At 36.3% G+C, this 72,089-nt stretch overlaps 4 protein-coding genes and 3 pseudogenes across 4 annotated transcripts; 6 read left to right on the forward strand and 1 right to left on the reverse strand.

Annotated features, from left to right (window-relative positions):
- Positions 1–1,382: 1,382 nt before the first annotated feature.
- LOC110147330 (olfactory receptor 52A1-like) lies at positions 1,383–2,333 on the forward strand (annotated as a pseudogene).
- Positions 2,334–13,876: 11,543 nt separating this feature from the next.
- LOC110147331 (olfactory receptor 52A5-like) lies at positions 13,877–14,878 on the forward strand. The gene has a single exon (XM_020908767.2). The coding sequence runs from the start codon at positions 13,922–13,924 to the stop codon at positions 14,876–14,878; it is 957 nt and encodes a 318-aa protein (XP_020764426.2). The 5' UTR covers positions 13,877–13,921.
- A 7,467-nt stretch (positions 14,879–22,345) lies between these two features.
- Positions 22,346–23,296, forward strand: LOC110147340 (olfactory receptor 52A1-like). Its single transcript, XM_020908775.2, has one exon. The coding sequence runs from the start codon at positions 22,346–22,348 to the stop codon at positions 23,294–23,296; it is 951 nt and encodes a 316-aa protein (XP_020764434.2).
- Positions 23,297–33,800: 10,504 nt separating this feature from the next.
- Positions 33,801–34,723, forward strand: LOC110147332 (olfactory receptor 52A1-like; annotated as a pseudogene).
- An 8,470-nt stretch (positions 34,724–43,193) lies between these two features.
- LOC110147323 (olfactory receptor 51V1-like) lies at positions 43,194–44,134 on the reverse strand. The gene is given in 2 exon segments (XM_020908760.2): positions 43,194–43,597; positions 43,600–44,134. Coding segments are annotated over 2 exon segments (939 nt in total).
- Positions 44,135–44,662: 528 nt separating this feature from the next.
- Positions 44,663–47,302, forward strand: LOC110147333 (olfactory receptor 51V1-like; annotated as a pseudogene).
- Positions 47,303–64,791: 17,489 nt separating this feature from the next.
- Positions 64,792–65,744, forward strand: LOC110147334 (olfactory receptor 52P1-like). The gene is given in 2 exon segments (XM_020908770.2): positions 64,792–65,521; positions 65,524–65,744. Coding segments are annotated over 2 exon segments (951 nt in total).
- The last annotated feature ends 6,345 nt before the right edge of the window (positions 65,745–72,089 follow it).

Here is a 72,089-nt window from a genome sequence, read left to right on the forward strand (position 1 = left end):
GAGAGTCTATGAAAGAATGAAAAAAAACTAACCCTATTTTCATAAACTTACAAACATTTCTCTAATGTTCAGTTTGATAAATTCTTGATTTAAAATATGAAGTGCTTAACAGGAAATAAATTTGATCAGATTAGCAACTTTGATATAATGGGTAAGATCTGACGTTTTCAAAAAAAATCATTTGTCAGTGAATTGAATAATGATTACATTTTCTCACTTGTTTTAAATTTCTCTTCTTAAACATTTCTGAAATCCTGAGGTGAGCTTTCTGTCTCCTGTGTGTAGTTCTATATTTGACATATATTTTTTTCTTTCATCTTTTAAGGAGCATATTTTCCATCCATTCATTTTCTATTGAATTTTATGCCTGGAAAAGTAGCTCAGAAAAAATGGCTCAAGTGTTTTAGACTATTTTGCATTATGAGCTTAAATTAGTCAAATCTCATGCTAATGACAGCTCTGAAAGCTCTAAACCCAAAAGAGAAGACTCCGTTAAACTTACACTTACCCAAGTTCTTATATCCATAGATCATTAAGAATGAGTCCTCTTACCTCTCTATTCAGTTGCTACTGTGTCTCTTGTTTCCTAAAGGTCCCTCCACTCTATTTATTTTGTGTGTGTATTCAGTAATGTGTTTTATTCATTTTAAAGACAAAAACTTAGTTATTTCAGCTGTTGGAAATATAGGCAAATCTAATACAGTTTTACTAGAAATGTAAAAAGGTGGCAAGAAACTTTGGCTTTGAGTGATCTTTTCTAAAACTCTTCCTTCACATTCCTCTGAAAGATATCTAGTCTTCAATAGAGATATATAATATAGATCACTACATAAACAAATATATTTTTATTTCAGGTGACAAGCGTATCGAGGTCTATTCTCTTTTTTGGATAGCATTCTGCACTAGTGACGGTCAAGTCTGAGTTTTGGCCAGTCCAAACTGACTGTTTTAGACTGAGAAACAACAGAATAACAGAGCACTAAAGCAGAATTGGAATGTGGAATATGGAGCGAACTGTCAACCTCTGCCTAAAATGTAACTGCCAACAAAATAGACAAGCGTAATATTTTTGTCCACAGGTCTGAAGTGAAATAACAGACGAGTCAGTAGTTGATCCCCTTACTCAGGAATTTGACTGGTTCTGTCTAATGCAGTGACAAATCACATTTTTAGGGCTTGCAGATGTCTGTCTTTAAAAAATGATGTGTCATTATGGATCTTCCTTTTACCTTCTATATTTGAATGAGGTGGATGACATGATCTTAGTGTTCGAGCAAAAATCAATTATTCAATATTATGTCATTGGATGCAAATAGGAATTTAAAGAGGAAGTAGCACTGACTGAGGAATTTTTTGTTTGCATCAGGAGACCCTAGGACACTATGTCCGTTTCCAACATCACAGTCTTCATGCCTTCTGTGTTCACACTAATAGGGATCCCAGGCCTAGAGTCTGTGCAATGTTGGATTGGGATTCCATTCTGTATTATGTATCTCATTGCTATGATTGGAAATTCTTTGCTTCTGATCATCATCAAGTTGGAGCCCAGCCTCCATGAGCCCATGTACATTTTCCTAGGCATGCTAGGGGTAACTGATATTGCACTTCTTACCAGTGTTGTGCCCAAGATGCTTGGAGTCTTCTGGTTTCATATACCAGAGATAGATTTTGATTCCTGCTTGCTTCAAATGTGGCTCATTCACACGTTTCAGGGCATAGAATCAGGCATCTTGCTGGCTATGGCCCTGGACCGCTATGTAGCCATCTGCTATCCACTCAGACATGCTGCCATCTTCACTCCCCACCTCATTTCTCAAATAGCAAGTGCAGTAACACTCAGGGCTGCCATTCTTGTAGCCCCTTGCCTAGTACTGATAAAATTCCGATTGCAATTTTACCACAAAACAGTCATCTCCCACTCCTACTGTGAGCATATGGCCATTGTGAAACTGGCTGCAGGAAATATCCGGGTCAACAAAATCTATGGTTTATTTGTGGCTTTCAGCATTGCAGTGTTTGATCTCTCCTTCATTACATTGTCCTATGTACAGATATTTATCACAGTTTTCCGTTTGCCCCAGAAGGAGGCTAGGTTGAAAGCATTCAACACTTGTATCGCTCACATCTGTGTCTTCCTCCAATTCTACCTCCTTGCCTTCTTCTCCTTCTTCGCACATAGGTTTGGTTCTCACATCCCCACTTTTATCCATATTCTCATTTCTAGCATTTACTTGCTGGTCCCTCCATTTCTCAATCCACTTGTCTATGGTGCAAAGACCAAGCAGATCCGTATACAAATGGTGAAAATGTTCAGTTTGTAAAATTCACCGTAAATAATACTTTGCTGTTTTACTTTTGGTGAATGGTAACAGTATTTCACAACATAATAAAACAATATGCTATTTAAGATTCTTGAGTTTTCTGTTTGTTGCATTTGCTGTTGTTTTTAATCTGCCAGCATGTTAGCTGGTTTTAGGATCCTGTTAGCACATGTCAATTCTCTGTTAACAGGATTGTGGACTCTACCTGGGTAATAAGAGTAAGAATCATAAAAGAGGGAACTTGTGAGCATATATCTTTCACTTTACTTGCAGAAATGCTGATATAATGAACAATTCAGAAAGGAGCTTCTAGGTGCAAGTAATGTATTCTTCAACTGGGTGGTTATATATTTGTGCCTACTTTGTGAAAATTACTCAAGCTGTACAACATATTTCTGTGCATATATCAGACTTCAACACAAACTTTTAAAATATTAAGTCAATGAATTCTCATAAGTGAAACAAAACAAAGGAGAAAATGTATCAAGTCAAAGAATTGCTATGGGTTAAAGATGTCTAAAAGGACATGAATATTAAATGCACTGTGTATCTGAATTGAGTTTGGGGCAAGAAAATAAAGGTATAGAAGTCTTTGAACTATTTTCAAACTTGGAATATGTACTAATATTTAGGTTGTAGTATGTCTTAATGCTAAATGTCCTGATATTGGCTATAACTATACTATAGTATATAATAGATTATCCTTTTCCTAGGGAAATATATAACAAAATAGTTAGGTGTAAAGGAATATTATGTCTCCAGTTTACTCAAAAACACTTCAGAAAAATAATCTATCCAATTATCTACCTATCAATCCATCTATCTAGGAATTTGTTGAGTGATAAAGCAAAACAGGGCAAAGGGAAAAATCATTTGTGACACTGGGTAAATTATATAAGGGAGTTTATTGTACTATTTTGAAAAATATTGCACATCAGGATAAATTGTATTTCTCTCAAGTACTTTTGAAAAATATTCTCAATTGAGAAATGGTTACCATTATTTACTCACTCAGCCAAGCCAGAAATATCATTTGCTGTTGCTGTTGTCCTCAGTTCTATAACATGTACAGGTCTCAGTGATTATTTCGAAAATAAATTCTCAATTGAATGAGCTTGTCTATATTGTGTATGTGAGTGTGTTCACTTGTGTCCAACTCTTTGCAACCCCCTAGATTGTGGTCTACTAGTTCCCTCTCTCCGTGAAAGTCTCCAGGTGAGCATTTAGGAATGGCTAGCCATTTCCTCCTCCAGGGGATCTTATTCCTTTTTTCAACCTTACATAAGAACCTATAAAGAATAAAGTAACATATTTTTCACCTTTTATTTGGTGCCAGTTTTCATAAATCCTGTGGAATTTTCAACAGAAAGTACTTGATGAATCTGTATCTCATTCCTGATCTTATGTATATCAACATGTGTAGTTTTGTACCTGCTGAATGCTCTCTTGCTTTTAGAACTTAGGCATTTCATTTAAGGAATTTAGACCTTTTTTTTTTTTCTGTCTCTATCCCTTCTAATAGCTCTCATAGCATGTATCACAACATTTTCTCTGTATGTAACTTCTTTTCTCATATAGATCTCATGTGTAATGTATATGTATACCCCTGACCTACACATATATGACACATTTTAAGGATAAATAAATACATATTGCTGAGGATTTAGAAAATGAATGCACAAAAATTCTACCACAAATTTCATAATGGGAATGTATTTTCACAGTAAGATAATCTGCATGGTTTCCTAAAGAGGACAAAGCCTTCTCAGGTGGCACAGTGGTAAAGAATGCCCCTGTCAGTGCAGGAGATACAAGAGGTGCAGGTCCAATCCCTGGGTCAGGGAGATTCCCTAGAGTAGGGAACATTGACCCATGCCAGTATTCTTTCCTGGAAAATTCCATGGGCAGAGGAGCCAGGCAATCTACACTCCAATGGGTTGCAAAGAGTTGGACGTGACTGAAAGAATGAACAGGCATGCACTGAAAAACATGTGGAAGAAGAGGTGTTCCAAACCCAAATAATTTAATCATATAATAGTTTCATAGTTATAGAATAATTATTCCTACTCTTAAATTATCTTTAATTGCTACACTTTAGAACAGTTTAAAGTTTACCAAAAAAATGGATAAAAAGTCAGAGTTCCCATATAACCTTTGTCCCCTGAATAAATAGTTAACAATTACATTTGAGCATAGCTGCCTTTTGATCATCAGTTCATGTCACCACATTTATTTGCTATATCCTAAATTTAAAAGCATGCATCTAGTAATTTTTCTAGCATGTTCTTTCTATAACATACTGACTCAATTTTTTTTAATTCATTGAGATACAATTTACATACCATGAAACTCACCCTTTAAAGAGTACAAGTCTCTGGTTTTTGATATGTTAAAAAATTGCACAACCAACACTACTATCAAATTCCAAAACATTTTCACCATCCAAATAAAGATATTCAACTCCCCTTCGCAGCTACTTCTCATTCTCCAGCCCCATTACAGGGCAGCCACTCATTGATTTTCTATGTCTGTGATTTTACTACCCTGGACATCTCGTATAAGTGGAATGAAACAATATTTGGCCTTCTATGTCTGGCCTTCTTCTTAGAAAGAAAGAATAATGAATAAGAAAAGATAAGAAATAAAGATAAGAAAGATATCTACATATCAATTAATGTACAGTTCTATCAAGATAATTAAAGATAAGAAAGTAAGAATATACTAAGACAACATTTAGAATACTGTTCTCAAGGCTCCTTTGTGTTGTACATAAATAAGCATGTCATTTACCTTTATGCTTGAATGATATTCTATTGTATGATGTGCCTGAATATGCGCCTGTACCAAGTAAGCAGATGTATGGCCAAATAAGCTGCTCCATGGTCCTTCTCTCTCTGAATGGTAAGGATCTCCATCTTCGTTCAGACCATTCCACAAAAACTATAGGCATGTTCAGACCCTTCTCATTTTTAGTTTTCATATTTCATTTAATCATATTTCTTATTTGATGAGCTTTATTAGCCATCTGTAGTAAAGCTATTTGACTTCAATTTCTAACTAGTTATGTTTTTAAATTGTTTTTACCGTTTGTTTCTTTTTATTTATTTTTTTAATTTTTATTTATTTATTTTTTTTTCTTCCATTTATTTTTATTTGTTGGAGGCTAATTACTTTACAACATTGCAGTGGTTTTTGTCATACATTGAAATGAATTAGCCATGGATTTACATGTATTCCCCATCCCGGTCCCCCCTCCCACCTCCCTTTCCACCCCATCCCTCTGGGTCTTCCCAGTACACCAGGCCCGAGCACTTGTCTCATGCATCCAACCTGGGCTGGTGATCTGTTTCACCCTAGATATACATGTTTCGATGCTGTTCTCTTGAAACATCCCGCCCTCGCCTTCTCCCGTAGAGTCCACAAGTCTGTTCTATACATCTAAGTCTCTTTTTTCTTTTTTTGCATATAGGGTTATCGTTACCATCTTTCTAAATTCCATATATATGTGTTAGTATACTGTAATGGTCTTTATCTTTCTGGCTTACTTTAAACATTGGGAAATAAGTGCCTTTTCTGAAAATTTGCTCTGTCTCCTATTTTATTTCACAAAGGTATGCATTTCTATTAAAAATGCTTTGGAAAATTTCTTATTGATATTCAGGGTGCAAAGGGACTATAATACATGTGTCACAAAACAAAAAAAAAACAATCACATCGTTTAGAAAACATATTTTCCCCCACTGTTCTAAAAGATTTTAGCTAAGTAATATATAAGAATATATATGCCTCTAACATTCTACTGCATTATGATGGTTTCAGGTTCAAACATTTTCTGCATATTTTCAAAAAGTATATAGGGAGTCATACAATAGGTCTATATTGGCCATTGCAATATATGTAAAGAGTAGTGCATAGACTTCAGAATCTGTGGTCCTCACCTCCACCTGCTTCATGTACTGTCTGAAAAGTAGTAATCCTGATTTTCCTGAAAATATTTCATTTAATCATGGGTTTGCCTGTTACTTCAGTGGGCTATTGGCACTCTGATAAGTATGGGTTTTGTGTTTTATTTTTCTGATGCAGATGCTCAGCTACAGATGATTTCAATCTGCTCATGTGAATCACTGAGTGCCCCATGGCGAAGGCATGCACACACTCTGATCCAGGCTGAGCTGGTTTACTTGTTATCTGCTCACAATTCTATACCATTGCTTTTTCTGAAAGTGGAAGTTGCTCAGTTGCGTCCCACTCGGCGACCACAAGAACTGTAAGCCTGCCAGTCTGCTCTGTCCATGGAATTCTCCAGGCCAGAATATTGGAGTGGGTTGCCATTCGCTTCTCCAGGGGATCTTCCTGACCCAGGGATTGAACCCAGGTCTCCTGCTTTGCAGGCAGATTCTTTACAGTCTGAGCCACCAGGGAAGCCTTTTCTAGGATGATGAGAATTTTATGGCAGTTTAATAAGAGGGTGAAGTCAGAAAGCCTTTTCATTCAAAAGGGAGAGGACTAATGAATAGTGCCTAACCCAATGATGCAGGAAAAAACCAGTGTGACTTCAAGTATGATCATCTGGTAATCCAGGGTTTTTAGCCACTCTCTTTTGTTCCTTTCAGTGAATCAAAGTTTATTTCTTTCTCTTCTTGATACTGAAGCTTAAAAACACAATTGTGAAGTACAAACCTTTCTTTCAACCAAGTCAATAACTCTCATGTGGAAATTGATATAAATTTTAGACACTAAAATTTTTTAAAATGCACACCATCCTTTCATAACAATTCTGAACATAACTGGGCTAATTTGGTGAGATCTGGTTTGGATATGGGATAGATTTGGGCCCCAAAGTTTACATAGAAGAAGCTCAGAAAATGATTGGTAACTGAGGCTCTGAGGTGAATGTTCCCAGGTCAGCCCCAACCATGGGACTAAACAAGAAGTGCTTCTCTGACTAAAATTAGACTACAAAAATATTTTTTTTACTTCTCTGTCAGCATGTCTTGGCTGATTATTTTGAACATTTCAAGATGCTTGTTTTACCTTTATTGTCTCATTATTTTTGTAAATAAGTATCACTGATTTGTTTTGTGCTGTCTTGAAGCACTGTCCTCTTAGGAAGTTTTAGAAGGAGGTTCATTTTGGTTCCCAGTCCTAAAGTGAAACCAAAGTTTGAGAATTTTTTTAGATGCAGAACCAGCTATTAGAGATAAAATTTACATGCTCTGAATGATAGTGTGCCTTCTTTTTCATTCCTGTCTCCAGTGAACTGGAAAGCTCACCAGGGATTGGTAAAAACCAATTCCCAGGTGCATCCTATAGTATAAAGCATTCACTCTTCACTATCTGAAATGTCAGAAGATTTTCTGCTTTATAGTTTCTATTTGTATTACCACAGACGATCCCTGGTAAGTCTTTGGGTTTGGGATTCTGCACTGAGTGTGGGAAATTGGAGGACTGGCTTCAAAAAGGATGTATATGTCATACAATCCAATATAATTCCAGGATGTAAAAAGAAAAAAAAAAAATACGATCTTACAGTAGCTGAGTGTTTAGTCATCAGAGAGATGTGTCTCATGCTTTTCAGGACATTTCTGAATCACTTAAGCCACACTTGGTAACAAATTTTAAGATGAGGTTGAGAAAAGAAGGATATTTAGAGATTGGTATCTGTGATGATAGATTAATGGAAAACTTCTTTGTTAAAAGGTCAGGAAATTATACATGTTTACTTCCCTGATAGCTCAGTTGTTAAAGAATCTCCCTGCAGTGCAGAAGATTCCGGTTCAATTCTTGGATTGGGAAGATCCAATGGAGAAAGGATAGGTTACCCACTCCAGTATTCATGGGTGTCCCTTGTGGCTTAACTGGTAAAGAATCCACCTGCAATACGGGAGACCTGGGTTCGATCCCTTGGTTGGGAAGATCCCCTAGAGAAGGGAAAGGCTACCCACTCCAGTATTCTGGCCTGGAGAATTCCATGAACTGTATAGTCCATGGGGTCACAAAGAATCGGACATGACTGAGCGACTTTCACTTTCACATTCACACCAGAAAAAATGGAGGGAAAACCTGCCCTTTAAGTAATTCAGTAGAAACACTTATTCAGATAAAGTGTTCATTAAATATCACAAGTTATTTGTGAGAAGATAAGTGTCCATTGATTAATAACTGGCATTTATTGACAGTTCAATACATTTTATGTTTCCTTCCAACTATTTCGATGGATTTTGTCAATAATAATCAAAGTCACATGTTAATTAGTTTCTATCTATGAACATTGTTTTAGAAGTAAAGAATTGATACAATTCAAAGTTTTATAACTGGGTGCAGAGAAGGCAAACCTAAGTAGTAGCATCCAGATTTTAAACTCTCTTGGCTGACTGCAGACCCTGGGCAATTAACTGCCATGACCCATGGCTAATATATATCATTGGATTGCGGATTTAGGACTTTAAGAAGAAATTAAGAAGGAAGCCGTTTAAGCCTCATTATAAAGAATATCTATTTGACTTTTGGAGCTGTCCTGAAATGTGGCATGCTATCTCAGAAACAAACAGTCCTCTACATTCATGAGGACTTGAGGCAGAGATTGGTAGGTGAATGTCAGAGAGTTCATAGAGGAAAGATTCCTGAGATTGTAGGAAGTGTGGAGATAGAACCCTGAATTCCTTAAATCTTTTAGATCTTTAAATTCAGCTAATTAAAATTGGAATTGTAACACTAATAATTCATGGTTTATGCTGTAAAGATGATCCATGTATATTTACCCTGGCTTAGGAATTTCAAGAGCTTAAGATACCTTTCCTCAGTCTTCTAAATCTACTTACATTTGTATACACAGAGTTCCTTTCAGCTTTTCTATTGTCATTCATAGCTGAAATTCTCAAGGAAAAAGCTCCTTCAGCCTCATCTCTCCTTAATTTCTGCTACATAAAGTCAATGAGTCTCACAGATTTTTTATTCCTTGTTATTCTTTTGCTATACCATAATACTTCATAATGCAATGTGTGGACTATCACAAGATTCATTCTGACTGGGTCTCTTTACACTTAGCTGCCACGTCTTACAAGCCATTCATTAAACTGCCGACAGAGTGAATTCTTTACCTTCAAAAGAAAGTGTCCTTCCACCAAAAATATAAAACCATTTGGTTTCAAACATTTGATATTATTTCCTTTTACTAGCCATCATTTCTGCTTATGACACGTTTTGTATGTGAAAAATATTTATATGGAGAAAATGTCACCATAGCTCACAAGCTTTTGTGATTTTTGTACAAACCATTTTCTCTTACTCTGCCTGTCTCAGTCTCTTTTATCTGGTAATTTCTACTGAAAAATTATTCCCCTTCATAGGCAATTTATTCTGCCCATTTTGATTAAAAGTACATAATCATTCATTCTTATTAATTGAAATGTGCTTTTTCTGTATAACTGTATAACAATGTTTAGCAGCCAGGGTGATGTGCTTTTCCCTACACTTCTATGGGCTATTTGGTGATATCCGAATACCTTTTAGTGCCAAGATGAGAGAGAGCTACTGACATCTAATGTGTAAGAAACAGGGATGTTGTAAACCTCTACAATGCAGAGAATTACCCCAAAACAAAAATTTATCTGACCTATACCGTGGTGGGCTCCCCGGTGGCTCAGTGGTAAAGACTCTGCCTGTAATGTGGGAGACCTGGGCTCAACCCCTGGGTCGGGAAGATCCAACCCACTGGAGAAGGCAATGGCAACCCACTCCAGTATTCCTCCCTGGGAAATCCTGTAGACTGAGGAGCCTAGTGCGCTATAGTCTATGAGGTCGCAAGGAGTCAGACACTACTTAGCAACTAAACAACATCCCATTCTTAGGATACACTGTCCAAAGAAAACTGTCATTAGAACTCATAGAGTTAGAGTCAATGAAAAAGTTAATCTAAGAAACAAATCTAAAATTTTATTTGTGCCAAATTGAAGATTAGAATCCAGGAACAACATCTCAGAAAAATCTGTGGACTGTTCCCCCTATTAGATATGAAAGTACAGTTATATAAATTTTAGGGAATAGAAAGTTGTACTTTGAATGATGTATTATTGACAGTTTATATAATCCGGATCTCCAAGAACAACGTGGTGGGTCATTGCAAGCCCTTATAAGGTGAAGAAGCAATGTTACCTTTTAAGGGGTTGTGGTGTCAGGAGAATATTGTTCTTTCTAATGAAGCACGTATTTCTGCCCATGGGCTAGTTTGGTCCGCTGCTTAAGACAGATAGATAAAGACCATTACAGTATACTAACACATATATATGGAATTTAGAAAGATGGTAACGATAATCTTATATGCAAAACAGAAAAAGAGACTCAGATGTATAGAACAGACTTGTGGACTCTGGGAGAAGGCGAGGGTGGGATGTTTCAAGAGAACAGCATTGAAACATGTATATTATCTAGGGTGAAATAGATCACCAGCCCAGGTTGGGTGCATGAGACAAGTGCTCGGGCCTGGTGCACTGGGAAGTCCCAGAGGAATCGGGTGGAGAGGGAGGTGGGAGGGGGGACCGGGATGGGGAATACATGTAAATCCATGGCTAATTCATTTCAATGTATGACAAAAACTACTGTAATGATGTAAAGTAATTAGCCTCCAACTAATAAAAATAAATGGAAAAAAAAAAAAGACAGATAAACATTGCAATCTAGGGGGAGAGAACAGGTCAAAGGGCAGAGAAAATGATTTCATGTTTAAATTATTTGTCTTCTCCATAAAATAAGAATTATCTTTCTCAATAGGAATATAAAGTGATCATCTGGAAAGATAACTGCATTTTTCATAAGCGATATTGTCTCTTACACTGAAGGCACACTGTTCTATTTCGGTATCTGCTCATTTGTTTACTGCTCTCTTCTCTTTTGCTCACCTTTCTGCAATCATTCACAGTATTAACTTATCTAGATCTATGGCTTCCATGTTTTATGGATTCTCTAGGTCAAATATTCCTTATACAGCCATGTTAAATCTCTCAAATATTCTGGATAAAGAGAGTAGCGTATATTTTTGAGTCAAATCACAGAGATTGTCAACAAGTATGTGCATAGCATGATGTTCCAAGTGGGGTCCTATGCCAGACAAGCAGTATCAACAAACATGTACTATAATATAAGTAGTAAAACTATTTAGTAAATTAAGAAGCTAACCTAAGGGTTGTCTTCTTTTAGATCCTGAGAGGAACAATCTCATTGAAATCTTTAGTGTATTTTCATACAATCCATCCTGATTTAGCTGTACTCTGAATGTATCTCCTCATATTTACAGAATTACAGCTGTAAAATCTCAGAAGACACAAATTACTTTTTTTGTTTTACCTAGATCAATATCCCATGTAATTTAGAACAAAGTACATTTACTTATGGGCTTCCCTGGTGGTTCACTGGCAAAGAATCTGTCTCTCGGTGCAGGAGATGAGGGTTCGATTCCTGGGTTGGAAAATTTCCTGAAGGAGGAAATGGCCACCCATTCCAGTGCAACTTCTCTGGGAAATCCCATGGACAGAAGGGGGCTACAGTTCATGGGGTCGCAAAAGAGTCAGACATGACTTAGCGACTGAACAACAACAAATATTTATTTATAAATTAACAAGTCTTAGCTTTTCATTAACTAAATAACGTAATGCTAATACAATAGTCAGAGGAAAATTTAAAAAATTAAAAATTTAAAAACTTAGATAAAATATAATACATATTTAACAATGGTTGACACTACTTTTTGAGTTTCAAGCACTCAGCACAATGTAAGTACTTCATAGTTATATGATAAATACATTGATATTTGTTCTACAGTTGGTGCAAATAGTTCTTTGATTATAGTGGATGTTTAATGAATATATATTTAATAAAATCATTAGGAAATAAACTTCTCAAATGTCAATTTCTGATTTGAAATATATCTGTTTGGTATATTGTGTATTTGCTCCAAGAAGAGTTTCTAAAGATGAGTGTCTAAAAGGAAAGCCTTGTTCATAGGGGGATACATTTTGAGAAAAATAAGCAACAAATGCTCTTGCAATTGACCTCAGGTAGGATGGATATATCTTTTTGTCTGTGAGAGAATCTTAGCTTATCAGGAGAGACAACCTGAGGATGATGGAGAGAATATGAACAGAGATTTTCCTTATTCCGAATCTGTTGTTTTAGGACTTTCTCATAGTCTTTGTTTTATATTTGCTTTAATGGCTCCAAAAAGGAGCTTTATAATTAGTCAAAAAAATTTACTAATTAGTAAATTAATATTTTGCTTTCCCTGGGGTTAAGCACACCACACATCAGTATACATATATTCACAGAAGAAATAGTAGGGAATTGGCAGCCTGAGAAAACCTCAAAGAGTTTGGAAAATAATAAGACAAAGTCACTGATAGGAGGTCCTGAAAGCAAACAGTGGTATGAATGAACTAACTACTGAAGGGCAGAGACAAAGAAAGAGATGAATCGGGTCCTATGAAATACAATTGTGTAAAAGAAAGATGTCAACTGTAGAAATTGTATTTTGAGTGGCCATCAGATACATAAGGCTATAAGTAAAGGAAACATTACATTTAATACAAGTTCTTATGTTATTGCAAATAATTAAGAAAAAAAAAAAAAAAAGCTTTTCACCCTAATAGTTATTGGTAAAGAGGGGGAGGAACAGAAGACTTAGGTTGACACTTGAAATTGAATACAAGTGATGTGCACATAACAGGGCATAGTGAGAACAAATCTTAAAGGAACTGCTAAGGATAAGGGGATTACACCCATGAATTTAAAAGTAATGGATTTATTTTCTGAGAGATTAAGTAGAGGAAGGTAAAGATGTGTGGCTTATTTTTGGGAAAACACTGAAGGTTTGAATAATTAGTTGAAAGCACTCTGAGACAGTGTATTTCAGAGGGATCTGACCTAAAAGAAACCAATTTAAGAGAAAAAAAAATAACAAGCTGCAAAACCGAAAAATATGCTAATCAAACTTGCTTTCCGATTATGATCAAACAGAATGACTTACCACTACTATAGATCCTTTATGCCAGACTAGGTACAGTCTAGTCTTCAAATTCATTCCTTTGAATTAAATGATTTTTTCCCTCAATTTCAATTGGTAGGTGACCAAGAAAGAAAAAAAGCACTGATGATGATTAGCAAGCACAAAAGCACAAGCTAAGGGTAATTTCTTTCAGTAGTCATGGACCAGAAAGAAGTCGTACAGTCCACTTAATTTTTCTCACTAAAAAAAAAAATTAAGACATGCAGAAACATAAAATCTGATGATTAGTTACTTAGGATCGGGATGGGGAATACATGTAACTCCATGGCTGATTCATGTCAATATATGACAAAACCCACTGCAATGTTGTGAAGTAATTAGCCTCCAACTAATAAAAATAAATGAAAAAAAAAAAAGACATTGAGAAAAGAGATGGAAAATTAGAGAGGAGTCATTGGGCAGAGAAAGTAAGATGGTATCCCCCTAATCTCACTAAAGTATATTTTGCCAAAATAATTCACTCTAATTTTTAATTTTTCAATCTTAACAGGAATTAAAAGATGACATAGAAGGAGTCCTTCTTGATTCCACTACTCAGATCGCCATGCTCAGACTCAATGGCTCAGTCTTCATGCCCTCTGTACTAACGCTCATCGGGATTCCTGGCCTGCAGTCCGTGCAGTGTTGGATTGGGATTCCATTCTGTTTCATGTACCTTATGGCAATGATTGGGAATACTCTAATTTTAGTGATAATCAAATATGAAAACAGCCTTCATAGTCCAATGTACATTTTTCTGGCCATGTTGGGGGCCACAGACATTGCACTTAGCACGTGTATTCTCCCCAAAATGTTAGGCATCTTTTGGTTTCATTTGACAGAGATTTCCTTTGATGTCTGTCTTCTACAAATGTGGCTTATTCACTCATTCCAGGCAACGGAATCAGGTGTTTTACTGGCCATGGCCCTAGATCGCTATGTGGCCATCTGTAACCCCTTGAGACATGGCAGTATCTTCTCCCAAAATCTCTTGATTTATATTGGAATTGGTGTGATACTCAGGGCTGTCGTTCTTGTAGCACCATGCATAGTGCTTATCAAATATCGTCTTAAATTCTACCGAACCACAATCATCTCCCACTCTTACTGTGAGCACATGGCCATTGTGAAGCTGGCTACTGAAGATATACGGATCAACAAGATATTAGGTCTGTTTGTTGCCTTCACTATCTTAGGATTTGACATCAGCTTTATCACTTTGTCCTATGTTCAGATCTTTGTCACTGTCTTTCAGCTACCCCATAAGGAAGTGAGACTGAAAGCCTTTAATACATGCATCGCTCATATCTGTGTCTTCCTGCAGTTCTACCTCCTTGGCTTCTTCTCTTTCTTCACTCACAGGTTTGGCTCTCACATACCCCCATATGTTCATATCCTTTTATCCAGCCTTTACCTGTTAGTTCCACCTTTTCTCAACCCAATCGTCTATGGAGTGAAGACCAAACAAATTCGTGACCATGTCCTGAAAATGATCTTCTCCAAAAGACATCCTGATCATTAGTGGCTCCTTCTGTAGACATTTTAGGTTAGTTCAAAGTAGCAACTTTAATATGGTGAGAAGTTGCATCATGAACAAATATCTACAACTGAAAACAATCTTTAAAGCTCAAATGCTGATAATTTAACAAATCCTCAAATACTTAAAAACTTGGGTTTGCTATTCACGTAAAGAATAAGCTCTCCTATGCAGACATTTCAAGTTGTTTCTGTTACTCTTGTTTGGTCCTGTTTATTTAAGCCTAGAATTTCCCTTCTAGCAACACATATTGACAGCAAATTGCAGAAAACAGCACTTCATTTCCAGTAATTTTCAAGCACCATGAAATATATCAATATTTTCAGGTTGCTAAACCAATTCAAAGCTGAAATTCTAGTTATGTTTCACTTTCTAATATTTGTTTATGAATCAATATTTTGACTTTTTATAATTACTTATCTATTTTTGTCTACTTTCTCTGAATAACTGATGGATATATAAACTATGTAAGATTAGTAATATCAGTATCAGAAATATAAAATCTGTATGATGCTAACCAAAGTCTATAAACACTGAGGAGTTTTCACAAGAAAGCATGCATTAAAAAATACTAATAGAAATTTTCAGCATGTTCAAAAATATACATTTTTTAGCCAAAAAATCCAATCAGTATCTAAATAGAAAACATCCTTCCAGAGAGAAATATTTTAATGATTTTACCCAATTTGAGATTTGCTTGAAATTAGCGCTTTAGTTCTAGCATTGAACACATATACAAATACATTTTCACTGCATTTAGAAATTTTGTGCTGCAAGTATCTTGAGTAGAGGAACTGTGTCTAATTGGTGGTTTTATCAACAGTAAGGTAATGCTTGGCTTCTTCAAACTTCAGAAAAATGGCGTTGAATAATGAACAACTAAGACATTTTCTTACTGTTGATCAATGGTATTTAAAGCCTACAAATAAAGAGATTTTAGGGTAATAAAAAACTTTTAAGAAAAACACAGTAAACAAAGAGAGATATCTGAATATGTAGTTGTAAACTAACGCATAGTCAAAGAAAGAAATAACCCAACATTTCACTACACAAAAAAGAAAAAGAAAGAGAAAGGAATCATGACATTTAAGAGGCAGAAGCAGATAATTATTTTGGAAGAAATAATTTTGTTGAATAAAGCAGAATGAACTTGTGTCATGATGTACTTTTGCAACTGACCTCAGGTAGATTAGATACTGAGCAGCATGTGGAATCGTTAGAATATTTGCTCTTGACCAAGGATTGAACCCTTGCCCCCTGCATTAAAAGGGCGGAGTCTTAACCGCTGGACTGCCAGGGAAGTCCTGGGCTAAGTTTTTAATAAAATTTTTACAAACCTGAGGTATATGAAGAAAGGAAAAATACACTGAGGGAATTAATAAAGCAATATGTTAGTGAATCTCAGATGTGCAAAAATTTCTTTAATGAGGTAACAAAAACTTAATTACTTTTAAATCTGTTACAGCATTAAATGTTTCAAAAAGCTGTGGCAACCATAGCACATAATGAATAACTGAGGAAGACATCCACCTCTCAAAGGAAGTAAACTAGCAAATATATGAATTCTCTCCAAGAGGTTATAGCATGCAATGTGCACAGAATGAAGATAAAAATTTGTGATATCCCTGAATAATAAACCAAGGCAAATGGAATGTGATGACAATAACCAATTAATTATGCAGGAATTGGGAGAACCATATTCCAAAATATAAAGTGCAAAAATATGCCAAGGTGCATAAATTATACTAGAAATAGCACATATATTTGAAAAGCTCAATAAGAAAAATCAACCTGGTTGTATCAACAACAACAGCAAAAAAACAAACACATTCCATATGCATCAGAATGCCTGGCTTCATTTATCTTCTGGAGTATGAGAAAGGACAAACAACATAAACCATAAAAGTACATCGTCATACAGAAAAAGTAATTTTCAAATGAGGTATGTAGGGTATGATATGTTGACAGTCAAGTTTTTTAAGTCTATAATTAGCGAAGGAGATCAATAACAAGGTGTAATAATCAAGCAACTATTTTTTGTCTCTAAAAAAGAAGATTAGAAATAGGTCAATTAGTAAGAGTTGACAGTTCCAGAGAAAAAACAAGCAAAGTAATTAACTTTCATAAGAATAAATAGTTAGAATTTAAACATTGATTCAGGTGATTAGAAGAAAGTAATATAACCACTAGTGCAGGTATATTTTCTTTGATTTTTGAAATATAATTCTCATACAGAAAAGTGAAAATAACCAATTTTTGTAAAGTTCATGGAAGTACCTTCTAGATGAAGAAATAATTTCTCATTCCTTACAAGTTTGTGTTGTGTTCCTTCACCATTACAGTCTCCCACTCTCCCTAAAGATAATCTCTATATTAATAGCAAAAGTAATTATACATTTTTCTATATATGTCTACAACTGAAGCATGCATTATTAAACCTTATAATTTAGTTTTGCTGATTTTTCAATTTAATATAATTGGAAGTACATAATATTAATTTTTTTCTGTTTTGCTTTTTGTGAATTTTTGACTAGAATATTTCTTGTACATCTATCACGCTCATGTTCCTTGCTGCATAATGTACTCTGGTATGAATATACTACAGCTTCTTTAACCATTCTCCGTTTATGGGCATTGAGAAGATCTGATTATGAAGAACACAATTTTAAACGTTCTTGTATATGTATCTTGGTGCACTTAGAGTGATGATTTCTGCACCTAAAAGTCATATTGCTAATTCATAGGGTACTGCCAATGTTAGTAAGTGGTGTAATGCATTTCTAAAATGTTGGTTCAATTATATTCACTGGAAGAATATAAGAATCTTTACTACTGGACATCTTTACTAATATTTGTTACAGCTTTTCATCATTTTAGCCATATGGTACATTTATAATAGTAGTTCTTTGTGATTTTCGTTACCATTTTCAAATAAATAATCAGTTCAGTTCAGTCCAGAGAGTTCTTCAAGAAAATTAGAGATACTAAGGGGATATTTCATGCAAACATGGGCACAGTAAAGGACAGAAATGGTATGAACATAACAGAAGCATAGGATATTAAGGAGAAGTGAGAAGAATACACAAAAGAACTATACAAAAATGCTCTTCATGACCCAGAGAATCACAATGGTGTGATCACTCACCTAGAGCCAGATATCCTGGAATGTGAAGTCAAGTGGGTCTTAGGAAGTATCACTACGAACAAAGCTAGTGGAGGTGATGGAATTTCAGTTTGAGCATGAGTTGCTCACATTCCTTGCTTCATCCTTGCAATAAAACAGTTCCTGCTATAAAACCCAACTTTTCAGTCACCTTGTTCTCCTGTGCTTTGCTCATAGGGGTTTGACAAGAAAGTTGTTTTCACATAGGATATTAAGTAATATTGAATTCAGTGTTAAATTACTTCCGAATATTAGACCTTCTGCAGTTAACACCAAAAATTTTTTTTCTTTTTTTCCATCATAGGGGAATGGAATGCAAAAGTAAGAAGTCAAGAGATACCTGGAGGAACAGTCAAGTTTGGCCTTGGAATACAAAGTGAAGCAGGGCTGATCCTAACAAAGTTTTGCCAAGAGAATACACTGGTTATAGCAAACACTGTTATAGCAAACACCTTCTTCCAACAACACAAGAGACGACTCTACACAGAGACATCACCAGATGGCCCATACCGAAATCAGATTAATCATATTCTCTGTAGCTAAAGATGGAGAAGCACTATACAGTCAGCAAAAACCAGACTGGGAACTGACATTCAAAAATCAGTTATCATGGCATCCAGTCCCCTCACTTTATGGCAAATAAATGAGGAAACAATGGAAACAACGACAGACTTTATTTTCTTGGGCTCCAAATCACTGCAGATGGTGACAGCAGCCATGAAATAAAAGACACTTGCTCCATGGAAGAACAGCTATGGCAAACCTAGACAGCTATTAAAAAGCAGAGACATTACTCTGCTGACAAAGGTCTGTACAGTCAAAGCTGTTTTTTGCAGTACTCATGTATGGATATGAGAGTTGGACCATAAGAAGGCTGAATGCCACATAAGAATCCATGCTTTTGAACTCTGGTGTTGGATAAGACTCTTGAGTGTCTCTCGGACTACAAGGAGACCAAACCAGTCCATCCTAAAGGAAATCAGTCCTGAATATTCATCGGAAGGACTGATGCTGAAGCTGAAGCTCCAATACTTTGGCTACTGGATGCAAAGAGCCGACTCATTAAACAAACAAACAAACAAAAAACAAAAACACCTGATCCTGGGAAAGATTGAGGGAAGGAGGAGAAAGGGACAACAGAGGACCAGATGTTTAGATGGCATCACCAAATCAATAGACATGAGCTTGAGCATGCCCTGGGGGATGGCGAAGGATGGGGAAACCTGATGTTGCTGCAGTTCATGGTGTTGCAAAGAGACACAACTGAGAGACTGAGCAACAAAATATATTTAAGCATGTAGAAGTTCCTGTGATCAAGGTGTTGTGGGAAAAGTCTAGATCTCCATTTCTGATAAGACCTATCTCTTTAACCTCCTATCTCTTGAGACAGGAAGTACCCAATCTGTGCACTGCTGACTTCTTTTTCCCTTCATCTTTGCAAGCCTTACTTCCTACAGAGCTTGCATGCCTGCTGAGAGGCTTCAGTCATGTCTGACTCTTTGTGACCCTGTGCACTCTAGCTTGCAGGTCTCCTCTGTCCAGAGGATTCTCCAGGCAAGAATATTGGAATAGGTTGCCATGCCCTTCTCCAGGGGATCTTCCTGACCCAGGGATCAAACCCATATTTCTTACGTCTGTCTTCTCTATTGTCAGGTGGGTTCTTTACCACCAGTGCCACCTAGGAAGCTCCTTACAGAACTTGCTAAGCAACAAAGCCCCATCTGCCCTACTATTTGCAAACACACTACTGCCTAGATCACTGATATGCATCTGGAAATCTTTAGAATGATGCTGAATGGTCAAGAGTAAATAAGTAGAGTAAATAAGAAGAGGCAGTTGTTTGCTTTATTTCCAATTGCCTTTCCTTAAAAAGCATGAGATAAAGTAGGCCAATTTGCTCAGTCATTGAATGGAGTCCTACTCTATGAGTCTTTCCAACTTGATGTTTCTTTTCTGTGTCACCTATGTGAGAATAAGAGGAGTACCAATTTTTAGTGCTCGGGGAAGCACAATTGCACTCTTTGATAAAGACAACATTGTCATCTCTTGCTGGACTAGATACATCCAGTCTCCTGGAAATTGAGTGAGAAGAGTATGCCAAGAAATGTTCATTTCCTTCTGGCCCTGAACCTCCTTCTTTGTCTCATGGAGTTATAAAAAATGAATAAATAACTCGTTGAAATTGCAAAAGTTTAATGAATTTGGTCAGCAGGGAAAATAATGTTCCACGCAAGTTTTTCATAACTAAGACCAGCAAAGAGCAACATTCTCTTGCAAAGAACAACTTATTTTTACTGCTAGGACCAGCAAAGAACAACTTGTCACTTCTCTCTCCTTCTTATGGAAACTAAGTGGATAGTTAGGAATGTGTCCTAGGTTAAGTGGAGATGATATTATATCTTGAAGTACAGACACAAGTGCAAAACAATTAATGGAAATTGCATTAAAAAAAAGCCCAAATCATAAAAATAAGTGTTAATATATTTTGGTATAGTCTGACTTTGAAGTTCTAGGAATTACCATGCAAAAAGCAGTAATAATAAACTTGAGAGTCTGCTTTGGAAGATCAAGAGGTTAAGGGCAGTGAGCATCAGGCTATTGGAGATGCTGAGTAGACCTGCAGATGTTTTAGTTGAATGAGAGAAGATCTTAAATGATTTGAAATCTATGTATCTTCAGCTTTTGTATCTGAAGATACCCAGTTCAGAAAAGAAGACAGGGTTAGAGGGAAGACGTTCGCTCAATATAAGCTCAACTTCTTGTAAGAGTTGTACAGTAATTATGCACATAGTTGTGGAAAGTATCAACACATACATAGTCAGCTGTCAGGAAGCTATACTGAATTCTGCAGGAAAGAGAGAGTTGATGGGATAATCTACAATACATTTCAAATTTAAATACTATGAGTAGAAATAAGGGTCGTTTAGGCTAGTGAAGCACTCAGAAAACTATCTGGAGGCAATGACTTGATTTATGGAGAAATGTTTTGTAAAGTTTAGAACAACCACACTTTAAAAAGGTATCAATCAGCTTGATTTAGACTTCAACAACTAATTACTGTGCAACTTTTCTACTTTAGCAACAAAAATATGTATATTCATTGACCCATGTTCCTGTTATCCTTACAGCTGAACTTTATAGTTCATTACCAGTGTTTAGTTACTGGAAAGTGTCAAGTATTCCTAGCGACAACCTTTGTATTGCAATGAGATTTAATTTCAGTAATTTCTTTTCTGTTCCTGCTGACTCCCAAGACAATAACCCCTGAATGTGCTCATGTGTTTTTTAGTTATTCTCCAGAGAACATCTTGTACAATTCTCCAAGAGGACCACTCTATACTTTTTGTGTTTCAGCCTTCATAGAAGAAACATTATTCACTCAACCTTACCCCAAAACTCATCAGCATCTTCTCATTGCTCTCCTGGTGAAACATCCAAGGACTCTCTTCTCCTCCATCATGAGCTTTCTAACCCTATTAATTTTACTAACTAATACTTTCAAATGGCAGAATGTGTGGTAGAGAGACAGATCAAGGACTATAGGTACTAAAAACCTGAGAAGTGGAGATATAAGACTTGTGTCCTATGTCAGAATTTCCAAGATCATAAAAAAAAAAAATGTGCAGTTGCCATTGTTGATCTGATGTCTGGGCACTGAAGCAAGTTCACATTTGAAAATTCTTTGCTGAGAAGGAACATCATGGTAAGGAGACATTTGTTATTCGTAGTACTGGATTGTTCTGTGGAAACAACAAGACTTGCTACAGTGAAAGGACAGCAAAGAGTCGGGAGAAAGCTGAAAGGAAAGAAAAGTGAGGTCAAAGGACTTTGATACCTTTCTGTATAATGTATTGCTCCATTTTTTCCTTTTTTCTTTTTCATTTATTTCCTGATTTTAATGAAACATTAAAAAACAAAGGAGAAGATGGAGTGCGATAGGAAGAGGAGCATGACAGAAAAGCCCAATCACATGGGCCCCATCATAGGCATGGAGTCCAAATACTCAGTTTTTATGCTGTGGATGTTACAGAATATGGGGGGATAATTGTGCTAAAGTTAATACCTGTGAAATACCAGTATTTCACTAAAATGAATACCTTTCCATAGGTCTCAATATTGTCATTTTCTCATTATTGGAAAAAAATTATAAATAAGCTGATGAAGCTGTTCTCTTATTTCTGTCGTTCAGTAGTTGAGTGACTGGCTGAAAATAGCATAGGTATATTAGAGTAGAGAGATTCAGAGTTTGATCAATGTTGCCCCCTCGCTAAGATGACCCCTAAACTGCCATGTCTATTGTGAATGACACTGTGTTTATGCCCTCTGTGCTGACCTTTATTGGGATCCCTGGCCTAGAAACTGTACAGTGTTGGATTGGGATTCCATTCTGTGCAATGTACATCATTGCTTTGATGGGAAATTCTCTACTTTTGATCATCATCAAATCTGAACCCAGTCTCCATGAGCCTATGTATATCTTCCTGGCCATGTTGGGAGCCACGGACATTGCACTTAGCACCAGCATTGTCCCCAAGATGCTTGGAATTTTTTGGTTTCACTTGTCAGAGATCTATTTTGATGCTTGCCTCTTTCAGATGTGGCTCATCCACACATTTCAGGGTATTGAATCGGGAGTCCTGCTGGCCATGGCTCTGGACCGCTATGTAGCAATCTGTTATCCTTTGAGGCATGCTACCATATTCACTCAACAACTAGTCACTAACATTGGAGTTGGAGTGACATTGCGGCCAGCCATTCTTGTTATCCCATGCCTACTGCTCATAAAGTGTCGTTTGAAACTTTACAGAACCAAGTTAATATCCCACACTTACTGTGAACATATGGCCCTGGTGAAGCTTGCCACTGAAGATGTTTACATCAATAAATTCTATGGTCTCCTTGGGGCTTTTATTGTCGGTGGCCTTGACTTCATTTTGATCACCCTCTCTTATACACAGATATTTATCACTGTCTTCCATCTTCCCCAGAAAGAGGCACGGCTTAAGGCATTCAATACATGTATTCCCCACATATGTGTCTTCTTCCAGTTCTATCTCCTTGCTTTCTTCTCCTTTTTCACTCACAGGTCTGGATCTTATATCCCATCATATATACATATCACATTGTCCAACCTTTACCTATTGGTACCACCTTTCCTCAATCCATTTGTCTATGGGGTAAAGACCAAGCACATACGAGATAAGGTAGCAAAAATGTTCTGTTCCAAAGATCAGGCTTGACACTGATAGAACAAGTTTCTCCTATGGATTTATTGTCTTACGTCTCAGGCATATGTGATCTGCAAAACCAGTTAGTGGCTTGAAGTATCATCTTACTTGATGATGAATACTTTGATAAACAAATGATTGTTTTAGAAAGTTCACAGGGCATTGACTTAAGTCCAAATGAAGTTAGAAGAAATTGAGGGAAATAAAGCCTAAGGCTCTCAAAGACTGAATGCTTTTATATTGAAAAGTCATAAAAGATGATTTTCCTCATCACCAGGGCCAAGTTTAGCTGAAACAGACAACTGTAGAGATCCTTTTTAAATCCAAGAATGCTGTAATACTTACACGGATTCTTTCATTCTTAGAATTTCAGGATCCACCACCTTAATATAGTAAGTTTCCTCTACATTCTCCAACTATTGTAAAATCTTCTCTAGAATTTAGTTATCACATCTAAATCTGTCCCTTGTGTATCTTCTGATCAAATATATACAGACATTCACATAAATACTTTCTTCCTGAAGCCTATTTCTATTTATATATGTTATCATATTGGCAATTCTCATCACACAGAAACTTCTGTTCCAACAAATCTAGGGTTAGGGCATACAATGCTATGCTTATCGTTTATGTTCTTAAGTATTCATTTAATGTCTTTATTTGTATAAAGAGTAACTTGAGTAATAAAGCTTTGATATTTGGGCCATTTTATAAATGTTATGAATGTGGAGGCAAGATCTAGAATTACTTGAGATAATACTATTCTAAAGTTTGCTAAGTTATTTTACTGACTGAACAACCAATAACACTTGACCTAATAAGGAGACAGGTCTAAGAAACCTGGACAGAAATTATGGAAGCTAAGATTCTTATTGTATTTGTTTCCCAAAGTATCTTTGCTTTTTTTCATAGAAAGTTAAGGGTTTTTTTGTTCCTTATTAAGATGCTCATATGCCAATGATAATATGTAATGGAGAAACTACATTTGCATGCCATTCATTAATGACAACAAGTAATCAATTGTTTGCTAAGAATATTGACTAGAAAAGACAGATTTCAACTGGGTAGGAAAAAAAATCATTGAGGAATTTTATCACATGCAGGAGTTTTGGAGTGAAATGAGCTTGGATCAAAACTTGTTCTTGCTATTTCTTATCTATGTTTGCAAAACAAATTATTGGCACAAATTAAGCTGCCTAATCTTTAATTATAAAAGAATGATACATGTCTCTTTGAAACCTAAGAATGATGGTTGTCATAGTATAATATAATGGATACCTTTATATAATGACCTTTACAAGGGGCTTGGTAACTGTTAAGGACTCGGTTTTCATGACCTTCAACTTTATCATCATCATTATTTTTCCTCATGCAAATCATCATCACTGCTCTTGTTATTGATAGAAATATTGTGCAGTACATTTCAGACAGTTTATTAGTATCCTATAAAATGCATTTTAGAACTATAAATTTGAAAATTTTTCGTGACGCAATCTAGATACTGTTGTTGACCTATGCATGTTGAGTGCAATGTTTCTGTATCTGTATCTAGTTTCAGTTCTATATTTTTACGTGCTTATAGTTAAATCTGTTAATTTTATGTGACTTTATTACTTAAAATTGTGCATTTGCTTGTTTGTATTTTTAGCTTTTGATTGAAGTGTGCTAAAAAATTTAATTATTAAATATGGCTTATTCTATTTGTCCTGTTAGAACTGTTGAATTTTTAATTTGTGTATTTTTAAACTAGAGTAGATATTCACTTCCAATTATTAAAAATACATATAGTTTTAAAGCAACTGTATCTTCTTGATTAATTCACTTTTTCATTATGAAGTATTTCTCTTTCTCTAGTAATATATCTTGACTTATAGCTTTAATTTTATTTTCTATGAATTTTTCTTCTAATTTTATAATCTTGTCTTCTCTCTGTAATTCTGCTTTCCTGAAATCTTAGGTTCAGCTTTTGAGTTCATAGTTTTGGAATATCCATTTAATTTGTTCTTCTTATCTTTCTCTCTTTTTGATACATTTTGGTTAAATTCTCAATCTTCTCATTTTACTTATTTATTTATTATCTGTTTCTCTATTTCCTTGAACACACTGAACACAGTACTTGAAAATTATTGACTGTTAATTATGATAAAATGCAACTTTGGCTGTTTCTATTAATTGTTCTTCTCTTTGTTTCTGAACTCATATTCCTTTTTCTTGCCAAATCTTGCTATGTCTCACTTGGAGTTTGACTTTCTATACATAAAATTGTGAATTCCTGATGAAGGTATATTTTCCTCCAGTGATATGAGGGCTCAGCTTATTAGACATGGAGTCCAAGGTATTCTACAACCCCAGTGTCTAGTAGAGAGTTGATTATGTTTCACACTGGCTTATGTCCTATCTATAAAGACATGAACATCTTAAGTGAGGGTCTTACTCCAAGAGGGTTCAAATGAGAACCTAAGGATGTTGTTTTAAGCTAAAGCTGAACAAACAATGTTTTAGCCCAGAAATAAGACAGATCTGAGAATCTCCACTCCCCTTCCTTCTACTTCCTATGTACCACTGGGCATGCTGTTTTTTCTTTAAAATGGGACTCAAAATATCTGTTCCAGGGAGCTATTGCAAGAAATAAGAAAACACTCCCCAGGTATGTAGTTCACATTCTAGCCACAGACATATCATTGTAAATATCCAGGGCCAACTGTGGATACTCCTGGAATTAAGATTAGCAGAAAAGCAACTACATATTCAGAAGCAGAGGGACAGAAATGTTGCACAGCTGAGAGTCCTCAGGTTGGAACACAGCCAAAGTCTCTGGGCAGGACTATTGGAAGCTCACTAATTAGGACATCAGATTCCCTTTTACTTATTTCATCTGTTACTTTTACTGAAATGTAATTCATATACCATAAAATTTGTCACTTTAATAGGTATAATTCGGTATTTCTAGTAAATTTTAATGATTGTGCAGTCATCACTACTGTTGAATTCCAGAATATTCTCCTCCTCCCTTTAAGGTACCCATACTCATTAACAGTCAATCTAAATCATTTCCCTCCTCCACCCCAGTCTTAGGAACTGGCAATATGCTTTGTATCTTCACGTTATGTATTTCTGTGTATTTATGTAAATGAACCATCCTATATGTGGTCTCATCTGTCTGCTTCATTTGTTTAATATAACAGTTTAAAACAATTTTTAAGTTTCATCCAGTTACCACAAATCAGTATTGCATTCCTTTCTATGACTGAGTTGTACTCCACTGTATGGATATACCATTTTATGTTTATCTATTCAAAAATTGATGTATGTTTCAAGTGTTTCTGCTTTGTGGAATCATGAGCCATCATTTAAAAAGCATCATCAAAGAGTACACTTGAGGTTAACTGTCATCAGTTTAAAGCAAGTTCAGTCAGGATTCTTCATGCATTTTTATTTAGCCATTATCATTAGCAAGATTGAAGGAATGAACAAGTGGATATTTAAATTTAGTCACATACCTGATGAGAATTAATGACATCAGGGAAGAGAAAAGGAGTTGAGAAAATGGCAGGTAACTTTGGTAGGATGGGATATGGACTGTGACAGAGAAAATGGATGGTAATAAGAGGGTAAGATCAAGAGATTAGATGCATCTCATTGTGTTAAAGTATTATTGAAATCAGAGTGAGAGAGGGTGAACTGGTTACAAATAGAAGAAAATACATTAGAAATAATAATCACCAGATGAAAAGTGAAAGCATTAGTCACTCTGACTCTGCAATTCCATGGACTGTAGCCTGCCAGGCTACCCTGTCCATGGAATTCTCCAGGCAAGAATACTGGAATGTGTTGCCATTTCCTCCTCCAGGGTATCTTCCAGATGCAGGGCTCGAACCCAGGTCTCCCACATTGCAAGCATACTCTTTACTGTCTGAGCCAGGTAGACAGTATCTACAACCTCTGAAAATAGGGGAGGAAATGCTGTGCGGGTGGTATAGAAATGTGACTCAATTATATTAATACTTCTCTCTGTAGACAGGTTTTTAGTTTTTATTCTTAATTTCCTTTATTACAGTTCATTATATAATACTTTTGAAAAAAGCTATGTGAACATATTCCTGATGCATTACTTGGCAAACAAGTTAAAACCGAATAGACCCTCTGGTACAAATGTCACCCAATTCCTTATGTTTTTTTGCTGATAAAAAACATTGTTCCCTGAGTTCCAAGCAGATTCAAGTGGATACTAATTAGGGAAGCAAGAGAATCCAGAAATCAAGGAAAAGCAGTCTAGGAAAACAACAGAAAGGGAAAAACTAGAGATCACTCCAAGAAAACTGGAGATACCAAGGGAATATTTCAAACAAAAATGGGTACAATAAGGGATGGGAATGTCAAGGACCAAACAGAAGCAGAAGAGATTAGGAGAAGTGCAAGAATATGCAGAAGAACTATACAAAAAAGATCTTAATGACCCAGAAAACCACCATGGTGTGGTCACTCACCTAGAGCCAGACACACTGGAGTGTTAAGTCAAGTGATCCTTCGGAAACATTACTGTGAACAAAGCTAGTGGAAGTGATGGAATTCCAGCTGAGCTATTTCAAAGCCTAAAAGATGATGCAGTTAAAGTGCTGCACTCAATATGGCAGTAAAGTTGTAAAGCTGAGCAGTGGCCACAGGATTGGAAAAGGTCAGTTTTCATTCCAATCCCAAAAAAGGGCAATGCCAAAGAATGTTCAAACTATTAGTACAGTTGCACTCATTTCACATGCTAGCAAGGTAATGCTCAAAATCCTTCAAGCTAGGCTTCAACAGTACATGAACTGAGAACTTCCAGATGTACAAGTTGGATTTAGAAAAGGCAGAGGAACCAAAGATCAAATTGCCAACATCCATTGGATCATAGAAAAAGCAAAGGAATTCCAGAAAAAACATCTACTTCTTCTTCATTGACTACACTAAAGCCTTTGATTGTGTGGATCACAACCAACTGTGAAAAATTCTATAAGAGATGGAAATACCAAACCACCTTACCTGCCTCCTGAGAAACCTATATACATTTCAAGAAGCAACAGTTAGAATCGGACATGCAGCAACAGACTGGTTCCAAATTAAGAAAGGAGTACATCAAGGAGTACATCAGCTGTGTATTGTCACCCTGTTTATTTAACTTCTAAGCACAGTACATTATGTGAAATGCCAGGCTGGATGACTCACAAGCTGGAATCAAGATTGCAGGGAGAAATATCAACAACCTCAGATATGCAAATGATACCACTCTAATGGCAGAAAGCAAAGAGGAACTAAAGAGCCTCTTGATGATGGTGAAAGAGGAGAGTTAAAAAGCTGACTTAAAACTCAATGTTTAAAAAAAAAAAAAAAAAAAAAAAAACTAAGCTTAAGGCATCCAGTCCCAACACTTCATTTCAAATAGATGTGGAAAAAGTAGCAGAATTCATTTTCTTGGGCTCCAAAACTACTGCGGATGGTGACTGCAGCCACAAAATTAAAAGGTGTTTCCTCCTTGGAATAAAAGCTATAACAAACATAGGCAATATATTAAAAAGTAGAGACAACACTTTGCTAACCAAGGTCCATATAGTCAAAGCTAAGGCTTTTCCAGTAGTCATGTACAGATTTGATGTTAGAATTGGAACATAAAGAAGGCTGAGCACCAAGGAATTGATGGTTTCAAACTGTGGTGCTGGCAAAGACTTCTGAGAGTCCCTTGGACAGCAAAGAGATCAAACCAGTCAATCCTAAAGGAAATCAACCCTGAATAGTCACTGGAAGGACTGATGCTGAGGCTTCAATACTTCGGCCACCTGATGCAAAGAGTCAACCCACTGGAAAAGAGTCTGGTGCTGGGAAAGTTTGAGGTGCTGGGAAAGGTTGAGGAGGAGAAGGGGGCAAGAGAGGATGAGGTGGTTGGATGGCATCACTGGCTTAAAGGACATGAGTTTGAGCAGACTCCAGGATATAGTGAAGGACAGGGAAGCCTGGCATGCTGCCGTCTGTGAGGCTGCAAAGAGTCAGACACAACTTAGTATCTGAACAACTAGTCAAGGAAAAATAGTGCAGTTATAAGGAAAGCTGTAGTTCCTCTTCAGTGTATGTACATAACAACCTGATACATATCTTTAGATCTTTTCCAAGAACTAAGACCCCGTCCATCTGGAGGATGGTAATTTCTTACTGGGCACAGGCACATGGACACCAGACGGATCAGAACCAGATGGATGATAGCTGAAGTTCCCTGACCTCTATCTAGTTACTTTACTGCCAACCAATCAGAAAAAAGCCTCACATCCTGTAGCCCTCCAGCCAAATTTGCCTTTGAAAATCCATGGAGAATTTAGGTCTTTTGGGCATGAGGTGCTCATACTCCTTGCTTTGTTCCTGCAATGAAACTTTTTCTACTTCAAACTCCAGCTTCTCTGTTGTTTTCCTCACTGTGCTTTGGGCACAGGCATTTGCATTTGTCAAGAAAGTTTTGGGACTTCCCTGGCAGCCCAGCAATTAAGAATTTGCCTTGCAATGCAGGGGATGCAAGTTCCATCCCTGGTTGGGAAACTGAGATCAGGTTGCATGGTGCAGCCCAAAATAAAGTTATTAATAGTTTCACATGGGATATAAGTGCTTTATATTCAGAGTTAAAATCTCTCCTAATGTACTTTAACTTCTTTAAAAAATATGTATTAAAGTCTCCTTTGTTTTGAAAATTGTGATATAGCTTGGGATAAGGCAATGGTTGTAAACATACACCCAAGAGTATATTCTATGCATAAATATCATCTGTGTAGAATTTTTTGAAATAAATGAAAAGAACAGAGTTTCCAATATTCATTTGCTATATTTAAAGGGTTCTCTCTTTCACAAAATTTATCTCATTCAGAGATAATATTTTGAACATTTTTCATAAATTGTTAAATAATCATGAATTAATGATGCATCTAATGTAATTATTAGTAAAATAACCAAATAAAACTGTTAAAGAACAGAGTACCAATAGGTTAATAATATTTTACTTTCAGTTTTTAAATTATTAATATTTTCCCTTTTTTGCATTAATTAATTTTGCATGATGAGAAAGTTAAAGTCTATATATATATATATATATATATATATATATATCTTACATTAAACTATATATTAAAGATGTGTAAGACTATAGAAGTTCCTGTGATCAAGAGACTGTGGAAAAAACCTATGATCTTCATCTCTCAGAAGAACAATCCCCTTCAACATCAGTCTCTGTAGATAGGAAGTATATCTTCAGTTCCCCACTGATTTTATTCCCCTTTATCTCAGCAAGTCTTACGTTTGTGGAACTTACTACACAACAAAGCCCTGCCTCCCTACCTTATCAAAACACACTCCTGCTTGTATCATTGACATGCATCTGAAATCTTTGGAATGGCCATGGATGCTTAAGAGTAAATAAGTAGAATATAACAAGAAACAGTTATTTTTTTGTTTCCAATTTATTTTGCTTGAAAAGCATGGGATAAAGCAGGCTAATTTGCTCAATGAACAGAGTCCTATTCTCTGAAACTTTCCCCTCTGATATCACATTTTGCTGTCACATATGTAAGAATGAGAGGATTCTCAATGTCTGGGGCTATGAGAAATGCAATTGCGCTTTTGGATGAAGGGAATATTGTCACCTCCTGCGGGACTAGATACATCAGGGTACCCTGGGTATTGAGTAAGAAGAGAGTCCCAAGAAATGCTGGCTGCCCTTCTGGCCCTGAACCTCCTTCTTTGACCCAAGGATTAAAAAAAAAAAAAAAAAACTCTCTGGATTTACAAGGGGCTAATGATCTTTGGTTAGCAGGGAAAACGATATTACAAAACATAAATCTTCCATAGCTAAGACCAGCGAAGAAATGACCTTCTCCTCTGCTGGCCCTTTTCCATACTGTTTGTGGATACTAAGTGGATAAGTTAAGAATATGTACTAGGGTAAGTGGAGATAAGATTATATATCTTGAAGTCAAAACCCAAGTACACACAATGGATGAAGATTTCAGGACAAAAATCCAAGTCACAAAAGTAAATAGTATGGATATTATTATGATAGAGTTGACTTTGAGGTCGTTGGGACTACAATTTTAGAACAGTAATAATACATTTGAGAGTCTGCTTTGGAAGATCGAGAGGTAAAGAGTAGTGAGCACCATGCTACTGAAGAGGCTGAATAGACTTACAGATATTTAAGTTGAAGGAGACAGAATCTTAAGTGACTTGAATCTTTGTGCTGCTACATCCTAAGATATGTAACTTCAAAAGAAGGACAGTCTTTACAGGGACCCTATTAGCTCAATAGAAGGGGTATTCTTGTGAAAGGTATACAGTAATTACACAGACAGCCTGGACAGGTATCAGCACACATTTAGTCAGCTGTCAAGAAGTTATACTGAATAATTATGTTTGACAAAGGTGAGTTGGCACTCTATTATACAAGACATTCCAAATTTAAATTTTATGAGTAGAAATTAGGATAGTTTGAGGCCAGTAAAGCACTGAGAATATTATTTGGAGGTGATGATTTGATTTAGAGAGAAATGTCTTGGAATGTTTAGGAGAATGCACTTTAAAAATGTATAGATCACCTTAATGTAGATATGTATAGATAACCTTAATTTAGATATAGACAACAAATCACTTCTGCAAACTTTCTGCTCTCCTTTAAAATATATATATATATATATATATATATATATATATATATTTATTGATATATACTCATGTAATCCCTACAACTAAATTTTATATTTTATTGCTGGTGTTCAGTTACTGGAAAGTGTCAAGAGTTCCCAGCAAAAGGCTTTGTATTATAGTGAGATTTTGATTTCTTCTCTGCTGCCAAAAGTGCAAGATATTTCCTCCTGAATGTGCCTGTGTGTTTGTCAGTTATTCTCCAGGTACCATTAGATGATTCTCAAAGAACTGTACTTCTTCATATTTTTCATATTTCAGAAGATAAAAAAATAGACATGTGTACTTCCCTTTGGCAGTAAGTAGCCTTGATGTCTAAGTTCTGTCTCTGTGATCTCTGCCTTCACATGGAGATCTAGGCTTCCAATGTCATTCACTCAACCTTTGCTCTAACCAGGCCAGCATCTTCTCATTGCTCTCCTGGTGAAAAATCCAGGGTCTCTCTTCTCCTCCACCATGAACCCTCTAACACTCTTAATTTTCTTAACGAATATTTTAAAACTGTCTTTACTCTTTAGCATGTGGAAAAGAGACAGAGTGATGAGCTGTAGGTACTTATCTAACTGAGGAATTTGTATGTTAGACTTGTTTCCTGAATCAAAATTTTAGGCATCTGCTATTGTCTACCTGGATGTCTGAGTCCTACAGCAATTTCATATTTGAAAATTCTTTTCTGAGCAGGAATTTCAAAGTCAAGAGAGATAGATCATTTTGTGAGTGGAGCCACAACCTTAGAAAGGAGACTTCATTCAATTTTGATCAAAGCTCTACTGGTATGTTCTTTACGTACCAGCCTAAACTAGAAGCATATTAAAAAGCAGAGACATTACTTTGTCAACAAAGGTCCACCTAGTCAAGACTATGGTTTTTCCAGTAGTCATGTGTGGATGTGAGAGTTGGACTATAAAGAAAGCTGAGCGATAAAGAATTGATGCTTTTGAACCATGGTGTTGGAGAAGACTCTTGAGAGTCCCTTGGACTGCAAGGAGATCCAACCAGTCCATCCTAAATGAGATCAGTCCTGGGTGTTCATTGGAAGGACTGATACTGAAGCTGAAACTCAAATACTTTGGCCACCTCAAGCAAAGAGCTGACTCATTTGAAATGACCCTGATGCTGAGAAAGATCGAGGGCAGGAGGAGAAGGGGACGACAGAGGATGGGATGGTTGGATGTCATCACCGACTCATGGACATGAGTTTTTGGGTGAACTCTGGGAGTTGGTGATGGACAGGGAATCCTGGCGTGCAGTTCTTCATGGGGTCACAAAGAGTCAGACACAACTGAGTGACTGAACTGAACTGAAAGTAGAAGGACAGTAAAGAGTTTAGAGAAATTTGTGAGGAGAAAAGTGCAGCCCAAGGATTTTGATGCCTCTGTGTCTAAAGTATTGTCCCACTGTGTGTTTTTATTCTTCTTTTTTGCTTTCTTCACTCAATGAACAGGTTAGAAGAAGAAAGAGAAGATGGGTTGGGGGAGAAAGTAGAATGCCACAGAGCATCCTGATCCCATTGACATGATCACAGGCATGGAGTCCGAATATACAGTAGTCATGCTGTAGATGTCACTGAATATGGGAAAATAATTGTGCTAAAGTGAATACTTGTTAAACTTTCCATAGGTCTCAGTATTGCCATTTTCACAGCTATTGCAAAAAAAAAAAAATGATAAACAAGCTGATGAAGTTAATTCTCCTATTTCTGTCATTCAGTACTTGAGTGAATAGCTGAGAATAACATATATATACAATAGTAGAGAGAATCACAGTTTGGCCAATGTTATCCCCTTGCTAAGAGGACCCCTGAGCTTCTATGTCTAATACAAATGGCACTGTGTTTATGCCCTCTGTGCTGACCTTTATTGGGATCCCTGGCCTGGAAACTACAATATTGGATTGAGATTCCATTCTGTGCAATGTGCATCATTGCTTTGATGGGATATTCTCTACATTTGATCATCATCAAATTTGAACCCAGTCTCCATGAGCCTATGTATATCTTCCTGGCCATGTTGGGAGCTATGGACCTTGCACTTAGCACCAGCATTTTCCCCAAGATGCTTGGAATTCTTTGGTTTCACTTGTCAGTGATCTATTTTGATGGTTGCCTCTTTCAGATGTGGCTCATCCAAACACGTCAGGGTATTGAATCGGGAGTCCTGCTGCTATGGCTCTGGACCACTATGTAGCAATCTGTTATTCTCTGAGGCATGCTACCATATTCACTCAATAACTAGTCACTGACGCTGGAGTTGGAGTGATGTTGCAGGCAGCCTTTCTTTTTATCCTATGCATATTGCTCCTAAAGTGCCATCTTACATTTTACAGAACTCAATTAATATCCCATGCTTACTGTGAATATATGGCCCTTAGATATATGGAGATGTTTATAAGTTCTATGGTCTCCTTGAAGCTACTGTTGTTAATGACTTTGACCTCATTTTGATTACCCTCTCCTATACACAAATATTTATCACTGTCTTCCACCTGTCCCAGAAAGAGGCACACCTTAAGGAATTTGATACACGTATTCCCCACATATGTATCTTCTTCCAGTTCCAGTTCCAGAACTGGAAGATCTGGTTTTTTCTCCTTTTGTGATCATAGGTTTGCCACATATATATCTCATCTTATATATGTATCACCTTGTCCATTCTTTAGCTGCTGGTTCCACCTTTCCTCAACACTTTTCTCTATGGACACTTCTCTCTGTCAAACAGCATCGAGATAAAGTAGTAAAATGTTCTGTTTCAAAGACCAGGCTTGACATTTGATAGAACTAGTTTATCCTATGGATTTAATGTCTCATCTCTTGAGCATATGTGATCTGCAAATCCAGTTAGTGGTTTGGAGTATCATCTTACTTGATGAATATGTTAATAAAATTTGAGATATAAGGGATCATATGGTGTTCACAGACTAAATAATAGTCTATAGGAAGAGTCAGAACTCATGACTCTCCTTATCACCAAGGCCATGTGTGAGTGAAACAAACAAATGCAGAGACCCTCTGAAGATCATAGTGGAACATAACTGAATTTTTCTTATACTTAGAGTCACAGGATCCACCTCCTATGTTTAGTATATATGTCCCTTTACATTCTTTCTCCAGCTATTAAAAAATCTTCTTTAATGATTACTGAACTGAACTGAACTATTACTTTGTCTCATCAAAATCCACCCATTGAATATCTCCTCTGGTCTACTATAGACATAAATATCTATAAATATATCCTTCTTCATGAAGTTATACTTATTAAGTATTTTATGCTGCCAAATTGGTGAGTCTCATGCCATGAAATATGTTTCTTCTGACAAATCTATGACTAGAGCATACAATGTTATCCTTATATTTTTTATTGTTATTAAGCATCCACTTAATTTCTTTGTATAAAGAGCAATTTGAAAATGTCTTTGGTATTTGGCATTCCTATGAATGTTATGAACATAAAGGCAACTTTCAAATTTACTGTAGACCACATTGTTCTAAAGCTTACTCAATTACTTGATTCAACAAACAATTTGACCTAGTAAGGATGGAGGCCTAAGAAACCTGGACAGAAATTATGGAGAAATTATGAATTTGTAAGTTATTATTGTTAAACTTTATTTTTGTCTATGCCTGTCTTCATTGCTGTGAGGACTTTTCCCTCGTTATGGAAGCAGGGGTTACTCTCTAGTTGCGGTGCACAGGCTTCTCACTGCAGTGGCTTCTCTTGTTGCAGAGAACACACTCCGAGGTGCCAGGCTTTAGTAGCTGTGGCTCCTAGGATCTAAAGTGCAGTCCTGTAGTTGTGGTTCATGGACTTAGTTGCCTCATAGTATGTGGGATTTTCATGGATCAGGGATCCAGTTTGTGTCTCCTACATTGGCAGGCAGATTCTTTATAACTGAGCCACAAGGAAGCCCTGGAATTCTTACCATATTGGCTTCTAAATGTCTTTTTTTTTTTTCCCCCTTCTTTCTTTTTTTTTTTTTTAGTATTAAGCAGTTTATTTTGTTCTTCATTAAGATTTTCATATCCCAATGATAACATTTCATAGATAGGTTTCATTTTTCAATCTCATCACTAATGAGTTAAAGCAATCAAATGTTTAATAGAAAAAGCAAATTTCAATTTGGTATAAAAAATGGTGAAAATTGGTTACATGTGAGAGTTCTGGAGTCAAATGAACCTGGTTCAAAATTTTATTTAGTCACTTCTTAAACGTATGCATTGGAAAAATGTGTATTGTCACAAATAAAGCTGTCTAACCTTTAATTATGAATAAAAATACGTGTCTTTGGGAACAAAGGATGGTGGTTGTCATCGTGTAATGTAACAGATATCTTTATATAATGGTCTTTACCTGGGATTTAGCAACTATTAAGGACTCAGTTACGGCCTTCATCTTTATTATTATCATTCTTATTTTTTTCATCATGAAAATCTTTGTCTTGCCTGTCATGTTTGAGTAGTATTGTGCCTCACTTTTCCGATAGATATACATGTTGAGTGCAGTGTTATTTATATCTGTAACTATTACCATATCTATATATTTTGTGTTCATAATCAAATTTGTTAATGTTACTTGATTTCATTATTTATACTTTTACAGTTCTTTGCTTGTGCTTTTAGCATTTAATAGAATTAAAATTTCCCACCATGAATATGGATTACTGTGTAGCCTATTTCTCCTGTTAGAACTACTGACTTTTTATTTTAAGCTATGAGTAGCTAGACACTTCCATTTATTAACTAAATATTAAAACAGGTTGATTGACCTTTTAATCACAGTGAAATGCTTCTTTTCCTCTAGTAATGTATCTTGACCTATAGACTTAGTTTTATTTTCAGCTAGCTTTTTTTTTTAATTCACTAACCCTACCTTCTGCTCTGTAACTCTGCCTTCTTTATTTATTAGATTTAGTTTTTGTGGCTTATAGTTATATAATATCCATCTAATTCATTTTTCCTATCTCTTTGTCTCTCCATTTAATTTTAATTTTTGGTATATTTTGGTGAAATTCCCAATTTTCTCATTTATTTATTATTTGTTTCTCTGTTTCCTTGAGTATATTAAACACCATTACTTGAAAATTCTTGTCTAATTACAATAAAAAACTACTGTGTATTTGTTTCTATCATTTCTTTTTTGTCCTTGTTTTTGAACTCATTTGTTCTCTTGCCAAATTTAGTAATTTTTCTAGGGTGTCAGATTTGACATATAAAATTTTCTGACCCCATGGACTATAGCTCGCCAGGCTCCTCTATCCATGGAGCTTTCCAGGCAAGAACACTGGAGTGGTTTGCCATGACCTTCTCCAGGGGATCTTTCCCACGCAGGGATCCAACCTGCATCTTTTGCATCTCCAGCATTGGTAGGCAGGTTCTTTACCAACCAAGATTTATTAAATTTATCTAATCAAGATTCTGACTCAAATGGAGATTCCTCTCCCACTTTATTGGTTACATTTCTGCATGTAAGATTTTGCTTGATAGAGCTGTCAACTGTGAGCTAAGTATACAATCCATAACCCAGCTTAATAATCAAGAGTCAAGCACTGTAAGACTGCCAAATACTCTCCCCCCACCCCCACAAAGTTCTCTGCATTTTTGATCCCATTCAGCCAACATGTGTGTGTGTGCGTGTGCGTGCGTGTGTGTTCATCGCTCAGTTCTGTCTGATCTTTTGAGACCCCATGGACTGTAGCTCATCAGGCTCCTCTGTCCATGGAATTCTTCAGCCAAGAAGACTGAGTGGTTTGCCATCCCCTTCTCCAAAGGAGCTTCCCAACCCAGAGACTTAACTGAGGTCACCCGCATTGTAAGCAGATTCTTTACTGTCTGAGTCTCTGGGAAAGCTCAATTCAGCCAATATGTCCTGTGAAAATGGCTGCATTATCAGTCTTAGTTTTGGGTTCTTCTTTCTCATCTGCAGTTAGATACTTATATCGCCTGCCTCTGTCTCTCTCTTTTTTTTGCTGTTGTCTTTTCTTGACTTATAAAATTGGTTTTCTGCCAGGAAAAAAATTGTTCTTCTCCTCCTGCTTTATCCTCAGGAACAGCAGGTGACTGCAAATGTAGCTTTAGATAGTCCACTTTCTCTGTTCTCTGAAATTTTCCTCTCTCAACCTATTGCTTCAGATTGTCTGTAATGCATTTTAACTTTTTTTTAAAGTGATTTATTTATTTTGTTCATTGGTAAAGTTTTACCTCTAGCTTCTGTTATCTGCTTATTTTGACTGAGTTATAATTTAAATTTCATATATGTAATATTTTATTTACCTTGTTTTCACCTGTCACTACATTTAAAATTTATACTTAGATAACTTTGCAGCTACAAAATTATATATAGTCTTTAATATATATGAAAACTTTAGTGACTTCTACATATATGAAAAATAAATTAAGTCAAAATTACACCACATTCATGAAAAATCCACAGAATATTCTTATTTAAACTGAAACAATGCATTTTCTTATATAAAACTCAAACAATGTAAATTGCTTCTTCTGTTTGCTCTCCTTACTTTCTTATCAGAGTTAATTAAAGAGTGTGATATTCAGGCTTTTTAATACCAGGATATATGTGGAATTATTTTAAATAAAAATGAGTTTCATATAATAAATATTGCCCCTCAGGAGTTTTTCATCTACTGTCATAAAACAGACACCTCTGTAATTAAAACTTCTGGGCTTCCTTCATTTTTGAAATTCCTATAACAATATTCTAGAAGTTTCATAATTTAGTTAACTTTTTCTTTAAGATTTTTTAAACATATTAATGATGCCATAAACATGTGTGTATGTGTATTATGTAAATATGTGTGTAAGTATATTAACATCTGTGCATTTTCCTATATATCTCAATACAATAGAATTTCAGAATATATATGTATATGCATAATATACACATATATACACATACATACAGACATAATCTGTCCTCATTATTTGCTGCAATTATGTTCTGTGAAGTCATTGCAAACACTCTTGTAAATTTTGGACCATCTTTCCTTTGGAGAAATACAGCATTAAGTTCTTTTGGGCTTCTGGACACATTTTCTTTAACCAATTAGCACATAATCTTTGTGTGTGTGTGTGTATTTCTGTGTAAAGACACATTTTAATATATGTTAAACAAAATTAATATGTATTTCTTACAAATGAGGAATCACAGGCAGTATTTTATTATAATAAAACTAGTCAAAAAGGGTTACCCATTTTCCTCATCCTGGGTGATGTGTCTGTAAATTTATTTGGATTTTGCCCTCACAACCGGGTTGCCCACTACATATTATTTAGTTGACTACTATCTCATGATCTACAAATTTAGCCATTTTCCCATTTTTCTATAGCATCATCACACACTGTAAATGTTACTTAAGTACTTGTCTGAGCAGCCTCATATGCAGATTGTAAATTTCCTCTTCCTTTAACTGGATGCATAGTATTTTTGATTCACTAACATTGACCTCATGGACAGCAGTGCTATAACCCATGCCTGAAAGAAGCTTGTCCAGCATATTATTTCTTTCATAGAGCAGATCACAGTCTTGTGTTTAGGAACAGGGACAGCACTTCAGCCCTTTGCTTGGGGGCCGTTTTATTCAGAAAAATCACCACTGGAAAGCACAAAAATGAGAAAAACATCACATTATAAAAAGACTGCAAGAAGAGTATGCATTTAGGGTATAAGATCTGAAACAAGAAGGCAGAACATCGCCTTGTGGAGATGGGAACATGTGCATTGGACAATTCAAATATTTTGCTGATCTGTGCACAATTAACCAATGACAATGAAGACACTCTGAGTATTGATTTTGATATTTCAAATAAATTTTAACATGTAGGTGAGTTCACAAATACTGAATCTGCAAATTATAAGGATTTTATATACATACACACACACACACACACACACACACACACACACATATATATATATATATTTGCTGTTCAGTTGTCTAGTTGTGTCCAACTCTTTGAGACATGCCTGAAGCAACTTACCGCATGTGCTTATATATATATATATATGTATATATATATAGTTGTTGTTGATTTACTAACTTATGTCCAACTTTTTCTACCCTATAGTCTGTAGCCCACCAAGCTCCTCTGTCCACAGGATTTCCCAGGCAAGAATACTGGAGTGGGTTGCATTTCCTTCTCCAGGGGATCTTCCCAATCCAGGGATCAAACCCACATCTCCTGCATTGGCAGGTGGGTTCTTTACCACTGAGCCACCAGGGAAGCCTATATATATGTATGAAAAAACGTGAAGGTGTTAGTTGCTCAGTCGTGTCCAACTCTTTGAAACTCCATGGACTACAGCCCACCAGTCTTTTCTGTCCCTGGAATTCTCCATGCAAGAATACTGGAGTGGGGAGCCATTCCCTTCTCCAAGGGATCTTCTTGACTCAGGGATCAAATCTGGGTTTCCTGCACTGCAAGCAGATTCTTTACCATCTGAGCAACCAGGGAAGCCCCATATATATGCATATACACATACTACGTGTATAGATATATATTCACACATATGCACATAATGCATTAATAGTAAAGTGAGAGTGAAGTCTCTCAGCCATGTACAACTCCTTATGACCCCATAAACTGTAGCCTACCAGGCTCCTCCATCCACGGGATTTTCCAGGCAAGAGTACTGGAGTGGGTTGCCATTTCCTTCTCTAGGGGATCTTCCCAACCCAGGGATCAAACCTGGGTTTCCCACATTGCAGGCAGATGCTTAACCATCTGAGCCACCAAGGATTAATAATTCATTTCTAATTATAAGTCATCTATATATTTTAACTTAATTAAAGACTGAATGTGTAAAAACAGCATTTTGACTTTGACATTTCATGAATCACATTTTTTCAAAGTTTTCTTTTTTCACTGTTATTTATATGGGTTCCTTTTGGTTTGTGTCTCCCAGTAAGTTTTAAGAATAAAGAAATTGAGAGGATAACTTACAGATTGAGATTTTAAAGAGACTTGAATATTGGGAAACTTTTCTTAGAAATATTTATGGAGAAAAAAAAAACCCTCAACTTACATAAAATTTAAAATTCCCCAAACCTGTTTTACTGTTGTATAAAATGGGGAATACTACTGCCCATGGCTAACTCTGATAGTTAGTCTTACTTCAGAATTTGACTTATGATACACATAAATATATTTTGTTTAATGTCAACCTTAATGTATATATGATAAGGATCATTTACATCATCATTGATCAATGTCACTATTGAATGTGATGTTTCTTCCCATCCTTATTTCTGAAATAATATACATTCTCCATTGTAACTAGAACAAGTTAATTAATAATAATTTGCAAATAAGGCTGATGGGAAAGGCAGGGATTCTGAAATTAAAAAATTACCATCACAGGGAACTCAGAAGACAGGCAGCATAAAGAGAACTCATCTGACAAGGGCAGAGCTGTTTAAGCAGATTGAGCTGTAGGGATGTGTGTGGGCACGAACGGTGACAGTTCTGAAAGGCAAAAGTCACACACAGAAACTCAGAGTCTTTTACTTAAAGAGAAAAAACAACCATTATTTGTCTCATAATAATGCACTAAGAGACAAGCTGAAAACTAACAAAGCAAACAGTAATTTCCAAAACTGAATATTTCCATATTCTCTAGACTATTATGGATGAAACATTATATTCACATTTTTCTTTAACTCTTTATTTTATATTGGAGTATATCTGATTAACAAAGCTATGATAGTTTCAGGTGTGCAACAAAGTGATTCAGTTATACATATACATGTATCTATTGTTTTTGAAATTCTTTTTCCTTTGAGGTTGTTACATGATACTGAGCAGATCTCCCTGTGCTATACAGGGAGCTTTATATACTTCAAAGTAAATGTGAGGCAATTTACTTCTAATTTGTGTAGTTAAACTGCAGTTAGCCTCTGCTAGTAACCCTGCTGCCACAGTCATGACAAGTACATGGCCATGATTAAGTTGCAATATTCAAAGTAAGAAAGAAAAAAAAAAAAAGAAAAACAAACCTTTAGACACACCAGGTTTTTCATTAACTTTTTTCTTTACTTGGGGGGCTTTTTTTTAAATGATAACCTCCGCAAAAATATACACCTGCTTTTATGATTGAATTAAATTATCTAATTTTACTTATGAAGAGAATGAGAATTAGAAATGGGACATATATTCAAAAGATTCTCAAAAACACAGTTCTATCCCTGGCTTAACCACTAATGTATTAGTAAAACATTAATACCTCTGAACCTCAACCTCCTCTCCTAAAAATAAAGAGGCTGATCAAACTGTAAAGTGTCATTTTGTCTTCAGACCCCAAAGTAAAAGTCAATGGATATTAAAGTCAGTTAGGTGTTAGTTGCTCAGTAGTGTCTGACTCTTTGCCACCCTGTGGAGTGTAGCCTGCCAGGCTCCTCACTCCATGGGATTCTCCAGGCAAGAATAACAGAGTGGGTTGCCATGACCTCCTCCAAAAGTCAATTAAAATATCTTTAAAAATCAATGAGCATCCCACACTACTCTGAATTTACTACAGATTGCAAATGTATGTATTTGGGTGTACTGTGAGAGCTGATTCAATGTCCTTTTTTTATCAAACTTTTGCATTAGCTATGTAATGTAATCTATGAATATCATACATTTTACTAGATGGAATGAATGGACTCTCCAGACACTTTTGTTCAGTAATAAGTAGAAGTATGAATATCTCGATAGAGATGATTTGTGACACATAAAAATAATATATAAAATCTGTTTCTTCCATGCATATTAAACACATGTAATAGTTACATGAAAAAATAAAATATTCTAAACTAGAACTCAAAAAAATCATAAATGTACTATAAATTGAGAAATTTGAAAATGCTCATTGGCACACTATGGAACATAATTCACTTCAGTTAACATTCTACTTAATTTTACAATTAAGAAAAAAAGACAAATAACCCTTTCTCTGACTATAAGACCAATAAATTTTGCTCTATATATTTCTCTGATTTTCAAAAACTAATAAAAATTACTTTTTATATTCTTTGCAGGTTAATCATGTTAAATTTGCAGTATAAAACAGTGACAAAAGAAAGAAAATTACTATAACTTTGCCTTTAACCTGTTAAGTATTTCATATACAGTTATTGCTGCTAAAAGTCATTATTATTCACCTCTCTGGCGAATACTACCTTCACTCCCCTAAAACACATTAACCTCTAGAACTCAAGTTTTTTTAATGAACCATCTCTGAATCCTATTACGGATTTGTTGGGTCTTGATGCTGTAGATGATGGGGTTCATCAAGGGTGGGAAAAGAATGTAGATGTTGCCCATAAGGACATGGACCACAGGCGGGAGGTGCTTCCCAAAGCGGTGTACCATAGTCAGACCAATGATTGGAATATAGAAAACCAGGACAGCACAGGTGTGGGAGACACAGGTCTTCAGGGACTTGAGCCGCTCCTCTCGAGATGCAATAGTCAAGACAGAGTGCAGGATCAATGTGTAGGAGATGAAAATGAGCACTGAATCCAAAAGCAGAGTACAGATCACCAGAGCTAAGGCATACAAGCTATTGAAGCGGATATCAGAGCAGGCCAGCCGGAGTAGGTCCTGGTGCAAGCAGAGGAGTGGGAGAGGACACGGCGTCGGCAGTAATGGAAAAACTTTAGGCGGACAATGGGAGCAGTAATGAACAGGAAGCTCCTCCCTAAAATGACCACACCGATGTTGATGATTCTGGTATTGGTGAGGATAGATGTGTATCTTAGAGGATTGCAGATTGCAGTAAAGTGATCAAAGGCCATGGCGAGGAGGACTCCAGACTCCATGCAAGATAGCCCATGAACCAAGAAGGTTTGGGCAATGCAGGCATCCAGCCCAATCTCCTGGCTGAGCCCCCACAGGATCCCCAGCACCGTGTGCGCTGTGGACAGCCCCATGCAGAGGTCAGTGAGGGCCAGCATGGCCAGGAAGTAGAACATGGGCTCATGCAGGCTCGGCTCAGTACGGATCACATGCAGCACCAGGCAGTTTCCTGACAGCACCATGACATAGATACAGGAGAAGGGGATGGAGAGCCAGGGATAGTGCTGTTCTAGACCAGGGAAACCCGTAAGGAGAAAGGTAGAGTTACTGATTTTAGAATCAGGTCGAACAGACATTGATTTCCAGAGACAGTAACCTCTCAAGGAAAAATGACTGCCTTCAAAAAATCTCTGAAGTAACAGCTGTAATAAGAAAAGGATTAGTACAGTAGCTCTTTAAATATACAACCAAGGCTTATAGTTTTTCCGAAGCTAAGTATTCTCTGAAACAGAGACAAATATATGCATACACATGAAACTTCCCTGTTATTAGATTTTTGGCCCCATCAGAGGCCATATCCACAAGGTCACCACCAATTTTTAGCTGAATGCTTCACATTACAGGCCTCAAATATGAAGGATCTTTTACTTTGCAAAGAATAATAATGTTTAAGCATGCAAAGTAGAAAAAGAAAACACATTTGGGTTGTTCACATGTAATCCTGGTGAAATAAACTGCAAAGCACTGCTATTGTGTGGAGGATTAAACTCTGCTTATTACAAAGGCACTAAGTCATTTAAAACAGTCATTTATCAATGATTTTGTCCATTCTAACACTCATGTTTCAGGGACTTAGTAAAAGACAACTCTCACTCACAGTAGAGATGTTCTTGTCAACCTTGAAAATCGATTGTACTCTTTTTTTTCCCTTGGATCACACTGGCCTTTAGATTCTAGAAGAAGCAAGATTTATGCAGGTGCAAACAGTGTAGGAGCCACTGGAGTAAATCCCAGATCCTGAGAGATGTTGAGGATGAGTGACGCAACATATAGTGCCAACATCCCTTGGGAAGAATGGGAGAAAACCCATGAGGGGTGTGTTCACAGCAGACTTTTCACTTCACTAAGTGTTGAATAATGTTGAGAGTCAGTTCAGTTTAGTTGCTCAGTCATGTCCAACTCTTTGCGACCCCGTGGACTGCAGGCAAGCCAGGCTTCCCTGTCCATCACCAACTCCTGGAGCTTGCTCAAACTCATGTCCATCAAGTTGGTAATGCCATCCAACTATCTCATCCTCTGTCATCCCCTTCTCCTGCCTTCAATCTTTTCCAGCATCAGGGTCTTTTCCAATGAGTCAGTTTTTCACATCAGGTGGCCAAAGTATTGGAGTTTCAGCTTCAGCATCAGTCCTTCCAATGACTATTCAGGATTGATTTCCTTTAGGATGGACTGGTTGGATCTCCTTGCAGTCCAAGGGACTCTCAAGAGTCTTCTCCAACACCACAGTTCAAAAGCATCAACTCTTCAGTGCTCAGCTTTCTTTATAGTCCAGCTCTCACATCCATACATGATTACTGGAAAAACCATAGCTTTGACTAGATGGACCTTTGTCGGCAAAGCAACGCCTCTGCTTTTCAATATGCTGTCTAGGTTGGTCATAGCTTTTCTATCAAGGTACAAGCATCATGGTTGCAGTCACCATTTGCAGTGATTTTTGAAGCCCCAAAATGTGGTCTCTCACTGTTTCCATTGTTTCCCCATCTATTTGCCTTGAAGTGATGGGACCAGATGCCATGATCTTAGTTTTCTGAATGTTGAGTTTTAAGCTAACTTTTTCACTCTCCTCTTTCACTTTCATCACATTAAAAAAAAAAAAATCTCACCCTGGGAAATTTGGAAATGAGCTTTGGATAGAGAGATTCAGGAAGTTTTAGTAGTTTCCTTCCTCCCTGATTGATGTTTACATTTTATTTGAAGGGAAGCAGATATCTCTTATATAAAAAAGTTATTGCTATTAATATCAAATTTCATTTTATTTCCCTGAATTTCATCTGCAAGCTCTCTTGTTCTTTTTTGAAAGCATGGCTTAAGTATTCAAAGAGTTCATGTGCTAGCTAGCAAATATAAAACATTGCTTAAAGTCACATAATTTTGCATATGATTGATAATTCTTATAAGACAGTTAAAATCAGAGCCTCTATTTTCACAATGATCATATTAAGGAACATTTTTTTAAACATTTACTGTGTTCTAGGAGGGCTTCCCTGGTAGCTCAGCTGTTAAAGAATCTGCCTGCAATGCAGGAGACCCGGATTTGACTCCTGGGTCAGAACCATCCGCTGGAGAATGGATAGGCTGCCCACCCCAGTATTCATGTGTTTCCCTGGTGGCTCAGATGGTAAAGAATCCACCTGCAATGCAGAAGACCTGGGTTTGATTCCTGGGTTGGGAAGATCCCCTGGAGGAGGACATGAGCAACCCACTCCAGCATTCTTGCCTGGAGAATCTCCATGGACAGAAGAGCCTGGCGGGCTACAGTCCATGTGGTTGCAAAGAGTCGGACATGACTGAGCAACTAAGTGGAGCACAGCATAACTCATTAAGCTATTAATATTCTAATTATAATTCTGTAGTTGAAAATTTTAGTTCAGCAAAAACGGACCTAGCATATGTTGAAATCTGAAATACAGCTGTATACTTTATCTTCTCATATCTCACTCATTTGAAAATATCAAATAGTATCAGCTATTTGAAATATGAAATATAATCTATTTTGCTATCACTAAGGATACAGAATATTTTACAAAATATTAAGTCCTAGGGATCCTGTCGCGGCTCAGCCAGGAAGTCAACCTGGATGCCTGTATTGCCCAAACTTACTTCATGCATGGTCTCTCCCTCACACAGTCTGGAGTCCTTCTTGACATGACTTTTGATCATTTTACAGGAATCTGTAATCCCCTGGGACATACATCCATATTAACCAACACCAAGATCATCAAAATCAGGCTTTGGATGATAATTAAGAGTTTTATGTTCACAATTAGGAGTTTGGTTTTCACTGCTCCCATTATCCATCTGAAGTTTTCCACTGCCACCATTCTTACCTACTCTTTCCTTGTGTCTGTCTTCACCAAGGCCTGCTGGGGTTTCCTGCTCGGACACCCACTCCGGGAGTTTCTATGCCATGGCTCTGGTGACTTGGACTCTTTTGTTTGATTCCATATGGATTCTTGAGTCCTGTGTTCTGCTCCTGCACTGTCTTGGCTATCCCATCCCAGGAGGACTGGTTCAAGTCCTTGTAGACCTGTGTCTCTCACATCTGTGCTGTCCTGCTTTTCTATATTCCAGTCATCAGTCTGACTATGGGGCACTGCTTTGGGAAGCACCTCTCTTCTGTGGCCCAGGTCCTCATGGGCAACATATGCATCGTCTTCCCAGCTTTGATGAACCGCATCATCTACAGTGAAGACCCAACAGATCCGTGCCAGGATTCGGAAATGGTTCTCCATGAAAGGGAGTGAAACATTTTAAATCAAAAGCTGGCTAGTTTCAGAAAACTTTTGGCAAAGAAGGAAAGTATATTGAACATTAAAATTTTATATGACATGCCATTATCATGTGAAAAATTTCAAGATTTATAAATATCAAGAATGGTAAAAACCCTTATTTCTAAATTTACTCACTAAGTATAATGTTGAAAGTTCTGATCATAGATTTATTCATCAGAGATCCCTATCACTTTTGTCTAGGAAAAAGTAATATTTACAATTATCCAGAAAAAATCACCACTTTGTATGACTGTCTTGATCAACATAGAAGTTACAACTGGTTTCTAACTTTAAGTGATGTTTTCAGAGTGGTTCACTCATGAGCTGTTCAAAAGCACCATCAGCCTTCTCTTCTTACTGAAACATCAGTTGATAACTTTGTATCTAGCTTCTGGGAGGAACTTTTATCACTATCATTTTTATATGGCTACCAATCTCACAATCTTAATTATAGTCTTTGATGTCCTTTAATTCTAAGACTGCTGTCCTTTCCAGTTCTGCATAAATGCTCCATTTAAAGTGAAAGAGGAGAGTGAAAAAGTTAGCTTAAAACTCAACATTCAGAAAACTAAGATCATGGCATCCAGTCCCATCACTTCATGGCAAATAGATGGGAAAACAATGGAAACAGTGACAGACTTTATTTTGGGGGGCTCCAAAATCACTGCAGATGGTGACTGCAACCATGAAATTAAAAGACATTTGCTCCTTGGAAGAAAAGCTATGACCAACCTAGACAGCATATTAAAAAGCAGAGACATTACTTTACCAACAAAGGTTCATCTAGTCAAAGCTATGGTTTTCCCAGTAGTCATGTATGGATGTGAGAGTTGAACTATAAAGAAAGCTGAGCACTGAAGAATTAATGCTTTTGAACTGTGGTGTTGGAGAAGGCTCTTGAGAGTCCCTAGGACTGCAAGGAGATCCAACCAGTCCATCCTAAAGGAAATCACTCCTGAATATTCATTGGAAGACTAATGCTGAAGCTGAAACTCCAATACTTTGGCCACCTGATGGGAAGAACTGACTCATTTGAAAAGACCCTTATGCTGGGAAAGATTGAAGGCAAGAGGAGAAGGGGATGACAGAGGATGAGACAGTTTGATGGCATCACCAACGTGATGGACATGAGTTTGAGTAGGCTTTGGGAGTCGGTGATGGACAAGCTAGCGGGGCATGCTGCAGTCCATGGAGTCTCAAAGAGTCAAACATGACTGAGTGACTGAACTGAACTTACCTACTTTATTGAATCTTATTTTTTCTGTATTTGTTTACCAGTAAGGCACAAAGTCTTTGGTAGAATCATTTCATACTGATGGAGAAATATATTACTCTATAATCAATATGAGGAGAGAAGATAAGCCATTTGGGAAATCAATGAAGCCTTTTCTGTACTACAAACCCAGTGGAATTGCCATTCATGAGGCCATTCTCATAAGGGAGATGATATTGTTGTCTTTTTTATTGCTAACAGCAAATCATCTTTATTATCCTTATCCTTATCACCAAATTGGGGGAAAATACTAGCAAATATGCTATTAGATGGATCTTCCCTGGTGTTTCAGATAGTAAAGAATCTGCCTGCCATGTGTGAGATGCAGGTTCAATCCCTGGGTCAGGAAGATCCCCTGGAAAAAGAATGGTTGGGAAGGTCCCCTGGAGATGGGAAAGGCTACTCACTCCAGTTCTGGACTAGAGAATCCCATGGACTGTATAGTTCATGAGGTCACAAAGAGTCAGACATGTCTGAGTGACTTTCACTTCACTTCACCCACTCCAGTATTCTTGGCTGGAGAATTCCATGGACAGGGGAGCCTTTCGTGCTGCAGTCCATGGGTCACACACAATTGGACATGACTGAGCGACTAACACTTTGACATTCATGATACTAGATAAAGCAAATCTTGATTACTTTCTAGACCTCTGCCAATGAATTTGTTAGACCAAAATTGGTAAACATTACATCTTAAAAATTTCTCCAAATATTTAAACTTAGAATCACATCCCCTGTTCTGTACCAGAGACTCTGAATTAGTCATTTCATTACTTAATCTTTATAGCATGCATTCTGAACAGGCAATACTATCTTTGACACAAATGTAAAACATATTAAGGCACAACAGATATGAAACAAGTTAACTAGTTGCAAATAAATAAATATACACACTGTTGTTCTGTTGCCCAGTCATGTCTGATTTTGTGATCCCATGAACTGTAGCATGCCAGGCCTCCCTGTCCCTCACTATCTCCCAAAGTTTGCCCGAGTTCATGTCCATTGCATCAGTGATGTGGTCCAGCCATCTCATCCTCTGATGCCCTCTTCTCTTCCTGCCCTCAGTCTTTCTCAATATCAGGGACTTTTCCAATGAGTCAGTTGTTTGCATCAGCTGACCAAAATACTGGAAATTCAGTACTTTATAAATATACACAGTATCTTATAAATATACACTTTAAGTATTTATTACATAATATTTATGTGTGTATTACACATACACATTCAGTAGTTTTAAATATATACATTGCTGCTGCTGCTGCTGCTAAGTCGCTTCAGTCATATTAAGAGCTCTTAAATTTCACTCTCAATTAAAAATGTTTAAAATAGAAAAGGAAGAGTTGAGGACGAATTGTACATAAGGAAAATGTGAGTTTGTTCTTAGATTTCTTTGGAGTCTTATATTTTGGAAATTAAAAAAAAACTAAACAAATCACAAATGGTGCAGTGGATTAACAATAGAAATCTTCAAGGGTAGAATGGCATCCAGTTCACTATATCAGATTCGACTTTTCTCCCTGCTTCTCAGTAAAATTTATTTAAATGTACATCAAAAGATAAACGTCGACGCCTCACACCCACCCTTGACCCTCGCCTGGGTAGACAGTACTTGTTAGTGCCCATTTGGCCTTGTGACACACGGCGGCCTGGGCAAGATGACCCTCCATTAACCTCAAATCCCATTGTCTTGTTTATAATCTGTTTTACATGTGGGTCACTAGGGTATTTATTCTATCCTGTGCAACCTTAATTATGGTTTTCATTCTTTCTTCCTGAGCTCAGAGAAAGAGTTCCCATTTCCCTATTCAAGCTAATACTCAAGCCAATCTTTATACCTTGTATATAAAGTCACCTTGGGTCCCTCATGTTTAAGATCTTATTACTTAAGCCTCATACGGTACAAAAAGCAGTCTCTCTGTTTTCCCTCTCACCCAAGAGGATTCTTGCATCCGAGAGCTAACTTCCTGTTCTTGTGGCCTCTCTGATTTCACTTTAATAAAAACAGCCGTTACCTCCGCAAAATAAGTAAATAAATTAAAGTTCAAAACAGAAAAAGTAGAAGGATATAGTAGACCTGAAAACACCATGAACCAATTCAACATAATTAAGATTTATACAATTTTCACACAGCAGTAGGATACAAATTCTATTCAAGTTCCCATAGACTGTAAACTAGGAGACACTGAAACATATCCAGGGACATAAAACAAGGTGCAAAAACGTCATGGCCTAAAGGTATGGAAATCATACAGAGTCTGTTCTCTTATCTCTATGGAATTATGTTAGAAATTAATATCAGATCTACTATATCCTTCTACGGGAGAAGGAAACAGCAACCCACTCCAGTATTCTTGCCTAGAGAATCCCGTGGACAGAGGAGCCTGGTGGGGCTGCTGTCCATAGGGTCACACAGAGTCAGACATGACTGAAGCAACTTAGCATGCATGCATGTGTTGGAGAAGGAAATGGCAACCCGCTCCAGTATTCTTGCCTGGAGAATCCCAGGGACAGAGGAGCCTGGTGGGCTGCCGTCTATGGGGTCGCACAGAGTCGGACACGACTGAAGTGACTTAGCAGCAACAGCAGCAGCATATCCTTCTACTTCCCTTTATTTTCATTCTATTAATTTTAAGAGCTTGATATTGAAACTCCAACTAAAAATCTTGTTTACTTAAAAAATAATTTTAATATATAGTGGAACTGTATGTAACTTTGTTCTGTATTTTCCAGTGTCTCCTGTAAATGTGTTATCATACTTTCATAATTAAAAAATAAAAACAAAAATAAAACCTATGGAAATAGGACCTATAAGAAGAGGGATGGGATAGGGAGGGAGGTAGGAGGAGGGGTTTGGGATCAGGGACACATGAACACCCGTGCCTGATTCATGTCAATGTATGGCAAAAGCCACCACAATATTGTAAAGTAATTAGCCTCCAATTAAAGCAAATAAATTAATTTTTTAAAGGATAAACTATAAAGAAGAAAATTAATTTTAAAAATGAGTTCAAAACAACTTGAAAATAAGGAAAACCAAAGATTGAAAACATGGAAGTTATTTCCATTGTGTCATGAGACTATATTGTAAATGGAACTGTCTTAAAATATATATTTGATTATTTATTTCTCTTTACTTTGTGAACTGAATTGATCACCAATTCAAATAAATAGGGAAGAAACTTTTATTCCACCTAATTTATAGTGAAACAGGTGAAGTTTAAAACAGCAATGACTGCTTGCAAATGAAAAAAGATTTTTCATAGGTTGTTGTCATAATTCCCTTCAAAGAATGGGAAAAATAAGAAATTCCCACTATAGCATGAGAATTTCATGTTATTTATTTATTTGTCAATGAAATGAACTGAGAAATTAATTATAATGTTAAACAGTGATGGAAGAAAGCAATATTCTTACTTATACCAAATATACTATAATTGCAAAATTCAGTAATTTTTTCCTAACAACTTGTTAAAATTATAAACTTTTAGCATGTAGCGCATTCTGAAAATAAATCATTTACATTAAAAAATGCCACAGAAAGTAAAGTAGAAAGGCAAATCCTATTAACAAATGTAGCACTTCTAGGTATTAAAGTGCATAAACAAATTTAGAAATCATTAACACTCTGATAATTGTAAGAGCATCCACTTGAGGAAACAGAACCACATTCTCTACTCTATTTAACTATATTTGTCCTCCTAAAACAAGTCTACAGTTTCACTGTGACTAAGTAAGTTACAACATATTTAACGTACATTCTTTTATATAACTTCTGAGGCAGGTTAAACAAGAAATAGAAAAAAAAATTAAAGAGTAGTTTTTAAAATCAATAAAGTTAAGTCACAAAGCAACACTATTTGATACAATGGGATATATGAACAAAGAACACCCATACTTTTGAATATAAAAGAACATTATGTAAAAGAATATGTGGATTGTTTAATGGCCATTTGGGAAATTTAAAGCTAAGTCTACACCAAATTTGCTTAACCTAAAAACAAATATCACAATATTCCCAAATAATTTATAGGTAGGTCAATATTATATCCACAAAAATGAAAACGTAAAATTAAAGAGAAATATTTTCTCTGTAAGGATTTTTCCTAGCTTCTTTTTTATTTTAGCTTTTCATTTAAAATATTTTTTTTAAATTGCACGGTTCAATGGTGCTGAGTATGTTCACGTTGTGCAATCTTACACTGTTATGCAAAGCCTTGATGGTAATTTTTTTTCTTCTTTTCACAATTCTTGTTTTTAAATTGGAGTATAATTGCTTTACAACGTTGTGTTAGTTTCTGCTGCACAACAACGTGAATCAGCCATATGTATATGTATATCTTCTCTTTGTCATCTCCCTCCCGCTGACCCCATCCCATTCCTCTAGGTCGTCACAGAGCACAGAGCTGAGCTCCCTATGCTATACGCAGGTTCCTGCTATTTGTTTCATACATAGTAGTGTATGTATGTCAGTACTATTCTCTCAATTTGCCCAACCCTCTCCCCGTTCTGTGTCCAAAGTCCATTCTCTATGTCTGCATTTCTCTTCCTGCCCTGCAAACAGATTCATCATAAGCTAGTTGTTGTTCATCATTGTCAGCCAAGTCCTGTCCTACTCCTTGCGACCCCATGACTGTAAGCCTGCTAGGCTCCTCTGTCCATGGGATTTCCCAGGCAAGAATACTGGTTTGAGTTTCCTTCCCAGTAAGGACAGGAAACGAGAGTTCATAAATTGAGGATCAATTACACTGACTACACACCAGCATGTGTTTTTGTGTGTTTGTGGTGTGTTTAATGGCTAAGTCATGTTCCTCTCTTTTGAAAACCCATGGAGGGTAGCCCACCAGGCTCCTCTGTTCAGGAAATTTCCCAGACAAGAATAATGAAGTGGGTTGACATTTCCTTTCCCAAAAGATCTTTCAGACCCAGAAATAGACCCGCATTTCCTGCATTGCAGGGGGATTCTCTATCATTGAGCCACCAAGGAAGTCACACACATGCACATAGATATATAATGACAGGAAATCTCAAACCCTTAAAATAAGCATAATTCAACACATGACAAGAATTAATTTGCTTAGGCAAAACATTCTTACAAATCAATATAACAAAGGATAAAACAAGCAAACAGAAAGAATACATAGAGCTTGTCACTACTTAGAAAAGAAATTAAAATGGCCAATAAATACTGAAAGGTATTGAGTCACATTTAAAATTTTAAAACCTCCAAATTTGAATAAGAGAGCAAATAAAATTTCATAGTTGGTAAACAAATGAAACATTAAAATTGTCTCTCAGGATCCAGAGTTGCTAAGGTTAAAAGACCAAAGACTTGTATATAATTTTGACATAGCTGAAAGCTAGCAAAATATTTTTGAAGGTACACACACCAATGATATTCAGATATTAAATCACACATGTTAACAGTGAAATCTCTTATTTAGGTTATATTGAGGAACTGCTAAAGTATATATCCTTCTATAAATTCTATACCTTTGGGTATTTTTAACTAATATTTATTAATTTTATAATAATAAAATTATTAAGGTGCATTATTTGTTTTAAAAGTTGTGCCATGAAATGACATTTAGCATTATTTTCCTTAATTTTTACAAAATATTTGAATCAAACTCTAAAAATCACCTTTTTTGTTCTAAATTTAGTGTATATTTTCCTGATGACAAAATGTAAGAAAAAAATATTAGAATCTGGTTTATGTAATAGAGAAATATTTATAAATACCACCAAATCTTGGCTAGAGTGCTTTTAAAATTAACCATTCTCAACAGGATTTTTCAAGAAACTAAAATTTACTTGAGGTGCAAAGATAATTTGTGGAGAAATGGCCCTGAGTTTCTGAATACTAAGATATCCAAAATTTTACTTTTTATGAACACTTGTCAAAAAGAATAGCTTTGAAAATTGAGGCAAGATTTTTCTGTCTAGGAAAACACCACAGACTACCCAGATATGATTAATGAGCACGTCTTTTGATGCAAATTTTAATTCCTATTTTCATTTGCTAAAATATATCTATGTGAGCTAAATGCATCAAGCTGGTTGCATCTAAATTTCTGTCAAGAAAAGTACTAGCTCTCTGTGGCTCACAATTTATAATGGGTAGAACTGCATGGTGACTTATATGACATCAGAATCAGGTTTTATTGTAATCAAAATCACTTTCTTTCAATCAAAGAGATAATAGTCACAAAACATGAAAGTTCCTGGCAGTCTGTAACACCTTCACATCACTTATTTAAAATAATGTTAGTACCATGGGCAAAAAAATAGGCTATTACATTGATTTTATGATCAAGTTATTAATAAGGCCCAGAGATCCATAATTTTCATTTCATGGAACATTCACACCATTCCTAGGAGGGAGAACTACATCTGGACAGATGAATAAGAATGTAAAACTAAATTCCCTCAAGAATATGAGATAGAATGATATCCAGGAACTTTCAAGTTTCTTTTAATTTGAAGGTCCTGGCTCACAAATAGAAGAGAGAAAGAACAGAAAGAGAAAGGAAGTAGGAGCTGTGGTATTTTTAGGAAGACAATTCAACTAGAGTTAAGAATGGGTCATGCTAGAAAAAGTCAAGAGTGAGACACCACTCAGAATAGAAGGGATAAAAGAACAGGTACCTGTAATCTATATTAGGCCAGAAGTGAGTCTGGAAAATAGAACTGAGGCCTGTATGTCCCAAGGGATAAGTGGGGAAATGTTAAAGCAGGATAAAATATTCAGAGTTTTTAAAAAACAGGCAAAATTTGGATGGCTTTATATCAAAATGGAAGATTTTTTTTGCCAACTAATGTCATCATAGACAACGTTAACAGATAAAAGCCCAATTAGAAGTTGTTGGCAGAGTTTAACATTAACAAGTTTTAGGTTAGAATATCTGAGAAGCACCTGCAAATCAATAGTAAAAACTCACAATCAATAATGAAAATAATCACCAAGTCAAATCAACTATTTTAAATGAGAAAAAAAAAATCACAAATGCTGTAAGGGTGAGGATTCTCAGGTGGCTCAGACAATAAAGAATCTGCCTGCAATGTGGGAGATCCAGGTTTAATCTCTGGGTTGGGAAGATCTCCTGGAGAAGGGAATGGCTACCCACTCCAGTATTCTTGCCTGGAGCATTCCGTGAACAAAGGAGCCCCACGGGCTACAGTCCATGGGGTCACAAACAGTCAGACATGACTGAACAGCTAACACTTGCACATTCAGGTACATTAGTATTAAGAGAAATGGATTATCTGAAATATATGAATCATTAGAGTATCAATTAATTACCACAGGAGACAGGAAAATATCAGAAACTTTAAATATAAAAGTACAAGCAACATAACTTCTGAACTGCTGGTAGGAAAATAGATGGGAGAATACACCTAAGCCTCTGCCTAGGAGCATATGTGTATATGGTGAGAACTAGCAAGCCAAACGACACAAGTGCAAAGGTATCATAAAATGGAGATCTTCAGAGTCTGAGTTTTCAGATCTTGCTAGCCTTGGTATGTCCTGTGTCCTATATTAATTTCCAGATTCTATGTTTGCACAAATTTCACTTGCAATTGTTAACCTTCTTACAGCCTTTTCTATGGGCTAATTGATCAGCAGGACAGTAACACCAGGCACTACAGGTCTGTCTCTCGAGACTGTCTTTTCCAAATAGGAACAGAGGAGCTCTATCCACACACAAGCTCTGGGGAACCACAGTGTTGCATGTCCTCCCTTGTGTTAATATGTCTGTGCATAGTCCTGGCCCAGTCTTATTTCCCCTTCATCTCTATGTCTCCTATGTGTATAATCAGGGGACTTCTGGACCTTCCAATCCTGAAGAGAATCATGAGCGTCACAATATTTCATCACTAGGAAACCTTAGCTACCAACTTTCCACAGAGGACTCATTGTCCAAATCCCCCTACCACTGTTATATATTTTAACCTTTCCCAAACAAGTGGCTTTATATGGACACTACAATGGAAAACGATCATTTGAGGATTTGAAGATAGCCACAAGTTGTCTTATTATATAAGGTATTATTTCAGATAAAGTATGTGGAAGTCAAGTCATGAAGAAATTGTCTAGATAGCAAACTGAACATATTCATGCTTATAAGTGACATAAGTAGTCTTTCAGTAATGTGATTTGATACTAGAAAATAACAATGAAATGTTCTCAAAATTAAAATAGTTCTGATGCAATTGTTGCAGTTATTTTTAGTCTCTAAGTCATGTCTGAATTTTTTGTGATCCCATGGACTGTAGCCCTCCAGGCTCCTCTGTCCCTGGGATTTTCCAGGCAGGAATCCTGGAATGTGTTGCCATTTCCTTCTCCAAGGGATCTTCCTGACTCAGGGATTGAACCCCCATCTCCTGCATTGCAGGTGGATTCTTTATCACTGAGCCACCTGGGAAGCCCTCCTGATGCAATATCTTTTTAACGCAAGAATTGAGGTTCCTTTAACAGATTTGTTTCTGTATATGCAGCTCATGGTAGTCATACTGTTGAAAGAGTATACCTTAGGAAAGAGGTTTAAAAAAATGAAAAGTAGAAAATGATTCTGCAGACAATGGCCATCTCTGAAGCGTCTAATGCTTGAGTTGCAGGATAAAACCCTATGAGACTTAAGTTACACTAAAACGTCCAGTTTTCACTTGGAATTTATTGGGAGCTTATTGGGTTTCAGTACATTCTTTTTAATGAGGCTCATAGCCTCATGTTGGAGATGAACATGAGAATGAACAGGGGCATTTGATTTAATAACACTTAAATTCTCAATAGTTTTAGGCAAACATGTACCTATTTTGCACAACAGTTTTACTTATCCATAGTAGAAATAAATTGATGTCAAAAAATTGATAATATTCAATTTTACTTCAAGAACCATGTGAGCTATGGGCTGAGTAAAATGTAAAGCAAAAAAGTATTAGTAAGTTTAAGTCACTGCAATTCACTAAGAGAAAGTGTACAGTGGATAAAGGAAGTGCACTTTTAGGAGAATCATAGTTATTGATATAGTGAATAGTATAAATGTAGATCACTGGTTTAGAGAAAACATGGAGATGGAAAGTGATTATTTCTTTTTTTCTGTCTTTAGATGGGATGGCAAGATAAGCATATATTTCAAAATGTTTTCATGTAGAATAGGAAATTTCAAGTAACATAATTCATAACAATTTCAAAGCAATGATATTTAATATTGCATAAAGACAAAGTTAATTACAAACAAAGCTAGTGTAGGTGAATGGAATTCCAGTTGAGCTATTTCCTAAAAGATGATGCTGTGAAAGTCCTGCAATCAATATGCCAGCAAATTTGGAAAACTCAGCAGTGGCCACAGGACTGGAAAATGTCAGTTTTTATTCCAATCCCAAAGAAAAGTAATGCCAAAGAATGCTCAAACTACTGCACAATTGCACTCATCTCACACGCTAGCAAAGTAATGCTCAAAATTCTCCAAGCCAGGCTTCAACAATACATGAACCATGAACTTCCAGATGTCAAGTTGGATTTAGGAAGGGCAGAGGAATCAGAGATTAAATTGTCAACATCCAATGAATCATTGAAAAAGCAAGAGAGTTCTAGAAAAAACATCTACTTCTTTATTCACTACCTCAAAGCCTTTGACTGTGAGTATCACAAGAAACTGTGGAAAATTCTTCAAATGCTGGGAATACCAGACCACCTGATCTGCCTCCTGAGAAATCTGTATGCAGGTCAGGAAGCAACAGTTAGAACTGGACGTGGAACAACAGACTGGTTCCAAATCAGGAAAGGAATACATCAAGGCTGTATATTGTCACCCTGCTTATTTAACTTATATACAGAGTATATCATGAGAAATGCTGGACTGGATGAAGCACAAGCTGGAATCAAGATTGCTAGGAGAAATATCAATAACCTCAGATATGCAGATGACACATCTCCCTTTGGCAGAAAGTAAAGAAGAACTAAAGAGCCTCTTGGTGAAAGTGAAAGAGAGAATGAAAAAGTTGGCTTAAAACTCAACATTCAGAAAAATAATTTCATGGCATCATTCCCATCACTTCATGGCAAATAGATGAGAAAACAGTGGAAACAGTGATAGAATATTTTCTTGGGCTCCAAAATCACTGCAGATGGTGACAGCAACCATGAAATTAAAAGATGCTTGCTCCTTGAAAGAAAAGTTATAACCAACCTAAACAGCATATTAAAAAGCAGAGACGATACTTTTGTCAACAAAGGTCCATCTAGTCAAAGCTATGGTTTTTCCAGTACTAGTGTATGGATGTGAGAGTTGGACTATAAAGAAAGCTAAGCACTGAAGAATTGATGCTTTTGAACTGTGGTTTTGGAGAAGGCTCTTCAGACCCTTCAACTGTAAGGAGATCCAACCAATCCATCCTAAAGGAAATCAATTCTGAATATTCATTGGAAGGACTGATGCTGAAGCTGAAATGGCAATACTTTGGCCACTTGATGGGAAGAACTGTGTCATTTGAAAAGACCCTGATGCTGGGAAAAATTGAAAGTGGAGAGGGAAGGGGACGACTGAGGATGAGATGGTTAGATGGCATCACCATCTCAATGGACATGAGTTTGAGTAAACTCTGGGAATTGGTGATGGAAAGAGAGGCCTATTGTGCTGCAGTCCATGGGGTCACAAAGAGCTAGACACAACTGAGTGACTGAACTGAAAGACAAGGTGGTAAGTTTAGGTTTGTTGAATTTATTCATTAACATTTTTTGGGTATTCACTATGTTTCAGCCACTTTTTAAAGGCAAACTTATTTATTTTAGTGTGCTTTTATTTCCATGAATCTTCTCATTTGTTATAGAAACCACTGGAGTATTCTTTATTTCCATCATCCTTATTAGGAAACCAAGAAAAGGAAAGGTTAAATAATTTTTTGAGATGGAGACAAAACATCTCTTAAGTAGAACAGCCAGAATTTCTACTTAGTGAATGCTATTGTTTGAATATTATCTCTCACAAAAATAGCTACCACTTATTAGATGCTAACTATATGCTCATATATATTATATATACATAATACACAAAACAACAATACAAAAGTAAGGTATATTTCTATTACCCACATTTTAGAGTTACGAAAACTGAGATATAAAGGACGTAATTCCCTATAGCTATATGATTTTCCTCAGTAGTATTCAATAGAGCAGATGCAGAATCAAAGGATTTAGATGCAAAGATAATGTTTTCCAAAATAGACAAGAAAAAAAAAAAGAAAGGAAATAAGATATTTGAGTATTCTGATGAGCAAATTTTGCAGTTATGTTTCACGAAGTCTGTTTATCTAGAGAAAAGGAACTTGAGCTCAGTGTTAAAATTTGGAAGAAGAGTAGGCTGTGGTTCCTATGATGCAATATTTTGGAATTAATGTTTTCAGAGGAGCACAATTATAGAAGATAATGGATACATGTGTGATGATATAGAGTGTAGTGAAATTCATTGTTGGAGGAAGGAAACTGGGAATAATGAATGAACACTGGGATTCATCCATATACAGTACAAAGTTATCTATTAATGTAACAATAAAACAGGCTTGATTATGCAGGCTTAATAGTACTTCAATGAATGGATTTGAGTTCTGGTTACTTTTAGACATCAAAGAAGATGATGAAGAGTGTTTTTTATTTGTGGGTGGCTTGAAAGTGAAGTGAGATGAAAAATCGTGCAAGGAGTGGGGCTCTTGACCACTCTCCATTTTACCCCAATTTAAGAGAAGGGCGTACTTAAGAAAGTTATCACTTTATTTTTCTTATCATCTCTTTCCCTTCTTTCTTTTTTCTCTATAGGATGAGAGAATGTGCTGGAATTTTGTGAGATGAAACCGAAGTTACAGACATGAGATAAATAATCTTTCATTTCTCTAGCTTTTTTAATCAAAAAAAATTGGTGTTAATTAGTTTTCAAAGTATAATTGCTTTCTCTCAAGCCCTAGAAACTTAAGGGGCTAAAAATATAGATTTGGCCTACATAAATTGTTGCCCTTTACTATTTTAATATGCTTGACATTTGTTTAATAATAGCAAAATTTGGAATAACAATGGCATCTAGAAAAAAACAAAACTCAAGGTAACTTATACATGAGCACAATTGCTTATGAAGAAGTAAAGTAGGTTTGAAATTATGCCTGTCACTCAAAAACGTAGTCATGGAATGCTATTTTTCAAGGTCTCGAAGGAATTTCTTCCATATCCTGTTAGGATGTAGCACACCAGGGTCATTTGGAGGTAAACTTATGACTTCAAACTGCTGTTTTATAGAAAGAAGCACCGTGTTGATAAAAATTAAGAGAATCTGTTTGATTAGACTGGAGAATGCCTGAATTTGATGATAACGAGATATTTAGGAAGCCTCGAGCCAACACTCCCCTCACTTACTGACACAGAGCATTAGGTGCTCATGGCTCCGATGGCAAAGACTCTGCTTGTAATGTTGAAGACATAGATTTGATCCCTGGGTGAGGAAGATCCTTTGGAAGAGGGCATGACAATCCACTACAGTTTTATTGCCTAGAGAATACCCATGGACAGAGGAGCCTGGTGGGCTACAGTCCATGGGTCACAAAGAGTCAGACCCAGCTGAGTGACTAAACACAGCACATTGTGATATTATCAGGCATGTCTCAGTTAACATAAAATCACTGCCAGTTTAGTTGCTTCCACAATATAAAGTGAGTAGAATAGTGGAGACATAAAGTCTTTAAGATATGTTTTTTTTCATTTCACATTTTATATGACAGTAGCGTACTTAAAGCAAATAAATAAATAGTTTTCAAAGGATGTGATATCTGTCCACATCAATGTGTATAAAAGATATAGGCTTATTGCAAAGATGAGTCTTTAATTGTTCAAAATGGACAGCAAAGATATTTGAATAATGTTTATCAGGGATTAAAGAGATAAGTAGAAGTTTATCAAGTAGATAAGGGAAAGTAGAATCAAGTGCAAAGCTAAAAAAGGTCTAAAAGCATAGAAAAGTAAAAACAGGTAGTATGATCCCAGCTCTGCTAGAAGTCCTAGAATACATTGAAGGAAGGCAGGGCAACATGGAAGGCTCTAAAGAGATTGGAAAAGGATAAAATATATTTAAGTTTTTTAACATAGAAATTTTTTTTATTAATTTTTTTTTTTTTTAGTAAGAGGATGCATTTAATGGTAAGCTTTTAAGCAAGCTAAATCATATTTTACTTTTGAAGGATAGCTGATAATGCAAAATGGACTTTATAAAGAAAACTATAAACTGCCATAAAATATGTGGGTAGCATTGAATATCATAGCTGAAGGAGATGAAGATGGATGAGACATGCTATATTTGATGGATAGTAAATAATTCAAGTCAGCAAGATTTAACAGTTGCTTGATTTCACTATTAAAGTTGCAAGGTCAAGGAGTGAAGGTAACTCTGAGATTTTTTTATCTAAATGACTGTGCATGCTCTTGCCAGCATATGAGATACACTTAAATGGATAGTGGAGCTTTCTGGGGAAATATGAATGTGGTTTGGGATATCTTGAAGAGCATTATATAAGACATTGTATAAATAGCTGGATTTAATTTGTAATAGGTAGTTTGCAAAGCAACATTTGTTCTAGCACCATGAAGGGGCAAAATTCCAAGTAAGGGACTCTCTGCTAACTGACCCTAATGCAATGCCAAAGTCTGAAGGCAGAAGGAATATTGTATCTATACATTTCAGAAACAGATACAACAGGAAGTTGTAAATCTGCCTGCTGAATATAAAGTAATGAACAACCTAATCGCTTTCATTCAAAATAGGCCTAAAATAAAACTGAACATCTGCAATTCCCTGAAGGTAGCCTGGTCCCTTTAAGTCAAAGCTACTTAACGTCTTTCTCTTTGTGTTATCTTATAAGTAAATTCATTGACAACTAAAGATGTATTTGCTAATATCACAAGCAATTAAGTTTTTTTTTTTAATCCTAAGAAATTTTTTTGGAGAAAAATCATGTTTATATTTCTAGGTATATTATCTAGCTTGTTGTACACCTATTCCTCTGCCAAACAGTCATTTGAGTTTTAGGGTCTTCCAAAAGCAGAAAAAATTCTGAAGCATGAAAAAAACCTAGAAAGGTATCAGTTGCTCTTCTTATTAAATTTAAATCTCATTATTTATATACTCAGTACTCTTAGCTTCTCGCCTCAAGTCCTTACCTCTGTCTGAGTTTATAGGACTCATTTCTGTTGTAGTAATCCACTAAGTCTGGGTTCCTATACTTTAGGCAAGATTTAATATCTAAAGTCTTCTAAATACTTTTAATGACTAATTTAAGTTTGAATTCTTATATTCTTACAAGGAAACACCCCAAATACTGGGCATAAGTCCAGACACGTATATTTTAATGCACATATTATATTCAGAAAGTTTTTATCTACACATGCAGTATTTGAAAATTCAAACAGAAGAGTATTTTCAATGGGAATATTTATTAATCTTTAATGAGTTTTCATACCAGTGGCATGCAGGAGCAAGATTCTAGATACATTATCAATTAAAATTTTTTTTAAGTGTGTTTTATGAAGAATGAGAAGCACATCCCAGAATTATGATACTAGAAGGGAACTCTGTCCTAGGAAGGTTAGAGGACAGTTATCACAAGAAAAGCACAAGGTCAGAGCAAGAATCATAGGAAGATACTTGTGACAATGAGGCCTTGAAAACTGAATTGTAGCTGCTTCCTTTTTCGCTGCCATTAAGACAGGATGGGTACCAAAGCCAGAGGCAGAGTAGGAGCCAGCAAGAGTAGGTGGGCAGAACTCCAGCCAAGCTTATGTTATTCTGTGTTCATTTACAACAATGTTTTAATTATCTGAAAGGGTAAAGAAGCAAAATTTTCAACAAAGAAAAAAATTGGAGGATGTGGGAGGTATCATTTGCAACTGTTATTTTCATCTCTTAAAATGCTCAACAACTTAACATGTAAATCTTTTAATTACATATCATAACTTTTATGGGATGTTGAACAAAATTACCTATTCTTTATGGTTCAGAAAAACCAGTTCATCATTATGACCGAAAACATAGTATAGGCTGAAAAAAATTGTGTGGGTTAACACATGTAGTTACATAAGTACTTATTTTTCAGTTACATAGAAAGACCAAGTTGTGTAAGTATAGCCATGGCAAAAACTTGTATTTAGAGAATATGCATTTAAAATTTTAATGGCCTATTTGCATCATTCTACTGTTTTCAGCAGGCATTCCACACTTTCAGAATGTGTTTCTGATGTACTTATATCTTCTGATTATCTTTAATATCTTTTAAGATATTTTCTGAAATAAAAATGCATTAACCAAGAGTGAGGATAGGAGTTTATTTTTAGTGTTCATGAGAATTTTGGTTTCACTTAAATTGTTTGCATTTCTTTTTCTTCTTTCCTGATTTTTAGTTTGTCTTTGAGCTAGTATAGTGTTAAAGCTACAATTGCCTTCTGTGTGTGTGCTCAGTCATGTCTGACTCTTTGTGCATGGACTGTGTCCCTCCAGGCTCCTCTGTCTGTGGGATTTTCCCAGCAAGACTACTAGAGTGGGTTGCCATTTCCTTCTCCAGGGGATCTTGCCAACCCAGGGATCGAACCCATGTCTCCTATGTCTCCTATGCTGGCAGGCAAATTCTTTACCACTAAGCCACCTGAGAAGACCAATTGCCTTTTGTATAACCTGTTAATTATTGTATGCATGAATGTATCTCTGTGTATTTCTATATGCATTTTCACACTTGATCAAAAATTCCCTAAGAATAGTGCTTTGTGTTCTTTCATACAACCCAGAAGATGGTTCTTTGGATTGTTTATGTCACACAAACTAGACACACAGAAGCAGAAATTTTATCATGACCTGCTTACTTATTAGATAACAAAAATAAGAATGGAATACAATAAAACTGTAAGTCAGGAGAAAAATTTTAAATAACAATGCAATCTTCTTAATTGCAGATGAAATATTGGAATTTAATATGGTAAAGTAATTTACCTATCCATAGAATAACAGAAGTTTTGGGAAAAGTCAGCTCCTCAGAAAGATCATTAAGTATCTAAAATTTTCATATACAGGACCACGGAAGAATTAATCTTGTCATCCTGCTTTTTGCTCATAGGGAGAGTCACTTGCCTATTATTATCAGAGCATGGGAACTGTCCAGTTTTAACATGGCAGACAATGCTACTCATCACTACATTTCATCTTTCTTCTTGGTTGGTATTCCTGGCTTGCAAGATTTTCACTGCTGGATTGGCATTCCTGTCGGCCTCATGTTTTCCCTGACCATGCTGGGGAACAGTATAATCATCATTACCATCAAACTAGAGCCAAGCCTCCACCAGCCTATGTATTTCTTCCTTTGCATGCTGGCAATGAATGATATGGCCCTTGCCTCTTCCACAGCCCCCAAGATGCTTGGCATCTTTTGGTTGGATGCACATTGGATTGACTTTGATATCTGCTTAGCACAGTTGTGTTTCATCCACACATTTTGCATAATTGAGTCAGCCCTCTTAGTTGCCATGGCCTTTGACTGTTATGTAGCTATTTGCATTCCACTACATTATACAACCCTCCTGACAACAACAATGGTCATTAAAATGGGTCTAGCTAGTGTGGTCCGAGCTATCTTCATGGTTTTGCCAGGTCCCTTTCTCATTAGAAGACTACCATATTATGCCAAATATGTCATCAATCATGCTTATTGTGAGCACATGGCTGTGGTGAAATTGGCTAGTGCAAACACCCACATTAACAGAATATATGGAATCTCTGTGGCCCTTTCAGTGATGGTATTGGACCTCGGGCTCATAGCCACATCCTATCTCAAAATCCTTCAGGCGGTCTTCCGGCTCTCCTCTCAGCATGCCCGCTCAAAAGCACTGGGCACCTGTGCCGCCAAGTGTGCACTATTCTTGTCTCCTACACACCTGCCCTCTTTAGCTTTCTAACTCACCGCATTGGCAAGAAAGTGCCTCCAAGTGTCCATATCATTTTTGCAAGTTTGTACCTTCTGGTGCCCCCCACAGTCAATCCCTTGGTATATGGTGTCAAGACAAAACAGATTCGTGACCGGGTGATTGGTCTCTTTTTCCTAAACAAAAAAATTTCTGAAAACTAAAACATGTAGATTCTAGTCCAAATTTGTAGAACATGATCCTCAAAGTCATGGCTACAGTGATGAATAACTCAGCCCTAGTTTCCAACTATTTTTTCTTGGGTTTCTATGACTTACTTATGACAAACTGGAAAAATTCTTCAATAGATGGGAATACCAGAACACCTGACCTGCTCCTGAGAAATGCATATGCAGGTCAAGAAGCAACAGTTAGAATGGGACATGGAACAACAGACTGGTTCCAAATATCAGGAAAGGAGTATGTCAAGGCTATATATTGTCACCCTGCTTATTTAACTTATATGCAGAGTACATCATGCAAAATGCCAGGTTGGATGAAGCACAAGCTGGAATCAAGATTGCTGGGAGAAATATCAATAACCTCAGATATGCAGATGACACCACCCTTATGGCAGAAAGCAAAGAAGAACTAAAGAGTCTCTTGATGAAAGTGAAAGAGGAGAGTGAAAAAGTTGGCTTAAAACTCAACATTCAGAAAACTAAGATCATGGCATCTGGTCTCATCACTTCATGGCAAAGAGATGGGGAAACAGCGGAAACAGTGAGAGACTTTATTTGGGGGGGGGCTCCAAAATCACTGCAGATGGTGACTGCAGCCATGAAATTAAAAGATGCTTGCTCCTTGGAAGAAATGCTATGGACCAATCTAGACAGCATATTAAAAAACAGAGACATACTTTGCCAACAAAATCTGTCTAGTTAAAACAAAGGTCCGTCTAGTCAAAGTTTTTCCTGTAGTCATGTATGGATGTGAGAGTTGGACTATAAAGAAAGCTGAGCACCAAAGAATTGATGCTTTTGAACTGTGGTGTTGGAGAAGACTCTTGAGAGTCCCTTGGACTGCAAGGAGATCCAACCAGTTCATCCTAAAGGAAATCGGTCCTGAATATTCATTGGAAGGATTGATGCTGAAGTTGAAACTCCAATACTCTGGCCACCTGATGTGAAGAACTGACTCATTGGAAAAGACCCTGATGCTAGGAAAGATTGAAGACAGGAGAAGAAGGGGACAACAGAGGATGAGATGGTTTGATTATATCACTGCCTCGATGAACATGAATTTGAGCAAGCTCCAGGAGTTGGTGATGGACAAGGAAGCCTGGTGTGCTGCAGCCTATGGAGTCACAAAGAGTTGGACACAACTGAGCGACTGAACTGAACTGATGCGTTATAGCAGCAATATTTGGTGCTGTATATTTTACTTTTAAAAAATGATCTTTATAAACTTATGTTATAATAAAACCAAATCAGAGTGGTATCAAAAAGTTCCTCTTGGAAAATATTTAATATATTTCACCAAAATTTTTATTATTTTCTATATAGTTTAATATTCAGTTATTTCAATATTATTTTACATCATATCCCCAAATGTGACATAACTAAATAAATAGTATAAGAATATAAAAACACTCAGTTCATTTTCTCAGGTTGATTCCTGAATATATGTTTTATCAATTCATACTAACCACAGTTTTGTCTTTATTAATTAGTATGCCTTTAAGCAAACTTTAATTACCTTTTTTACCTAAAATGTTTATATGAGCCAAAACTACAGTTGTCTGCAGTCTAGAGGTCTGATAAGGAAGGTAATTGCTTTCTGTGTCACAAGATAAGCTAGGATAACTATGGTGACTTATAGCAAAACCAAAATGATTTAATCATAAGGAAGAGAAATTTATTTCATTCAAACCATTAGTTGACAAATATGTTACGATTTCAATCAGTCCCTAATATGTTCATATAACTTACCCAACTTAATACTACACAATGGACTTAAATAGTAAAGAATTCATTCTTTGTACACTCAAGTCACTAACAGGACCTGTGGTCAATATCTTTTATTGCACAGAATATTGACAATTATTCCCAGTAGGGACCATTTCACCTGGATAGAAAAACATTGCATAGTAGTTAACAGTGTAATCACTTTTGACAGAATGCTTGAACCAGTTGTCAGTCTTCAGATATGTTCTTAAACTGATAGATGTACATCAGTTCTTTCATCTGTAAAAGGTTTATAAGGATGTAATTCAGAAGATTCAAGCAAGGAGTAAATGATTAGCACAAAGTGTGCTTAGAACAGATTTTGGAATTTACTATGTACAGTATGAGCTAAATTTATTTTTAACTTATGAAAATAGATTTTTTCAGATACTATTGCTAATTATTAAATATGAAAGTGAAAGTCACTCAGTTGTGTCCAGCTCTTTGAGACCCCATGGACTATATAGTCCATGGAATTCTTTAGGCCAGAATACTGGAGTGGGTAGCCTTTTCTGTCTCCAGGGGATCTTCCCAACCCAGGGATTGAACCTAGGTCTCCCGCATTGCAGGTGGATTTTTTACCAGCTGAGCCACAAGGGAAGCCATTAAATATGAGGATATCATGAATAATATCAGCTTGTGTGTTTAAACAGCATACTTGAACACAGATTCAAAAAGAGAGAGAGAGAAGCAGCATTAAAAAGCTGAAAACAAAATAATTCATCCAAATAGAATAAATTAGGGGTAAAGTCAATAAATATGATAAGGTATTTAAATATACCTTTACATCCTCAGTCTATACTTTTATTCTTGTCTAAGGCCCTAAGAAGAAACTCAAAGCTCTTTCTATTTGGGGGCGGTGATTTGCCCTGTAATCTCAGTTCTATGATGCCTTCAAGAAAAGCCATTAAGGGAGCCAATCCCAGGAGGACACAGGTGGCCAGGCTGTGACAGGGCTCCTGTGCCCGGCAAAGTTGGCAGAACCTGTTGGAAGAGCTCTGGGTAGAGAAGTCCAGGGGCAAAGGCAGGGGCTCTGGGGGCCACAGCAGCAGGGAATGGTCACTACCCTGTTCCGCTTGATCCCCACCAAGAGGTAGAAGAAGGCGGCTGTGATCAAAACCAACAAGAAAAAGATCATTGAGCTTCAGTTTGTCTAGCTTTAAGTATGTGCACTTAGCTTCACAAAAATTAAAAATCTCTGATGCGAAAATACAATGCTTAAAAAAAATGAAAAGATTATAACAAGATAAAATTCATGGATCATATTTCCTAGACTATATCAAGAATTGTCAAAACTCAACAAATTGACAGCAAATAACACTTTAAAAAATACTTTAAAAGCTTGAACTGATATTTCCCCAAAGAGAATATAAGAATGGCAAGTAAGCACTTAAAAAGATTTTCAACATAATTATAAAAGAAATGTAAATTAAACCATGATGACATAAGAGTAGGCACCCAATAGAATGACCAAATAAAAAAGCAAACAAAAAACAAATACTAAGTGCTATCAAGTTTGTGGAGGTGCTGGAATTATTAGCATTATGATTGTTAATAGAAATGCAAAATTCTACAAGCACTTGAAAAAATAGTTTGGCAATTCCTTTGAAATTAAATACACTCTTTTCATATAATCCAACAATCTCAGTTTTGAGTAATGTCTTCCTAAATTAGAAATAAATTTCAGAAAAGAATCAGAATTATCTTCAAGCAAAAGGATGGCTTTATTGTTCACAAGGTTTGCAAACCAGGACACATGACCTTAGGCAATAAGGAAAAAAGTAATTCTCCTGGTGAGGAGACAGATGAGGGGGTGAGGGATTTTTAAGTGCAAAAACCTTAGAAGCCACAGTTGAGATACTCATAAAGGGATTGAAGCCCGTTACAGCCTGATCATAAGTCTTTGCAGCTTAACTCTAAGTTTTCGATGACAGGCTGTCACTGGGGTTTCTTATGGGCCTTCTAGACAGGAAATTCTGTGGAAACTCAAGAGTTCTTACAGTTTTGTTTATGTTTTATATTTAATACTTGATTTTCAAAATTCATGAAACCAAAACAAAGAGAAATAAAAGAGAAAATAGAAAAAAGTACCAAAACCAGTGAAGATTTTAATGTTCTTCTCTCAATAATTAATATAACAAGAAAAAAATAGGAATGATATAAAATTTTGAACAAAAATCTTCATTAATTTAATTTATTGGAGATTTAGAGAACACAAAAGAAACACATACAGTACTTGTTTCAGGTTTAGTATTCATATGCAAGGGGCTTCCCTGCGACTGAGTCAGATAAAGAATCTGCCTGCAATGCAGGAGACTCTGGTTTGATTCCTGGATCAGGAAGATCCCTGGAGAAGGAAATGGCAACCCACTCCAGTATTCTCACCTGGAGAATCCCATGGACAGAAGAGCCTGGCAGGCTACAGTCCATGGGGTCACAAGAGTCGGACATGACTGAGCAACTAAACCACCACCACCGTTCATATGCAAAAATAGATTATTTGTCAGTGTTATAAAGAATCATGATGTGTAAAGATTGGATAAGAAGAAATCAAATTGCCATTTAAAATATAAGATATATCAATTTTCCCAGCAAAACCAACTAATACATAGATAAAGCAATTATTTTTGACACAATATTAACTTTAAAAATATATAAGGAATATGTAGCCTCAAATATGATTTAAAATAAGATTACACTTTTATAGAAACAAATGTTATAAAGTATCTAGAAATCAGCCCCAAATATTAAATATATCTTTTAATTTTAATCTAACAGAAATAACCTGAATTAATCAATGAAGTTGTTATAATACATTGTCATTCACAAATTCAATGCAATACAAACCATTCTTTTAATTGTATTTTTTTGGGAATGTGGTAACCTGCTGTAAAATTATAAGGAAATTAAAAGTTCATAGATGAAATAGTCACTTTTTAAAGTAAAAGTCAGAGCATTAAAACATAACACAAAAACATGATAATAAAATTAAATATATAGTCTCAAAAAGATATATAGAACTATAAAAACAACTGCAAAGTATAATAGAGATCCATCCATTTATTTATAAGAATTTTAAAAAATTTAAGAGGGCTTCCCTAGTGGCTCACTGTAAAGAATCTGCAATCTGCGTGCAATGCAGGGTACCCAGGTTTGATCCCTGGGACAAGAAAATCCCTTAGAGAAGGGAACAACTACCCACTCCAGAATTCTTGCCTGGGGAATTTCATAGAGAAGGGAACCTGATGGGCCTCAGTACATGGGTCACAATGCGTCTAACAGGACTAAGTGACTAACATGTTCACTTTCACATAATAAATCATTACAAAAAGATGAAAAAAATTGCAGATACATATTTTATGTCTCTGGTGAAGTTGACTTTTTATATAAAATCAATAAATAAAAGTGGATTTCTACTTAATATCATATAGACAGAAGGGCATACTCCAAATGAGTAAAATACCAACAACTTAAATTAAAGCTGTGAAGTTAGTAAAAGTTAATGCAGGAAGATAACTACAAATAAGTATGAAAATTTCAAAAGTACAAAACATACTGTAAGATCTTCATTCAGTTCAGTTCAATTCAGTTGATCAGTCATGTCGTACTCCTTGTGAACCCATGAATCGCAGCATGTCAGGCCTCCCTGTCCATCACCAACTGCCGGAGTCCACCCAAACTCTTGTCCATTGAGTCGGTGATGCCATCCAACCATCTCATCCTCTGTCATCCCCTTCTCCTCCTGCCCCCAATCCCTCCCAGCATCAGAGTCTTTTCCAATGAGTCAGCTCTTCACATGAGGTGACCAAAGTATTGGAGTTTCAGCTTCAGCATCAGTCCTTCCAATGAACACCCAGGACTGATCTCCTTTAGGATGGACTGGTTGGATCTCCTTGCAGTCCAAAGGACTCTCAAGAGTCTTCTCCAACAACACAGTTCAAAAGCATCAATTCTTTGGTGCTCAGCTTTCTTCACAGTCCAATTCTCACATCCATAAATGACCACTGGAAAAACCATAGCCTTGACTAGATGGGACTTTGTTGACATAGTGATGTCTCTGCTTTTTAATATGCTGTCTAGGTTGGTCATAACTTTCTTTCCAAGGAGTAAGCGTCTTCTAATTTCGTGGCTGCAATAACCATCCACAGTGATTTTGGAGCCCAAAAAATAAAGTCTCACACTGTTTCCACTGTTTCCCCATCTATTTCTCATGAAGTGATGGGACCAGATGCCATGATCTTAGTTTTCTGAGTGTTGAGCTTTAAGCCAACTTTTTCACTCTCCTTTTTCACTTTCATCAAGAGGCTTTTTAGTTCCTCTTCACTTTCTGCCATAAGGGTGGTGTCATCTGCATATATGAGGTTATTGATATTTCTCCCGGCAATCTTGATTTCAGCTTGTGCTTCCTCCAGCCCAGCATTTCTCATGATGTACTCTGCATATAAGTTAAATAAGCAGAGTGACAAAATACAGCCTTGACGTACTCCTTTCCTATTTGGAACCAGTCTATTGGTCCATGTCCAGTTCTAACTGTTGCTTCCTGACCTGCATATAGGTTTCTCA

The sequence above is a fragment of the Odocoileus virginianus genome, unplaced genomic scaffold (assembly GCF_023699985.2).
Source record: "Odocoileus virginianus isolate 20LAN1187 ecotype Illinois unplaced genomic scaffold, Ovbor_1.2 Unplaced_Scaffold_28, whole genome shotgun sequence".
Taxonomy (NCBI): domain Eukaryota; kingdom Metazoa; phylum Chordata; class Mammalia; order Artiodactyla; family Cervidae; genus Odocoileus; species Odocoileus virginianus.

Bases quoted from the DNA above. Each gene is read 5' to 3' on its own strand.
- LOC110147331 (XM_020908767.2), top strand. From the start codon at position 13,922: ATGCTCAGACTCAATGGCTCAGTCTTCATGCCCTCTGTACTAACGCTC.
- LOC110147340 (XM_020908775.2), top strand. From the start codon at position 22,346: ATGTCTATTGTGAATGACACTGTGTTTATGCCCTCTGTGCTGACCTTT.